This window comes from Hydractinia symbiolongicarpus, chromosome 14 (assembly GCF_029227915.1).
Source record: "Hydractinia symbiolongicarpus strain clone_291-10 chromosome 14, HSymV2.1, whole genome shotgun sequence".
NCBI classification, from domain to species: Eukaryota; Metazoa; Cnidaria; class Hydrozoa; order Anthoathecata; family Hydractiniidae; genus Hydractinia; species Hydractinia symbiolongicarpus.
In genome coordinates, this window is record NC_079888.1 from 14031335 (window position 1) to 14103242 (window position 71908).

General features: G+C 33.4%; 6 protein-coding genes across 7 annotated transcripts; 2 read left to right on the forward strand and 4 right to left on the reverse strand.

The window, feature by feature from the left end:
- Positions 1 to 3055: 3055 nt before the first annotated feature.
- Positions 3056 to 5859, reverse strand: LOC130625197 (contactin-associated protein-like 2). The gene is made up of 6 exons (XM_057440260.1): positions 5763 to 5859; positions 5334 to 5451; positions 4648 to 4661; positions 4203 to 4424; positions 3962 to 4062; positions 3056 to 3217 (listed from the first exon to the last, which is right to left on the reverse strand). Exons 1-6 carry the CDS (start codon positions 5857 to 5859, stop codon positions 3056 to 3058), a joined length of 714 nt encoding a protein of 237 aa, XP_057296243.1.
- Positions 5860 to 9514: 3655 nt separating this feature from the next.
- On the reverse strand, positions 9515 to 16041 carry LOC130626055 (uncharacterized). Its single transcript, XM_057441163.1, has 6 exons — positions 15744 to 16041; positions 12766 to 12992; positions 11936 to 12071; positions 11307 to 11742; positions 11062 to 11092; positions 9515 to 10266 (listed from the first exon to the last, which is right to left on the reverse strand). Exons 1-6 carry the CDS (start codon positions 15922 to 15924, stop codon positions 10069 to 10071), a joined length of 1209 nt encoding a protein of 402 aa, XP_057297146.1. The 5' UTR covers positions 15925 to 16041; the 3' UTR covers positions 9515 to 10068.
- A 3921-nt stretch (positions 16042 to 19962) lies between these two features.
- Positions 19963 to 24451, reverse strand: LOC130626000 (uncharacterized). Of its 2 annotated transcripts, XM_057441120.1 has the most exons (8): positions 24236 to 24449; positions 23740 to 23780; positions 23409 to 23598; positions 22945 to 23204; positions 22556 to 22694; positions 21833 to 22217; positions 21297 to 21324; positions 19964 to 20878 (listed from the first exon to the last, which is right to left on the reverse strand). In XM_057441120.1, exons 3-8 carry the CDS (start codon positions 23593 to 23595, stop codon positions 20531 to 20533), a joined length of 1347 nt encoding a protein of 448 aa, XP_057297103.1. In that variant the 5' UTR covers positions 23596 to 23598; positions 23740 to 23780; positions 24236 to 24449; the 3' UTR covers positions 19964 to 20530. The 2 variants fall into 2 exon arrangements, with proteins under 2 accessions (XP_057297104.1, XP_057297103.1); XM_057441121.1 differs by lacking the exon at positions 23740 to 23780 and having other exon boundaries at positions 19963 to 20878; positions 24236 to 24451.
- Positions 24452 to 26923: 2472 nt separating this feature from the next.
- On the reverse strand, positions 26924 to 36045 carry LOC130625853 (uncharacterized). The gene is made up of 6 exons (XM_057440967.1): positions 35855 to 36045; positions 32434 to 32690; positions 32104 to 32242; positions 28684 to 28957; positions 28044 to 28071; positions 26924 to 27904 (listed from the first exon to the last, which is right to left on the reverse strand). The coding sequence occupies exons 1-6, from the start codon at positions 36042 to 36044 to the stop codon at positions 27317 to 27319; spliced, it is 1476 nt and encodes a 491-aa protein (XP_057296950.1). The 5' UTR covers position 36045; the 3' UTR covers positions 26924 to 27316.
- Positions 36046 to 52860: 16815 nt separating this feature from the next.
- Positions 52861 to 55239, forward strand: LOC130625198 (discoidin, CUB and LCCL domain-containing protein 1-like). The gene is made up of 4 exons (XM_057440261.1): positions 52861 to 52954; positions 53947 to 54168; positions 54308 to 54408; positions 55078 to 55239. Exons 1-4 carry the CDS (start codon positions 52861 to 52863, stop codon positions 55237 to 55239), a joined length of 579 nt encoding a protein of 192 aa, XP_057296244.1.
- A 9967-nt stretch (positions 55240 to 65206) lies between these two features.
- Positions 65207 to 67020, forward strand: LOC130625199 (piggyBac transposable element-derived protein 3-like). The gene is made up of 4 exons (XM_057440262.1): positions 65207 to 66413; positions 66617 to 66658; positions 66798 to 66802; positions 66901 to 67020. The coding sequence occupies exons 1-4, from the start codon at positions 65207 to 65209 to the stop codon at positions 67018 to 67020; spliced, it is 1374 nt and encodes a 457-aa protein (XP_057296245.1).
- The last annotated feature ends 4888 nt before the right edge of the window (positions 67021 to 71908 follow it).

Here is a 71908-nt window from a genome sequence, read left to right on the forward strand (position 1 = left end):
GGAAGAAGTTGGTGAAATTTAGGCATACATTTTTGATCGAAATTGGGAAAATGAAAGTTATATTAAATCATTTTAAATTTGTGGGCAGTGTGAAGTTATGCAGCTAGTGCGGCATACCTTTTTAGAAAGCTAAAAGAACAATCTAACAGGTAAAGAAAAGATTAAGTTTGTATCAGTATTTCTAAAAAATTAATGTTTCGACAAACTTTTAGTAAAAAATGTGCTTAAAGTGTAAAAAATTTCTTTCTTTTTTGGCATGTAACTTAATTCCTAATTTATTAGTATTGTTATTTACTGGTAGAGTCAAGTATGCTGGGTATTTAAACCTAAAGGCACAATAATGATATAACTTTACTTTTAATGTAAAAAATTGCTCGGTTTTAGCCTAAATTTTTCTGCAAGATATTTGTTTGTAACACTGTACGCAATGCCTTTTTTAGATAATCATGTGTGTAGCTGCTGGGCTGAATGGGTAATAGATACAAGAGGGCAAAAATGGACAAACATGGATGGAATAGATAGCTATATCCCTTAATATATACGTAGTAAGTAGGACAACCTGTTGCTTCAACATTCACAAGCTTGGTAGTATTCATACGTAGATTTCAAACAACTCTTTTTGTGATTTTGTTCAAACCTTGCTAGCTCAACATAGCTTGATATAGCTAGATGCTGCAAGTAAGACCACCATGTCTGGCTAAAGAAAGTTCCTAGACTAACTTTTATATGTTGTATAACTAGATGTAAAAGTTAAGGAGTTTGCTTGTGATATTCTTTTGAGAAATAATATATATAATATGTATAATATATATATGCTTTTCAGTTGCCATAAATGCAATAATAAAGAGTCCCCTAGTATTGTATTTGTAGAATTTTGATAGTATATATACGTGTGTTTGCAAAGTGGATTAAGAAAATGTTTTATTTATTGATTTAAAATTTTAGTGCCCACAAAAATTATGTGTAAGGTGATCTGACACAGCTGCAAAAAAGCAGCCATTTTAGTAAAAAATGCAATAAATGCCTTCCATAAGTTTGATTTTATAGCAATATATGTTGCAGACAAAAATGATTGCTGCAACATAAATTTCTGTGAATAAAAAGATGCTTTTGAGACATTGCAAATTAAGACTTAACAACATGGTTTGCCACACATATTCCAGTTCAAGACTATTATGTTATGTGTATTATTTGGTATTTTGATTGCTCTCGGATTGTCACAGACTTAAGCTTTTAGAGATTCTTATTCCCCAAATGTCTTAAAAAATATTCTGAAATATTCTACAAAATTCCGCTAAGACAATATTTCAACAACATGCAGGTTTTTCTATGTGAAAAGGTAACTTAAGTTTACGGGTCATTTGAGTTTCTTGACAATTGTTAAAAAATATAACGTACTATAAAATTCTCTAATAAATGCGTGGGGTGTTTATTTTCAGAATTTCTAGGCAGCGTTTACTGGAGACAGGCGTTACATTAATACAGCTACTCCTCTTTAACACAAACCTATATTTTTATCAAAAATACACAAAATAAATTTAAATGCACGTTCTTGAATAAATAAATAGTCTGTTTATCAGAGCCTCAACGGCGGGGGAGTAAGTGTTTGTTGAAGACAGGCACAAATATAGATTGGTTTTTTAATTAGGCATTTATCGTTCTATATCTTTTCAAAGTCATAAGTTGGTGCCCGAAAGTTTTTTTTTATTTTTTTATTTGCAACAGTTTATGCCTCACTATGCGTTCTTTTCTTTAGCAAAAGAAAACCACAAAACTTCGTCCTTTTTGGTTCCCTGAAAGTTTGCTTTAATAGTAATAAAATGTCCCCTTAAATAAAACGTCAAAACCTGCCCATTTTACTAAAGCACTGTGAGCACAGAATCCTGTTGATTCTGTACTCACAGTGCTTTATTTCCTGTATACTAGCCTGAAATAAAGGGAATAAAATTTGTCATTACAATAGGATTAAAATGTCTAAAAACTGCCCATTTTACTAAAGCACTGTGAGTACAGAATCAACAGGATTCTGTACTCACAGTGCTTTATTTCCTGTATACTAGCCTGAAATAAAGGGAATAAGATTTTTCTTGGTTTGCTGGATGTTAAAACATATGTTTACTTCGGCTGATCATTCTTTATAAAAAGTTAATTTCAAATCGACATTACTCTGCTAGCGACAAAATCACTTAACTGTCGTCATTTGGTCTAAAAACCTTCCTTGCACACAAGAGGTACATATCAGTAGCTAAAAACCCGGTTTGTGTCGGGTATTGTGAAGGTCGGTCGACATACTAAAAACAGGTATCTAAGATATAGCTAAGTGCAGAAAAAAAATTTGTTTCCCAACATTTTTTATTCAAAAAAACTATTTTTCTGAAGTTCTTTGAACATGTAAAACGTTTTTGCTATCAAGGCTAAGTAGTATTTGTATTGTGTAAAATGACTGGCATTGACACTTTATTGCGCATTTTGCAGATATAGACCTGCAATTTGTATTTATTTAGATGTACTACATCCAATTGGAGAAAAATTTAAATAATTTTTGGTATTCATTCATTTCAGATTCATTGGTTTTCCCACTATGCTTCAAATTTTTAGGGCTCCCAGTTTACTCAAAGCCTGAGACACCTATAGCTTTTGCCACCAATTCGATATACAAGTAACCTTTTGTTGTTTCTTTATTTGTGTGATGTAGAAACAACAAAGTTTGACATAAATAAATCATTGTACATATCATTAAATGAATAGACACTACCCGGAGTGCCACAGCCTTTTGAAAGAAATTGGAAGAAAATCGATAGCATATTTCAAATTTAAATGTATTCTAAAATTTTCAAAATTATACTGAAAATATATAACCTGTTAAAAACGGCTTCTATCATTACGATATAATTGATCCTTTTTTGAAACCAAGGCTCGTGGGAGAAGTTAGAAGTTAAGAAACACTTGAACGTGACAATGCAGGAGCTAAATAGGACTTTCTGAAGCTGAATTTTAGCTTACAATTTGCAGCATGTTAATTTAACTTTAATAAATCCGAAGAGTGCAAAAAAAATTATTGTTTATTTTTGCCATTAAAGTCGCATCCATAAAGTTCAATTCGCATGCACGTTTCGAATTTAGAGGTTTTGGGAATAATCTGCACTTTTCTTGCATATATTCCTGACTCCAGCTTGTTGATCACTAATGAGTCAGTGTCCGTGTTCCCTGGAAACTCCTAAAATGCAATAAAAAATATTATAAAAGATATTATTTCGTTGTAATGTATACACCTAAGGAACAGTAGGTGTTGACATTTACTTGGAGCTTGTTTTTATTCCGGTATGAGAAAGTAAGCGGTAAAACCAGAGCATATATGAAAAGCTGATTGAATTATTTTTTACTTCTATATGACTTAATCATTTATGCTAGGTCTTTTTCTCTTTTTTACTCAACGGTGTGTCTAGTGGAAATATATTTGCTATCAGTGTAGTAACTATGACTGTACGAATTAGCGGATACCAATTGCCCATTTTTAATTTTTCTCTGTTCAGCTTTTTATTAGATTTAAATTAATGAATTTAAAAACGTTGGTAAAATTGTTGAAATTCTGCATAGTAAAATTGGAATATCCTGTCTGTGTTAAAAAATAATATGTTTTCGTGCGCTTTATATATGGTTCTTATTTTGTACATGTTACGCGTCACGAGTGGTGTTGTTGTGTTGGTAGTTTCGTATACAGTAGCAAGACATTTTATTTCATAAAAAAGTTCGTGTTTTTAAGTTTTTGTTGTAATAAAATAACCATGATGAAACAGATTTTTACACAACAATGTTGTTTTCCAAAATCAACAAAGAAATCCAGCAATAGACTTCTTATGTACTGCTTATGTTATTTTGTAGAGATTGATGTAATCAAAACTTTGACTAAGATTATAGATTATTATCAAATTTTTATCAAGTGAAAGGGAAAATAAAACACCTTTGTATGAGTTTGATCTAAACTTAAATAACTTTTCCATTCTCCACCATTACTGTACTTCAACTCATACGATTTTACCCACGTGTTACCTCCATTGAGACCTAAAAATACAACGCAACTGTAAACCTGATTTGAGCCACGAACGAACAAAAAGCGTTATTTGCATACATATCTCAATGCTACTAAAGGACGCAATTATACATTGCTAAATAAACTTCATATTTTTTGTTTTTGTACTTACCTTTGGTTCCAATTTTTTCGATGAGATACATTCTCCCAAGATCAATCTCAATCCAATCAGTATGAGGGTTCCTAGGGCTTCCACACCAGCCGCCGCCACTATTTTGACTTTTTCTCGTAGACAAGCGGGCATTATTTGGCGTGTAGTATCCATATTTGAGACCTCTCCTAGTTGAACTTGAACTAAATTGACTATCCTTGAAGCGGTTTTTGTCGCTGAGACCTAAAAACAAAGTTGTGAAGGGTTACGTTTACTCTTAAAGTTAATCGTTATGTTGCGAAGTGATACTGCAAAAGCTTCTAAGCATGGTGTTAATCTTGCAGGTCAGGATTTTCTAGTGCCTAGTTGTGAGCTTAATATGCGCATGTGGCGCAAGTTAGCCGCCCATTACGTGCCAGTTAAATGTTTGTTAGACGGTTGACATGTTTTTAAATTTTTTTCATACTTCTACATTGCGTCCTGTACAATGTAAGAACAAAATAAATAAGTTTAGACGGCAGAGTGCTTCTAGTGTAAACGTGAACTGATAATTTATAGATCAGCGTCGAAAGGTGAATAAATAATGTCAATTAAGGTAGATTTCCACTCAAAAACAAAACAGATCGAAACAAAAAAAAGAAAAATACTTAAAAGTGATTGCCTATTTGCAAATTATTTTTTTCCCCTGTTCTAGTGAAATGATTCGCCATTAAGTTTGGATCAGGACGGAAGATTTTATCAACCAATCAGATTCCAGAAATCACAATTATCCGTTCCGATTAGTTACAATTCGTTTTTCATTGGAAATCCATGGGCATAAAGTGGCTGCGCTAAATTTTACTTTTATTATCTTCTTAATTCCCTCCTCAATTGTTAAAAACTTTCTGACTATTTTTATGAGTGGTATCTTCTCTAAGATGTTCGCCCTTGATGATGTCACAGGTTATTAGACATTGACCAAAACCACCATAGTAAAACGAAAAATGCTTCAAAGACTAATCTAATGACCATAGGAGCATAAAAATAAACAAAAAAACAAACAAACTAAAATTCGATCTGTGAAAATATATCGAATTATCTTAGGATTTTTCCAAGAAACATCTGCGTTATTTTGCCAAGTCCGGAAGATATGTTTTGTGCCCTTTATACTACTGGCAGAAAATCAAATAGAATGACAAAATATTGACCAGAACGTTTTCAAACACGATTTTTATAGGTAATTGCATTTTCTCGATTTTAAAATTGATAAAGACGTCATACAAAAATGCTTCTGTTGACAAGTAAATACTATTAATTAACTACTACTAATTTTCAAGTTTTATGTCATTTCAACAACTCTGTCAGAAGAGGGAACTTTATGACCCCCATACTTAGGAGGAAATGGGAGCATAAACGCCATACCAAATGGGGTTAAGTCAGGGGAAATGCGTGTAAACATGTTTTTAGTTTGCAGTGTTTGCACTGCGTAATTCTTGAATTATAGTTAAAATCGCGTCCCTGTTTTTGTCTTTTTTTTCGTGTTTTAATTTGGCTTAATACTTCATCTTCCTCATCTTAATCCACCAATTTTAAAGAAATTACTGCAGCAGTCATTTATCGGTCTGCCATTTTGTTCTTTTTGTTTTAATCGAAGTTGTTGTAACATTGTGAACGGAATGTTGGAGGAGTCGTAAAACATCCTGAATGACTTGTTTGAACATTTTGTTATAGAATAATTACTATTTGCAACAATTCAATTTACTATTGTAAAAAAATGCCAACAGTTCCAGAATGATATTTTCTTCGAATATTAAATTGCAGTGAAACGGAAACAAGCCTTAAGGCTTGAAATGACTTGAGCACAAGCAACATTAAAGAATTAAGTACTAAGCACACAAGAGAAGGAGTAAAGAGTAAACGAAAAGGGAAATGAAACATACAAATAAAAACAGAAACATTTATATATGTTAACAGTTAATATTCGAGAAGATTCTCACCAATTGCGTCATAACATCGCATCTTTTTGAATATACATCCTTCCTCATCTGTTCCATCGGTGCAATCTTTCTCCTGATCACATCGCCAGTTAGATGGAATGCATTCCTTGTTTTTGCAAAGATGGATTGCGCTACAATACTCCAAAGCTAGGACCTCCTCCACCAAGTATAAATTAACAATAAGTATCAATGATTTGGTGAATTTTCCCATCGTTGTTGTCCTTTACTATTGTTTTAAACTATTTTGACTATATGACTACTTAAATTTTGATCTGTGAACCTATATTATTAACATGTTCAGTGATCAGGCAATGTTGGTTATTCATGCGTGTTCGTGAGATTTTTTTTAAAAGAAAAGGTCAACTTCCGGTTTTGACGAAAACAAGTATTCCGTTAGATATTTGCTTGAGCTTATTTACTTCGAAGATATCGGATCCTATTCTTGATCCCGAAGTGGTGAAAAATTAAGAGATTGCATAGAAGCAAGGTTAGTTTAAAACAAGTTGTTTACTTGCTGTTCTGACAGCAAATGATATTGGTTTCGTAGTTTATAACAAAATAGAGGATATTAACTAGCACTGGTAGTGTGACAAAAATTATAAGTATAGAATTAGTGATATTAACTGTGTATTTATGGCAACTTTAATGTTGGATAGCTAGTTTCTTACTCCTTCATTTTTTACTGTAAGATATAATATGTTTACCTAGTTCACTGAAACTTAATATAACTTAGGTTACTCAGCTTTTCATCCTAGCCAGATATTCTAGCATATATTATTATGCTAGAGCTAGCTATGCACACAGAGTTTGTGTGCTTCCCAGCTATGTATCGTTATTCTTGTTACACTACCTATATCATCCGTCCGTCCGTCCGTTCAGCTTAGCTGCGCACGTAGTGAGACGAACGCAATGCGGTATAAAAAGGGCGGGCGAACCCGTGGATTTTTCCACGGGCTAACGACTAGCTACAAATTGTTTATTGGTATCGGTTCTGGCATAAACCAAGTTTTATTAGAAGATAAAGACACCACTAAACATGCTGCTGTTCTTACGAAAATCCAAATCAAACTATATAATAATTGTAGTGTAGCTCTCTTCTCTATATTTGAAATTCTTAAAATTGTTCATATTATATTTAGAATTCAATCAACAGAGCAAGATTAAGCCTCTGTCACTTATTGTGATAGTGACAGTATGGTAAACTTTTGGGGTTATGTTGTTTGGCTGATTCTCAAAAAATAAAACAAGGTCATTTATTAGTTGTATGGTCATCTATAAATTTCAATTTGGACAGCCATGGGGGGGGGGCGGGGACCAAAGATTATCAATAGACGAACATTTCAACCACTGAAAGTTACACTTAAGATGTTCAAAAATGTTATTGCGCCCATACGGATGTTAGCGCTTAGCCTGTTGTCAAAATTAATTTTTAACTTTCACAGGAAATTATTTCGGAAAATAAGAAAATGCTGGCCGACTTTTTTTGCTATGACAGGGCACAACAAGTTTTATGTAACCTGCGTTCAACGATCAATTTTGTGGCTTAACCAGGCGTTTTTTTAGGTCGAGTTTCCCAGCGTTCCCTTACATGTGAAAAAAGGAAAAGTTTTTTTTACGAAGAAGGTTTGTGAAACTAAGGTTTACTTCAAACAAAGTGAATATCCCGGAGAAAACCCGTAACGAAGGAGTGTATCAATTATATCCCGAAACCTTTTTTAATGATTATACCGTACCATATTTCAAGTTCGCTTGTCATCAACTTAGATCAAACACCCTTTCCTATCATCCCACGGAGATGACAAACAATAGCACGCAAAGAGAGTTCAACTGTCACCACTACCCGATCCGGTTAAGGAAACATAATAGCAACATTTGGCATAACCGTCGCGGGAGAGTTTTTTCCAATGTAGGTAATTTAAGAAGGGAAGATTAACCAGAGTGTTCGTAGATTCAAATTCCAGTATTATTTCTCTCTTAGTGTGAATGAAAAGAGCTACTCAAATATTGGAAATGGCTGAAACGTTTAAATGAAATCATTGCATTAAGTCAGTGAGATCGGCATTCGGAATTCCTTCAGGTTAGTATGCATTAGTGGTAAAGGATGTCTTTACAAGCGACGTACTGAATCCCCTATGACACAAACAAATTTTCTTCACAAACGTGTCGCTGAGCATGCCAAAATACCCTCAACCGTTAGACTTATGTCAAAAAATTCATGGCTCGAAAGTTCAATGATTGGTTTACAGAACAAATGGATGATTAACTACAAAAGGGTGTTCCTATCGATGAAATAGATAATAAACTGCATTTATCATTGTTGAAACTGTTACATGCAACCTGGATGGTCGAACTATACGACCACATGCTGTAAGGAGTATGATCGATAAGGATCATCAGGAATCAAGAAGGCTATTCTTTTCAGTTTAAGCGTGTTATCTTCAACTGGCCCGTTCAATGATATTGCACCACTGACAGGATAGTCAGTCGAAAGTCCTGTCCTTCACAACGTTTCAACAACGCGTTTTTTATCATTTTAAGACGGTTCTCAAGAGGTTTGGATCCACCTCTAAATTTCTCGAACAAAATAAATCAAGAAAGATTAATCAGAATAAGAGAATCTTCCCTTGGGGACCTATATTTCTTTTAAACAAAAACAACAACAATATATTAATTCAGGCAAGATCTAACAACTAGTTTATGTATTGCTCTTTCTCAGCCTCCGCGATATACATCGTGAAGAAGCATTCTCTTGTTGTAACAATAACAGCGTTAAATTAAGTTGCCGAAGAACAGACTAAATCTGCAAGCAATATTTGAAAGTTCTTTTTTAGGATGCCTCGAAGTAAAATAACACTATATTTTTAGCGAAAGATTTTAGCGATATCTTGCTCTTCTTTGTACGGTAATGTTACCTATTAATTTTACCTTGCAGTTTTCTTGGTTAATTAATGAAAAAGATAATTTTTTAATTTTTTCTGATCGTAAGCCTTAGAACACTTAGCAAAAGCACACTACTTTGACTTTATGAGTTGCCTTGTTGTTGAAAATTTGTAGCTTGCGGGAAGAGGTCTGGATATATCGCTTGTTACATACTCCTGCCAGAATTTGCGGATTTAGTTATTATAATACTTAAGTTATTCTGTTTTGTTTCAATTTTTAGTTTAATTTGAATCAATCATTCGCAAATATATCCATAAATAGGTATTCAATAAAAACATTGACTTCCGTGAGCAACAAAACTTGTCTGGCTAACCTTTTTCTTTCATTTCATTGTTACTATTACCAGCAGCCATTTCCAGAGCCAAAAGAAGTGGAAAACATAAAATATAACTTTCATAAAATCATTTAAAGCTAGAACAATACCAAGTTTGCTAAACAACACCGTAGGTACAAGTCTTGATAATAACCCAAAACAAACAAGTTAACAAATCGTTAAAACTACATTAATAAGGGGAATTTAAACAAAATTATCTAAATTCCCGTCTGACAACAAATAGTCCGAACTAAACAGCTAAAGGAATATGAAGTCAATATTATTACAGAAAATTCATTAAACGAACCATTGTGTACTGAACTTAAATTATACTATAGGGTAATACCCATAATTCCAGCTACAATTCTGCACAAGATTGTTGATAAAAATCTTCAAATTTAACATAAAATTCTAAAATAAACTGAACAAATTCACCCCTTCCCCCCTATATCAATGTTGAAGAAGACTCTTAAAGCGTTTACTTTCCACACTGATTCAACATTAAACAGAGTAAATTTTTGCTTAAAACCATTCCACATAGCTAGTTATGTTACTATTTGTAGTGGTGTTACAAGGAACAGCGTCTCAAAACTGCTGGATAAGGGATTTTTTTAAACACAATTTCGTCAAAGATTGTAGCTTGCCGAAGAGATATATTTTACGCAGATCCTCTTTGTTTATTTACAGTCGCGTAAATTGCTTCGTTGCTTTCTTTTTTAAACACTTCGTCGTCTCCAGGAGATACAAGGTCGAGGGGATGTAATTGATCGTACAATGAGTTAAAAGCCTCTTGAAATGGTTTTGGCTTTGATAATTTTCTTTTAGCAAAAGCAGTCTTTTCTGGTATTAATCGTCCCTGTAAGAAAAACAAGGATGATACTTATCTCTTTGGCATTTTGGAGATATACACAGTGTATAGTCTGAATGCTGCTTTTTGTGATTTATTTATTTTTTATTTTTCTGCGGAGTGTATTTTAGTGCATTTAAAACTCCTATTTGTGCTGCAAGGGTCTGCAAACACATCACCAACTCCACTAGACAACCGTCTAAGAGACTAAACCTGTTATCCTGCTACGCTAAAGGTTGATGGAGTTTTAGACATCACGCCGGCGGAGATTGAATTGCGAGCTTCTGCACTGGAAGCGAAAGCTTTAACACAAGGCAGCCAGTATATATAAGTATGCAGTATATTTAAGAATGCAGTTTTCAAACATTTTTTAACTAGCCGCAAATAAAGGTGCATGTTATATCTAGATAAGGTGATATGAACTCATGATATATTTTTTAATAAACAGCGATATAATTTTAGCTGATTCGACTTATATTAACCCTTATAATCATCAAATAACTGTGGATCGGCCTGTGTGACAGCAGCGCAAGTTAGAATAATGCTGTAAATATCTTAACGATTTGTTTTATGCAGGTATTCATATTTCTGTACATCCTGTGAAACATATTCGAGATAAAACAAATAAATAAATAAAACCAAACATATTTGGATTGGGATTGTATCAAAATTACAGTTGTATGTACAGTTGGAAATAAGACAATAGAAGCAATTTTGGTTAACTAAATTAAACGACCTGTTACGTTCATCTTTTGATATTCTACAAACACATGCAAATAAGCAAGAAGTATAATCGAATGTTACCTTTTCTTGTGACGCATCCTTCAGAGATTTTCTGAAGAGACAAGATGAGATTAAAATAAAAATGTATTCTACATGGTTTAATCTTTAATTTGATACAAAAATTATGTCAAAACATCAAAAATCTAACATTATTGTAGAATTTTAAACAAAGAAAAATAAAAAAACAAAAAAGAAATAGAAACCATTAAAAACAATTGCGTTTCCTAATGTAATCAACATAGACATATGATCAAATTTAATATTACCTTTTCCAACATATTGTAAGAACAAGAAAAATCAGGGTAATCAAGGCAAGAATACATCCAATGACGAAACCAATAAACCATTTTACTCTCTTATGTTTATCATGTTCAGAAGAGTTGTTTCTAGCGGACGTTGTATTGTTTGCCCTCACTTTTGCTGTCGAATTATTGGTAGATCTGAATCTTTCTGATTTTCCGATAAGAGAAACACCACTGTTGTTATTTATGGTTTCATTGGATCCTGTTTTCAAAGTTGTTCCAATTTCTGGCGATGTCATGGAAGCTTGTAATGTCTTTGTCTCTGTTGAAGTAGTTAGTGTCTTCCATGTGGTTTTGGTGAATGGTGTTGTTTTTATAGCTGCAGCTGTTGAAGCTACTTTACTTGTGGTTTCAGCTGTTGTTCTTGCTAGAGTTCGAAAGTATTGTGAAGTAACAGGATCTAATAGAAGTTGTAGATAATGTTTTAGTAATGTGAATAACTAGTGCTATGTCACGCCATGAAGGACATCAATAAAACGCTATTTGACTGGGTAAATTTTGAATTGTAATTTATTTACGTATATTGCAACTAACTGAAAATCTTTTCAATGATATCAAACTATTGAAAGCGATAGCACAAAGGCAAAACTCACATTCAACTTCCCCATCGAATTTAATCAATATGCAATCTCCTTTGTAGAAATGCGCACTCTTTGTGAAGTCATCGCCATATCCAATTTTTATTTTTAACAGCATACCACTGAAATGCTTCTTGAAACTTAAGATAATCTAGTGTTAAAATTACAGCTCGTCCATATTTTTGATAATCATGGCATCATTTTTTATTTTTATTATCCGCGAATTATGTCCAACCCCTATGATTTATACATCAAAAATAAACCTTCGATGAGCTATTAAAAAGTTATTTTTAAATTTAAAAATAATTTAAAAAAAACAATCCACCTTTCCCGAATTTCATAAATTATAATAACTATGACGTAATCCAAAATTTTTTAATGATTCTATGCTGTTTAAATAAGGATATTCAGATAGAACAATATAAAATTATCATGATAAAACTGAAGTTTTTAGGGCAATGTAAAATTCTGGTTGGATTCTATTTTAATTTGAAAAAAATAATTATTTTGAAAACGAGACTATTCTTAGAAAGCTCGTCTATATGGTAAATTTGAGTTGAGAGGCAATTAAGGAACATAAATAATTACGAAATTGGTAATTTGTTCTACCTTTTGATAAGGAACTTAGTGACTAGAATCACTTTTAGCATCGACCTCTTTAATTAAGTTTGGCATAATTAGGAAATTCGAAAAAGGTCTATTAATGAAATATACTTTCCAATAACTGCGGTACCAAAAAAATTATTTTTAAATCTTGATTAACACCATATGGCTTCACGTCAAATAAGAGGTTGAAACAGATAAATATTAGAATCTTAAATAAATAGAAAAAAATTTACAATTACCTTATCATGAAATGGTCCTGATCTCGCTATCATTTGATTCAAAATTTTTGTGGACATTTCATGCGACCATACAGCTTGCCCCCGTCTCACATTCCAATACACTACACGCAAGACTGGAGTACCATACCAACAGCTGTGCGCAGGAAGTGAAAAGGATGGAAAGGAGTGGTTTTGCTGTTGAATAGTTGGGATATAACCAGTACTTTTTATTGTGTCTAGGTAACAGCCTAAGATTAGGAATTCTTACTCTTAGTCACACTCTGGCAGATTCCAACTTTATTTTGTATATGTTACTAATTTTTTCTCAATTCTAATTAAATTGGGGATATAAGCGATTGGCAGTTGACAATTGTGCATAATTTTGGGACTGTTCATTATACTTCAATAAGTCAATCTCTAAAGCATCTTAAGAGTTAAGTTTACAACTGCTCTTTATCATGGACATACTCGTTTGAAATTTAAGTCCGTTTAACCGATCTATACCACGTGACAAGAGCATTCATTCAGTGCAGTCCAATTTCAAAAACGATTTTTAATAAATAAAAACAGTTAATAGTATTTCGGGACAACGTAAAGATGGGTAGTGGTGTTTAGGTTCGACATAAAAATTTAATCACGGGCACACCCAAATGTATACCATGGCATTTAAACATAATTGAGATACAAATATATCAAATATAAAAAATTACTTTACTGCGTCTAAATAATAATTTTGCCAGCTTGAGCAGAATAAGAACTAAGTAGATTCTTTCGCGCGATAACAACTAGATTATAACATTATTTCAGTTGTAAGCAGGAATACAGGCTTTGAACCGACCTTGTGTCACTGATACCTTGCGGTATGACCAGATTGTGTTTGTATAATTTAAGCAACAGTGTTTTAAGATATTTATAAATCGTTAGTAAATCGGTTTTATGGTATGTTTATATTTTGAAAACCAGATTGTTGTTTGACGACAACAATATAGCATCTTCATGACGAATGCCCGCGGGAGTCAAACAATTTAACTTTTTAAACTAAACAAACATCTTCTAAAAGTTCTGAACTTAAGGTACTAAGTGTTTCCCATGTTAGCACGCCCCAATTCCCAGATTTTTTGTCACTTTCCAGACCGCGGAGCGTATTGTTCTACAATGCTTATATTGTGGAAAGTACAGCTGGCGCATTTTCTACTTGGTTTATTTGGTTTACATCCCTGTCAATGTAAAACTTTTGCAACCCACTGGCTGCAGAGAACTGGCCAAGCGATGTTGTCTGGTAATGTTGAGAAATAGCCAAAAAACAGCCACTTCCACAAATATTATATCATTTGTTGTTATATATCCATTCATTCACCGCTCTGTTCTTACTCATGCCCTCCTGTTGAATAACCCTATTCATAACGAAAGGAAGGGGGAAGGAGGTGCTTCTATGTCAGGGATATTTTCGTCAATAACGTTAGTACAAACCAGGTAGTTTGTCACGACTATTCTAAAAGCTCATTCATATTTTTTTCCAATTAATTGGTATATTAGCGATTTTCTTCATTAAAACTTTTTATTTAAAATTGTACGTTATAAATAATTTAAACAATTCACGACTTTAGCTGCAAACATTATTTACGCCCCAGGACGTAAGTGTTTTCCTGAAGTTACGCTTATTCACGCCCTTTTTCGTTTTTTTCGGTATTAACAAGTGGGTTAAAAAGTATCTTTCCATGTGAAATATAAACGGTAAATCTTACTAAAAGGGCGTATCAAGATTTTTCGACTTTTTGTTCAAATGATACCGCAATTAGTTAATGGATTATGGTTATAAAGTAAAAAAGCACTCAATGTGTTAACATTATTTTTAACGCATATCGCGGAACATATATGCCAAACAATACCCCTTTAAAAACTTTACTTTTAACATGTAGCAGACAACATTCGTACCAAAATTTATGAATTAAAACTCAACAAAACAGAAGGAGAGATTTGGAGGTAGGGTATTATTGTACTTCCTTCCTCCTCCTTCCGCACCACAATTGTTCTCTTCACCCAGGCAAATAAGTGAGTTATAATTGAGTTAAAATTTGTCGTCTACCGCTTCGTTTCTTTGTTTTTCAGCCGTAGGGTACAGCCGTAGTGCGCAAACTACTTTCCTATACTTTAGACTAATCATTGATGTTCTAGTAAAATTTTGTAGTAGTGTTGAAAGAAAATATCTTTTATATTATTTTTTTTATTGTTGTGGTAAAATAGTGAAATCCAATTTTTTCTTCAAAACCATCCACAATATATGATGAGACAAGGCGAAAAAATTTGAAGATTGTCCCCACAAAATCATTTAGGCACTTTCTATGCTAGATACATGCAAATTCAACTTGTAATTATTTACAACGGAATTAGATAAATTTCCTAATTATTGCTGACGACAGCGTGGTCACTATTCTTTTATTCGACGTCCTTGTGAACCTGGATGTGGAGTGTTCCGTAAACGCTTGTTATCTTTTACGTATATGTAAAAGCAGCTTTTTCGGACAGGCTGCGGAGAATTCGAGAGTTGATGCTTTTTGCCCACTTGGTAAAATGGACAAAAGGTTCCATTGCCTCATTATTATTGTGAAGAGTTTTAGATAGAAAACGAATCAAATATTATAACTAGAGTCAGATTCATCTAATAATTACACGTAGTTGTTGGTCTGTGGAAAATCTATTAAATAATTTTTGCATCCAGACAAAACACGTCTTATATTATAAAGGTTGTATTGCATAGCTAGACTGCTATTTGGACTGCCGCAGTTATTTGTTTAAGTTTAGGGTAAAGTGGAGTACGGTCAATAAAAAAAACAGAATAGTTATAATTTCTGCATTTTACCCAGGTTCGCCTTTCAGCATAAAGTAAGGAATTACTCTTCGTGTACATATTTTAAACGCACAAAACACGGCGTACAAATCTATGAAAGATTGTCTAACAGTGGATAATCTTTTATAAACAGCGTAAAAAAGCGACTTACCAACTTGACTTGATTGCGTGATGCAAGTTGTTCCATGTGTTTTAAAAAACGTTTGATGACTGGTACAGTTTTGAACGCCACCAAGCACTTCGTCACCAGTCTTTTTCCGAATCACAACAAGTTGGCATTGTATAAATGTTAGTGCATAGACGAGCAGTAGTAATGATCTTGTCAGATTCATTACGTACTCTTCATTATTAACTTAATTAATCTAAGTGTTAAAAAATCAATCTAGCTTGACAAATTTCGATATAACAATTAACAAATTAATGATGTCAAGTCAAAAATTGACTTTAAGTTACAATATCATTTTGTTAATCAATTCAATGACCCTTTTAACATTTTGCCTACAAAAGTCAGTAGGAAACACGCATTTGATAATAAAAACTTTATAGTCCTTCATTTTTTGCGAACACTTATTTCCCTGGAAGACTTATCTGTAAGCAGAAACGTTGCTTAGGCTGCTGAAATGTTTTCTTTATCTTAACTAGAACACCTTCGAAAACTGTGTTTGTATTTATCGAAGATGAAGGATTAGTAGCATCTTTCAGCACTACTTTCGTGAGTATACAACCTAAACACTTTCAGTTCCTAAAATATATCAATCTGAGCTTGAGAGACGACAGCGGTATTAATTTGGGGACAAACTGTTGCTATTCTCTTGTGAACGACTTACAGTGTACATTTCACAATTTTCTCTATGTTAATGGACGACTTGCGATTAGCAATAACAATAACACTCAACAATTTTAACAAACAAACAAACGTAGATATATACTGACTTTTTCCTTCGTTAGAATTTTCTTTTATGATTTTCCATACCGTTAAAAAATTTAATCACAAAAACAGGTCGGAAAAGCTACTAGATCTCATTGGCTTCACCGTGCGTCAAATTTAGAAACAAAAACTGCTTTGAAGTCATAAACCATGACCGAATTTTTTCTTACTTCTACAGCTATGAGCTTTATTTTAAAGAATAGCAATTTTAAATTTCCTATAGAATCAAATTTTTTCTTCAATTCATCTTATAAAAACATGTAGATGACGTTCTTATAACACAAATCACGCATACAATAACAACATATGTAACCACTCCAATTATATTACAATAATGACAAACTAACTTTTGGCAATATATTCTTTCCACCAATAAAAAAACAGTGAGATATCCAGTTAAACTTAATTCCGTCGTGCAACATGCAGATTTGTTGTTTGCAATAAAAGATTTGAGTTTCGTAACTCATTTAGAGAGTAGTTTACAATCAGTGATTAAGACTTCCGCGTGCCGTAATTACAATCAAGCACGCTTGTTTTCTATTAAGCTGATTTTGTTTCCATGGAAAAATAATAACTGATTTCTATTAGCTAGCCAAAAAAAGACGTTTTGCTTTTGTTACAAACCACAATTTCTGGTGTTAAGAATTTTCCATTTCTTTGCAACAGAAGTCAATATTACAGCACATAATGCAACTTAGGGGGCCATTAGAAAGCCCACGCAGCATCGGAACGATTTCAATACTGCTAATCCCCCCCCCCTTTTAATTAGGAAACTTTAGACCGTTTAATATTAATGACTGGAACTAAATTTTCAGGTTTAGGCCTTCGTGTAACGCTTTCTCATCAATGTGAACGTATCTGTTACAAATTCTCTAAGTGTTGGCAAGCCATATATACTTTTTGTAGATAATACAACAAAGCAAATCAGTACAATCAGAAGTAAGCATTCTAATGTTACTCCGCACATAAATTTCCTATTCACAGCATTTTATAAGCAAACCAGTTGCTAAGGATTTAGGTTTTAAATTTGGTCAAAATTTAAGCAACTTACTTAGCAATCCGTGTGGCCATACTTTTCTTCCCTAAATACATTACCCTCATTTACCAAGTGTTATTTTATGCGTATGTAAAGCGACACATATGTTCAAGGTAGGATTCACAATGCCGGTGCCGTGTGAATTAGTTAAGTTTCTTAACGGCTTGGTATTAGTTAAGAAACTTCAGGAACCTATTTCCTTATTCTGAAAATTTGATTTTAAATTTGTTCTACAAAGAAAGTTGCTCAAACAAAAAGATTTACTTAATCATAAATTTTGTGATAGGTAAGTTATAAAACGACAGCGAGCTACATGAAAGTCACATACAAGCTAACTACCAGCCACATGCGAGCCATATATGAACCAAACGCGAGTCACATACCAGTCACATGCCAGCCACATACGATCAATTTACGACAAGTCACTAACCACATATACTAACCACATCTCAGTTACATATTAGCTACGTACGAGCCATTTACAAACGGCATACGAGCTACATATTAGTCACTACTATGAGTCACAATAAGCACATATAAGGAGCACGAGCTACCAAATGTCACAAAAGCACATACGAGTTTACAAGAGCGGATTGATCTAATTGTGTAAAACCAATATTTTTCAAAAAGCGGAGAGAAAAGTTAAAACACCCAAAAGCTGCTCACTTATTAGAGATACATAATTATTGCATACATAATTAAGCAAAAGAAGGTGATAACGATAAAAAGTCAGGTTTTTAATGCTTTATTTTTTTATTGTTACTGAGTTTACGTTAACGAAACATATCAATGTTGTGTGATTTCGATTCTTTATCAAATCGTTCACACAGGTCGCGACGTTCTCGAAAGTTGTAGAAGAGTGGGAAATGTTGTTCCTTTTTGGATTCTGCACTGCAACACAATCCAGTTATCAAACAGAAGCATGCGAAATATACATTTAGTATAAACATTCCGTGCGGTGTCACATAAGCTTTATATTTTTGATCACTTCTTTAACACAGCCAGCAAGCATCAGGAGCAAACTTCCGTAGAATTCGATGCACATTTCGGCAAATAACCAATTTTACCAACAAGTGTATTCTTTTTTGACTCATATTGAAGGAAGATATGGAAAGAATGTTTGAAGGTACATAAGAATGTATTGACGAGTAACGACACCTTACAGATGAAACAGACTCATGTACAGACGTTAGTTACAGATGTTAAAGAAGAGTAAAGAATAGACACCTACAAAAGTTACGTGGTGGCTCGTGGTGGCTTGTGAAATGTCAGTTAACATCGCAAGTACGTCTGTAAAAGTTCAGTAGACTTCGACATGACGTTTTGCTTTGACGTCGTACTCTCTTCTGACGTTAAGCGAAAGTTGCACCAATGTTAAACCCGATGTTGCGATACCTCGCGACGTTAGTGTTCCGTCTGGGTTTTCTGCATAAGCAATGTTAAGATTGCCCAAAAAGATTTTGAATCTTTTAAGCATTTCTTTTCATGGAAACACAACACATGGTTTTTTAAACTACAATTAAATTTCAATAATTTGAACGTGTGACAAGGCAAACACTTCGATGATTCAGACAAATTATTTTATTCCAGGCTAAATTTTTCATTAATTCAAACACAAATGGATGAATTAAAAATAAATAAATAAAAAATACTTAATCAAGTCATATTTTAGTTGCATTGCACATTCTCGCAAAATCGTTAAATTATTTTTTAATCTATTAATATTAATTTTTATTTTCATAAAGTGCATGCTGCACGAGATTTGTGTTCAATTTAAAAATTACTTTCAATTTTGAAAGTTAGTTAGGTAACAAAAAGGAATATAAGAAACTTTAAAAAACCAACAACACTTGAATGCTGTGAAATTTTTAACCATTTTAATGTTTACATTTGTCACGATAAGAAGCACTGCTGTGTTTCAAGTGAATCTTCGATAATTTGAACAATTCTTTGTTGGGTGTTGTCGCAGTTAAAACTTTTAGCCCTATTAACACCGGACTTTTTTGGTATAGCGTGACACCGGATGGACGGGGCATAAAGTACCTCCGGGCTATAGATCTTTAACTACTAATACAGAGGTGATAAACTTGTGGAAAGTGTAAATACAAACAAATTCTAGCTAAAAATAATAATTTGATGATGTCATTGGGATGAAAAATGATGTCCTGCATACCTGAAATGGTCATTTTCCCAATTCTGGAATAAATTTGTCAAGTATTACTTACGATACGGCCTTAATTCGTAGGCTTATCCACTGGATAAGCCTACGGTAAAACAGTATTTCCTTCAAATCTGGTCTGTACTTTGACGCCATATCTCCTTAGCAATACTTTAGTACCCGAATAGAAACGGACATGCATGGAATAAGTAAAAATTCCCCCCTGTGCTAATAGGGTTAAAATTCACGGTAGTCTTCAGTCGATGGAAAGATCCGCGAGTTTGCCTGCCTTTCCTATTCCGGTCTTCCAAATTTAGCGCATTAGTAGTTCGTGCCTTTTGGTCTGCATTTTAGCACGGAGTAATGAAATTGCTATGTGAGAGGTGAAATAAATCTTCGGCGCAACATTATTCGTTATTAAGTAATATAAGATCTATTCTAAAATCTATGAGTGTATTCATATGAAAATGACAGTCTAAGATGTGGTAGACAGTTTTTTTTGCAAAACAAAAACAAAGATAAAATTACATGCTTTGCAATAGACACAAAAGAAATAATAATAAAAAAAAAGTTTTTCCTAACCGAAATAAGAATTTTTCTTACGCGCAATCAAAAACGTGAAAAAATTAAAAAAAATGTCATTCTGTAATGTGGTTTGAATTAGTATACCAAATTTTGATAAACTAAGGTGTTCTATAAATACAAAATATAAATTGTGATAAAAATCATGCTGGCAAATAAAATAAAATAATAAATACATTTTCAGATGTTCACCACGAGATCATCTTAACAACAAAACATTCTCAAATTTTAATTTTATATCAAATTATACTCATTGTTAATAGCTTCAGCTGGTATGACCAATTCTACAGGTGCAAATCCATTTGATAATGGTTCGTCTTGATGTATGTCATCACTGAGAGCGCTTTCGTTTTCATTTTGTTTCTCCGGATGATCAGAAGTTGGCCCCATGTATATAAAGGCTGAAGAACATACGGTATCTTCTTCTTTATCTGGTTGACCATCAGGTAGTTCATCCAATTTGTAAAACTCGTTTTCTGTATTGACGTCCATGTTGAATAGCGTATTGATGTGTTCGTCATCTGTCTGATATGTCTTGTTTGTGACACCATTGTGATAATAATGATGCTCGGTCACTGTTTTCTGCAAGCAAAAAACTATTAGTGTTAGTAGGAAATCTAACAGAAGTTTAAATAAACACTTCTGGTAGCACATATTCAAGTCTCAATCTTTCAACGTCGAACTAAAAATAATATGCGGCGGCGATTGGCTTGTGTTTTAAGCCATAAGTTAAGAGATTTTGACTGTGACAATAGCACCAAAAAATAATAATTCATAAAATTGAAGATTTACATCCATTTTAGTTTAACATTTATCGGTAAATCATTGAAATGGTTCCTGTGCGAAGTTATGCACACAAAAGAGCACACCTAATAAATAGGCCGTTATTTTGCCATAAAATGTTAAAAAAGGTTGTGTTTCGACATGTTCCAATTTTTTTTTCTAAAGGCCGGAAAAGTGGCAATGTGGAATATAAATTTTATTTATTGTCCTAACTTACCTCTTTAGTAAAACTTGATTTCTCATCCCTAAAAAACAATGGTTCAAATTATTAATTCTTTTACAACTTACTGCACACGCCAACTCTAAACTATGCGCTAAATTCTAAAGTTTGTTATGCAGAATTTGTTAGACAGCATAGCATCAATCTTACTGGATTTCAATTTCAAATTGATATTGCAAATTTCATAAAACAAACCGAGCGCTTCAAACAACGCCCACATTTATTCAAAATTGAAATAAGAAGAAGAAACAACAAGAATAAGAAAAAAATAACAACAACTTAAGCAAAGATGGTGTCGTGGTAACGCATTTGACTTGCAATTATAACGTTTTAGGTTCGAGTCCCACTTCAGCGCAATTAAAATTTAATGTTGTCAGCCAATTTAGTGCCATCTACTGACTAATCAATCGCTAATCAGCTTGTGTGGCAGGCAAGCAAGTTAGAGAAATGTTATAGGTATCTCTAGCAGTAATTTAACATAGTTACAGCTTTACTTACTAAGAGCAATAAACAAAAGCTCGAATAATATTTACCTATTCCTTTTCGTTTTGCATAAGCACAATACAATAATAAGAACTATGATTATCAGTAGAATGATAATTGCTGCAACTATGCTAAAGATCATCACTAAGTCGTTTCCCCCACCGCCCATCAATGGCGCCGATGCTGCAGTATTGTTTTGTTTAGGTGTTGCTGCTGTAGTTGTTTTGGGTTGTACTGAAGAAGGTTGTGCTTTTGATGTTTGTGGAGTAGTTTCTTTTGTTAAAGTTTTATTTGTTGATGTCGTTTTTTTTTGACTCACGGATGACCCTGCTGTTGTTGTTATTAAAGTGTCTCTCGTTGTTGCCATTTTTGTTACTGTTGATGTTGTTGTTGTTGATGGGACGTAAGGAAAGTATTTGTCCCCAGAAAGCGGATCTATAAAAAATGTTGTGTATATGCAGTAATAACTCCGTCACAAAAAATTTCTGGTTTCACTAAAAATTCTTTTCATTCATCCCCTTACAAGTCTTCACATATATCGCTATTAAATTTTTGTTGCCGTTAAAATATTTTTGAGAGAAGAATCGCCGCTAACGAGATTTAAGTTGTAAGAAAAACAATACTTTGTAATTTACGTTTCTACTGTGGCCTTGTAATGAAGAGTTATATCTGAAAGAGCTACTTTTAAATAGTTACTGTCGGATAAATCGAATTTAATCTTAAGAATCATTAACTGCAATAAAAAAAACGAAGACGAAAGAAAATACACTCACAAGTTAGTTTACCACCAAATTTGATAAAGACACATCTTTTGTCCGCACCATCCTTCATATTAGTATCATTTTTATCCAGACAAGTCAAAAAGAGTTTGATCAATAAACCACCCCAATGCTCCTTAAAGCCAATGTACGCCTGAAATTTATTTTGTGGAAAATATATTCGATTTTCTTTATTTTTTCATAAGAACAATGTGAAAATCGATTACTGATAGATAATGACAAAATTTCAAAATTTCAATCAAGAATTACACAAAAAATTTTAAAAATTACAAAAAAATATTGTTTCACTTTATTGCAAACGCACAACAGCTCTGCTTATTTTTAAGTATTAATCAACAAGGATACATCATAACTGCACCTCTTTATTATACTAGACAACTTACATGCAGCTGTGGTTGTAAACCAAGTAAACGAAAGGTTGTGGTGTTCTTTACTGCATATTCACCTATGTTGGCATCCCACACAGACTGATTAGTGTTATGCGTATCCACCAGAACTTCAATCCTACCAAGTGAATGATTTTTACATTCTTCTGTCGCTTCCTGGTGAGGATTTGCTGGGACGTTTATCTCAAGTTCTTTGGTGTCGTTAACTTCAACAAATCCTACACTGTCCGGATCATTAACAAACTGCAGATTGCAACCTTAAAAATGATTTTGGTGCTAAAGTATGCTCAATTGTGTTTGCATTTTTTTTCAGAAAAGAGGTGAAATTATGTTTATTCAGGTCTTTTCTATCTAGTCAAGTTGCTTTCTTAAAAAAAATTTGTTCACACAGAGAGGCCTCAATATGCAAAGACAACCTGAAACCATTTTAATAGTATTACCAAAAAATATAAAAGCTTTACCTTCTGCTTTCATACTGGTGAAACAGTCAAATGACTGTGTGTTATCTGATCTGATTATAGCAGTTGCACCAGGGCATGGTGTTGCACCCATTATATCCCCAGTGGACGCCCTGCTAACATCCGTTTGTTGAGAGATGAAAACACATTGAAGTAGTAAAAGGGCTATTAAAAAAGTTGCATTGTCCATAACCTAAACAGAGTTTGTAAAGATTAATAAGCTGGATGCAAAATCATCTTGATATATAAGCTTTACAAAACAATATATGCAATCTTGCTGCATTTACATTTTTGCATATTTCGTAAGTGGTTCTCACAATAAAAACACTGTTACCTGGGATTGCTTATGAAGAAAATCAGAAATAAGAACAATAACTAAAAAAACAAAAGAAGAAATAAAAGAGGACAGAAAATGGAACAGATGACGATCACATGACTTCATTACATGAAATATTTAATAGTTTAGTAACATCTATAAATTGTATGAATGTGTTCCACTTTTAATTAAAGCTAACAAAGATTTAATTAAAAGTTTTTTTTAAGTTTTAAAATTTGTAATGTTTTTCTATATCTTCTGAGATCTCTTCCATGGAATATTTTCTTCTGAAATGGAAGTCGACTTCCAGCGTTCTAGTGTACGTATAAAGAAAACTGATGAAATTCTGTAATACATAATATTGTTATATTTTTATTCATTCGCACTTGTAGATAATGTTTTCGAAGAAATAAACTGAACAAATTTTAATAAAAGTAAGCATGTGAAACGTAAAAACTAAACACTCTAAAATTGATAAACAAGATCAATTTTTTCTGCGAAGAAAAAAACTTACCTTTATTTTCTCAGATGTTCAAAAATACGCTCAAACAAAATCACAGCCAAACGATATGACTAACAAGCTTATCACATTTCTTTGCAAGACACATCGTGATTACGAATCATGAATACAAATTTGATTGCTTTATGAAGTATTCAAATTAAACAACTGGGAGCAGGATATTTTATTTAATTTCTTTTGATAAAAACATAATGAGATGTTTTTATTCCTTGGAGGACAGTTCAATTCAGCATAGTTCCTTCTATAGGAATATTTCTCTGTTTTAGTCACGTGACATGTGTTCTCCTAAGGCTTACACGTAGTATATAAAAAGTTGACATGGTCTGACGTAAGCAACGAATTGTTTTGCAAAAAAATTTGATATTTGCCAAATTTTCTGTTTAGTTGTATTGCAACTTTGGTGGAACTGACTGTCATTCTGGTTTTTTTGTTAAAGACAGTTTAAAATATTGGTAGCAAAAACTGCAAATGTTGAAATACCCAAAAAGTTGATCTGCTTTTTAAATAGGCGAGTTCCAAATGTTTTTCTAAAATTACCTAAACATCGGTTTTTAAAATAGATATTTTTTGTGTAATATGAAATCTATTAATATAACATAAAATTTTATGCACTTCAACTTTCCAAAATTAACGATTAGTCGTCCGCTTTTTAGTATAGGCCACCCTACAATTCGATTGTAGGGTGGCCTATACTAAGGCCACCCTTAGTATAGGGTGGCCTTAGTGAAGAAATTCTCTCTTTTTGCTTAACTGGAGACTGATGAACACCATTTATTTTACTCTATAGTATTGGTGAAAAAAAATGTACGTGCACCCTTTATGCGAAGGCGGTCCAGACAACCTACAGCACATGGTACGGAGAGAGAGACTGGATGAGTTTAATACAACATTACATATGACTGAGAGAAATAACGAGGTATTTTGTTTTATATGACGTAATTGTTCTTAAAATACATTTCGCAGCAACTTCGTTTTCAGTCCCATTTTTACTTTTTGATCTATAACTTACATTTCTATTTTCCCATCGCTTTAATTTATAACCGATTGAAATTAATAGAAACCTTTTGTAGTTGCAATTAGGACCAATTAGCATTCCATTGCTTGATAAGCTTATAACGTACTGCGCATTGTTTAACGAATAAGACACAGCAGTTACATGGTTACATAGAGGAAAAAGAAGTAATTAATTAATCACGATTCAACGTTTAGCAATTTGGTTTTCAGGTGTACATCGGTTAAGAAAATTAGCGTGTAAAAAAATCGGTTAAATAATTGACTAGAAAAATATTAGCTATAATAGTGCTAATGTCGACATCAGTTAGCTTCTCAGTTTTTCAAGACTTTCGAACCGAGAAAAATGTCTCAAGGGTCAGTCGGGGTCAGAATAGATGCAAGTTGCATTGTAAAGACATATTTGTAAGACATGTCGGGTAAATCTGTTGTTCAGTGTACAGTTTTGCGTTGCATTGTGTAAATTTTTAAACACATGATTAATCCGATTTACGGACTTTTTAGGATTTTCGGACAATTTTTTATTTTTTCATGCAAATACATGAAAATATGTTAAATAACTTTTATTTAGCTGTTATAAAATTTACACAAAATGTGAAAATTCGTTTGAGAACTAAAGTAATTAAACTTTAAGCAGATAGTGGTATTTTAGACAAATTTTAGGTTTCTGACGGGTTTACAGAGAAAGTGCTGACACAAGCTTAATTTTTTTGCCGCTAATTTGTTGCTTTCATGACATACTATAAGGGTGCCAAGTTTGATTCAATTTGGATAGGTCCTATCATCTTCTAGCCATAAAATATTTATAAAACCCGGACAGAATAGGATTAAGACTTATTTATTCTTAATGTTACTATTCATCCTTCTAAAATAACTTATCTACGTTTAGGAAATGAATTTTTGCGAAAATTGTGTCAATTTTAACTAAAATAACTTTTTTTTTATTATGGCATTATATAAAAATGGACTGGTGACAGTAGCGGATTTGCAACAGAAAGTGGCGGGTTTGTTACATATGGTGGCGGTTTGGAGATATAGTGTCAGTACATTATAAACAAAATGCAGATCTAATTTTTAAAGTCGAAATGGATTTTTACAAAGTGAAAATTGCATTATGAATATTTTTTATAATAAAAATGATGAAAAAAAGTTTTGCCACTGAAGAGACAAACACAGCAATGGGTCAAAACTTCTTTAAATATTTTACGGTATATGTTTTTCGACTGATTAACTTTTGCCTACTTTTGCTCCAAAAAGTGCATTTTTGCGGTCCCTCAATTTGCCAATAAGGTCCAAAATTGTAAAATTTAGTTCCGCAAATATTTATTAACTTAAGATATATTAACGTCACATTTACAGTAACACAATTAAAACGAGAGGCGTTGGTAGTTTAGATGTTACTTCTCCTCAACATTTGAAGAAAATTATAATACAGACAACTCGTTTTCTTGCCTACCCTTACCCATCCAATTAATATTCTAAAGTGAAAGTTTACTTTGCTTACTTTCATCGGGGTGTAATTGTTTTCAAAATGTCGTAATAAGAAGGATAGCTACCAACAGTACATATTTTTTTAATTTCTATGGTTGGGAAAAAAAAGGGATTAATCAGCAAAATCCGGGAAAACATTTGGCGAATTCTAGTAATAAAAAGAGACACTAAAGCAAAATATTGGCCATATTATTATAATTTTCAAAAAGGTTTGAAAAAACAAATTTTTTTTCAAAAATGTGTTTTCCTTCTTCCAGAATTATAACGGAAAACATTTTGGTTAGATAATAATTATTTTAACAAAACTAGGCTAATGTGCAAAATGTAAAAAGATACAATGCAATATTAAACGTGAAATACTGCAAATGTGTCACCTATTTTACTTTTAAAGAAATGCTAAAAACTATTTTAACTATATAATATGTCTTTAATGTTTCATTAAGAAAACATTCGTTCAAATTTAGAATCTTTAACTGAATTTCCTTTTAATGTAATTTATATCTAAGCCCCATTCCTGACCATTTTTCCAACGTTCATTCATTGGTGACAGGAACATACTTGAGTACCAGAATTTTACATAATTTTTGATTTATTTACAACTGCATATTCATCCAATACTATCCGTTCAGGTTGTGATTCTGCTTCTTGGTACTCATTCATATCGTATTGTTGAAAATAACTAGGTTCCATGGAAAGAGGTTCGGAGTATATGTCTTCATTATTAGATTGTGCGATTAGCTGTTTTAACGGTGGTACAGCATAATGATTGACTGAAGAAGATTTTGGTGCGGAACGATTATTTTTATTAACAACCGTGTAATCATCCAATATTACGCGTGGTGGTTGCGTTTCCATTTGCTGATACTCATCAAGTTTATTTTGATGAAAATCGTTAGGACCTTTTGAAATAGTTGCCACTTGATTAACGTAAGGGTTGACTGAGACATGTTCAGCTGTGGCATTATTAGTTTTATTCAGATCAGCATATTCTGGGATTTCTTCTTCTAAACCTCGTTTTGAAATTTCTAGTGTAGCATAGTCATAAATTGACTGTTTTTGAGAAACATTACTTGTTGTGTTTTTATTCGTAGTCTCTGATGTCGGAGAGTTAAGATCAACACTTGGATCATAAGTTTTATTGCTGATGGAATTATTTAATTTCTAAAAAAGCAATGGGAATTAAAATTAATTACCAACACTTTTTTTGCGCGGTAAGTATTTATAATAGAAAGAATTATGGATAGTTTTAAAGTTCATTGAAAATTTATTAAAAAAAATCATATTAGTTATTATATCCTACCTGATTATCACAAGCTGCAGTTGAATTTCTAAAAATAATTGTATCGATGTTATTATTTAAAACAGGTATATGAAAGGTTTAACACTGGTATATATATCAAAAGCGAAAAGCGAGTTGGCATACAATTATAATCTTCGACAAAATTGTTGACACAGCGCAAGTCGGCTAAAAAGCGTCAAAGGTCAATACTCCGCCACCAGCAGGCTGCAAAACCTTTGCGGATGTGTAAGCTAGGTAGGTAAAGTGTAAAAGCTGCAGGTTGTCCTCAACATTTTAGACTTGCGAACAAATTTATATACATCAGAGCAGTTATGGGACAGGAAGTTTGAAAATAGTTATGCTGACATTAGCAACAATTAGCAGATTTTGGGAAGTTCAATTCAATAACAAACTTTTATAAAAGTTTGTTATTGAATTGCTAGGACGAACTTCGACATTTGCATTCTTTTGTTATACCTACTACCTAAGTAATTATATAATTATGCAAATAGTAAAGTCCACTAAAAACATTTATTTGAAATCATTTCCAAATAAAAATTAATAACAGCTGCGCAAGCATGTCAAAATTTTCAGGTTTTGGACCAGGAATAGTGTAACTGTAAAATCGCACGTGTTCATAATTGAAGCGTGTTTTATTCACCTAGCATGCTTCTTTTTTCTTTTTATGAGAATAATCAACAAAATAATAGCAACCAGGACAATTACAGCACCACCACCAATTCCTCCAACCAAGATTGTTAGGTCATCATTTTTACCATCAATTTTTATAAATACTGAAGAAGAGTTCTTTGTAGATGATCTGGAGGTAGTTCTTGTTGTGGCTGTAGGTGATGTATAATCTATCGCTGAAGTAGTTTGCATAGTGGTGGTTGTGGTGGTTGATGAAGGAAAATATTCGTCACCTGTTAAAGGATCTATAAAAGAATAAAAAGTATGATTCATTGTATCGTTTATCGCCTGCCGACTTTGCATATATTTTTAACGAATTTTTAATTAAGATATCAGCATCATACTGATGTCACCAAAGGGGTGAAAAGCATGACAAGATGTTGGTTGCTGAATTCTTTCTTTCCTAGACAACTTTTTGAGAAAGCTTGAAGGAACCAAGTGTCAAATTGCGTCTAAAGTTAATATATAGTCAGTTTTTGAATTTTTTCACTTTCTTTAAAAGCTTTCTGTAGCAGTAGTAAGACGCAAATTTTTTTTTAACAAATCCACAGATTAGGCGGGAATCCTAGAATGTATCAGCATATTATACCTTTACATGGCTTATAATTGCGTGGTTGTGTGTAAGGCTTAACCCTATTCGGTCCGGGGGGGGTGAGGGTGGATTCCGCCCCCCTCTGATGTTTTATTTTAATAACTCTTTATTGATATGTTATATGGCTATGAAACTTACTGAGTTTCAATATTTATCTATGAGACGCCTGCATGCCAAATGTTTAGGTCCCATGCCTTTCAGAAGCTTTGATATTGGCCACTACTCAAAACTACCCCTAAAAATTACTATGAAATCCTTAAAATGGGGAAAATTTAATAACTGCTGTTACGATTATCCTTAGAAATTGAAACTTGCAACATAACTTTGTTTTATTAAGAAGAATCATTTTGACACGTGATTAAACCGATTTCCCGATTTTATCGGATTTAACCCGAAAATCGGAAAAAACGGATTCTCGTGCATTTTTTGGCAATTAATTATACGATTTTTGTAAAAACCGGAAAACATGTTAGATAACTTATATTTAGCTTTCAGAAAGTTCAAACAGAATGCAAAAATTCGTTCTGGAACAAAGGTAATTAAATTTTAAGCAGATAGTGGCATTTTTAAAAAAATTCAAGCTACTGATGACGTCAGAGAAAATGTGCTGACGCAAGCAATAATTTATTGCTGCCATTTTGTTCCTTTTATGACGTACTATACGTATGCCAAGTTTGATTCAATTTGACCGGGGGCGGATTCCGCCCCGCCCCCTGGTCGTATGTTCGAAAAACCCCTGACCGAATAGGGTTAAGAAGCCGCTAATTAGATTGAATGAAAATTCGTTTTGTGCCAGAAATACGGGTCAACGTAAAACTAAGTTAACTTTTGTGTTGAAAATTTAAAGTATTATTTGTTTACTGAGAGAAAAATATGTAGCAAAATATAAATGAAATAATGAAAAAATTGTTGTACTTAATAGAAGCATTGCATTGATTGCCATATGTAAAAATAAGAGAGCTGTTTACCGTGGCAAAATTGAATTATAGAACAACGAAATTTATACATAGTAAATAGATACTAAATATTGAATCAAAAGATTCTCACAAAGCTTTCATTCAATTAGTATGCAATTTTGTCATAAGGGGTTCAAACAAAAAATGTGCCAAACAGCATTTGTCTAGCATACATTTTCGGCAAGCGTCAAAGTGAAAAATCCCAGTAAAGCCGAGACGAGATATTTCCACAACGTCTCCTGCCTTCCAGAAACACGATGCCTAAGGACGTCTTCAAAAGAGGGGGACAAAAGAAGAATTTTAAAGACCTTAAGTTGATTAATTTACGAGACTTTTCAATAATTCACGAAATAAGTTTCAGTAAAGATTATTTCAGTTAATTGAATTAATCTAACAGAATAATTTTAAGTAGATCTAGTCTCAGTGGCCAAAGTCCAGGGACATGCTTCCGCTATAAAGGATTTAGTTTGAGCTCCATTTTAAATTGACGGTGCACTAGCTGATTTTTGCAAAAAAAGCACTAGAGTGTAGCTAGCTTGATTGAAATCTGATTCATATATTTTTTATTTATCCGAAGCGATGTCTTTGTGTGGTAAAAAGGTTTTTACGAAATACTCGACCTTACATCTTTTTTCCTGCCACACAAATGTTAGAGACTTTCACAACTAACTCTATGAAATGCATCTATAATATTACTATAAGCATGTCTACAGGTATTAACTTTGCACATTACATATTATTTACCTTATTATTGCAATACCTAAATGTCAAATAGGTTTTGCAAGCTTAAGTTTTGTATACAAAGCCGTCCTACTATTAGCACCAGTTCTGGTATGCGTAGAGCATAAATCACACACCAAGTGTTTTAGGCGTGCTTTCAGGTATGCACAATTGGTCGGCCTCATATAAAATTTGCAAAGGGAAGAAACTTTGGCACTAAGAAATTTTGGGGGATTTAAAGCTTATGACAAAAAAAATTACATTTTTACTAATTAATCCGTTACCAATAAATTAAGGTTCTCACTGACTGTCAGAGTGAACTGGTAACTAACCTGTACCTTATTTTTTGCTGGATTTGGTTTATGAATCCAATATCAAACTCGTATTTTGCAATTGCTTGTTTTTGCACATTAGCGGTTTGCAGGAGAAACCACCGTCAACACTTTTGCAAATATTGGTCAAAGTCTCTTAAAGAAAAACTTAATCCAGCATTAATTAATCCTCGTCTACATAAAAGGATACAACAACCAGCATGCATTCCGTCCACACTCCTTGCTGCTGTTTATAATTCTCAGTATATTTTTAGACTTAATAATTTTTTTTAATGCTTTTATTCCAGCTGTGTATAAAAAGCTTTAAAAGTGATTTTCGTTTGTTGAAAATTGAAGGAAAGAGATCTCTTTACAAATACCAAATAATATTAGATTTTTCCACCAATTTGGAAGACCATCTTACTCTGCAATGAAGAAAAGATATATAATTAGGGCTAAAGCTTTTTAGTAAAATTTTCTTCCCACGGCAGTTTTTTCACAACGTAACATGGGGCTCAAATCCTTTAAAATTCGATTCAATTACCCGGACTAAAGTAGATAATTAAGGAAAATGAAATGGGAAAAAAAATAATTTATAACAATAGGAATAGCTTTTCCAGATTATCCTTGTTTTAAAAAATATGCAAATTTCATACGACAGGAGGTGTGAGGAGGTAGGCTGCTGCAGTGTACTAGGAATCCAGAGAAGATTTGATCCGCAAGAAATTTAAGTTAAGTTAAATAAATATCAGTGTCGGATAATTACATAAATCTCATAAAAATATTTAGTTTCAGCAACAAGAAGTACTTACATGTTGCAGTTCCTTCATATTTAATCATCACACATCTTTCTTCAGCAGCCTCTGATATGTTATTTCCATTTTCATCCAAACAATTTATAAATATTTTGATTAACATTCCATCCCAGTGTTTCGTGAAACCTACTGTCACCTGAAGACAGAAATAGCGACAAAAGTAAGGCGGGAATTCTCTGTTTGATGCGAATATTGTTTTATTTTTAAACAATAACACAAGACTTGTCAATAACAGAAAATGTTTACAGATATGTTTTCGCATTTGAGAGAAATTTTTTTTACGGCTTTTCTACTTCAGTAACTGACAATCTCCTAAAAATAACTTACAAATTTGTTCCCAAAATCAAATTGATACGTCAAATTGCGTTTGATTTGTTCGCCAATATTCGAATCCCAATCTGATGTGTTTAAATGTGCGTTTGTATTTTGAACTTCTATTTTTCCATCTGAATGATTTCTACATAATTTTTGGCCAGGAAATTTTACCTTCTCCAATAATCTGATATCAAAGGTTGTAGTTTTAATTGTTTTTTCCGCAACAAATCCAAAATATATTGATCCACTCTTAAACTCCCAGTTACATCCTAATATTAATGCAAAAAATCATTGATTGCAAGTCTAAAAGAAAGTACACTTGTTTATTCCGAACAGTGATACTCTGATAGTAGGAAACACAACACTAATTTAGAATTTTCCCTGAATTAAAATCATCTCAAAATGGCTAAGTCGGCCACAAAATTAATGCTAGATAATTAGCGGTTTATGGTTACATAGCGTATTTTATTACCCAAGTAATAAATACTTTGCATAGCTGTTGCTGAAAAAAGTTGACTTGTGAGTTTCAAGTTCTAAGAATACTCTTAACAAAAGTTATCATATTTTTATGTAAGGGTTTCATAGAAATTTAAAGGTTATTTTTGAGTAATAGTCAATATTTAAGGCTTTGAGAGGTGTGGGGCCTAAAAATTGAACCATGCATCTTAGCAAAAAAAAAAAAAAAAACAGCATGCCCGGGGGAGAATAGCCCACCCCCTACTCTCCGGACCGAATAATCTCCAGTATATTCCTCGTATATGTTCTCGGGATTACGGTTGTTCTCTTCCTCTCTATCCCGTCATGTAGCGTCGTACCGAATTTAATTCTTTACTCTATCGTAATAAACAATAAACTGTATCTTGCACACTCTGCAAGATACAGTTCAGTGTTCGCGGTAGTCGTACTGGTTTACAGGTTCGACAAACCTTTGCCAGCTCTTAACCTAGACTTCATTTCTGTTTTTTATTTCGATTCAACATATTCCAGAAAGGAGCTTAGGAATCGTTCTGTACTGACTTGCAGTAAAAAGCAATGGTGTTTGCAAAGTTTACTCTTTATTGAGTATGTAAAGGCAAGTTCCTGAGTTTGGAATATACAATTACGAAATAAAGATGAATATTTATCCCCTTTGAGTGTCAGAAGAATAGCAGTCATAGCTTTGACCATGGAGGTAGAAATACTACCTTCATGCTTTGACTCTACGAAAATCAAAGCAGTAATTCAATAACTACGCTTTGAAAAATAGCTGTTTGTTTTTAATTACATTGATCTTAGAGTAAGAAACAAATTTTGTTTTAAATTGCTGTGCTGGAAAGTATCAATATAAAGATATTTAATTTAACTTTCAACAAATCCAAAAGAGCTTTGTGTTGCCTGCAATTTTTTTATTTTAGTAAACAAAACATTTTGTAAAAAGACAAAATAAGTGAAATAGCAAGCCAGCTGGTTACTTTTTGTAGCTGGCTGATGTGTAATGTATAACAATTTCTTGACGTTTATCACAACATTGTACGTTTACTTTTTAGACTCAAAGTTCAGAAAATAGACACACAGGTGAAGATGAATAAACATTTTGAAAGTTTGAGCTAGAGATTATTTCTTAACAAGTTACGAAATGTATATTATAATACCCGTATGCGTCTGTCTGTCTGTCACGCAAAATGGTAGCTTACCTGCGCAAGTAGCGAGACGCACGCAATGCGTTATAAAAAGGACGAGCAAACCCGTGGATTTTTCCACGGGCTAACGACTAGTATTTTATTAAAAACAGTATTTTGCTAAATATATTTTGACAGATTGGTCAGTTGTGTTTTGAGTTTGATTTAAATAGGCATTGCTTAAAAATTTAAATTAATGAAAAAAATATAAATAAACCAAGAAATAAACAAAAAATTACAAAGTGGGGCAGCTTTAAAAATCACAGGTGCAAAAGTTATTACAAAGTGGGACAGATATTACAAAGTAGGGCAATTATTACAAAGTGGGACATGACAAGCCTTTCTGCATATAAATTTTTGCGTTGTTTTTCCAGCTCATGATGAACCCAATGTTTTTTCATCTGATAAAACCTTTACTTTTTTTGTTTTTAAAGTGCTTCACTTACCGGCCTCTTTTACGCTTTTTCCATTTCGCATAATTCGAATTTTGAAAGCGTCTATCATTATACAGTTTTGCATCAATGAGCATAAGAAAGTTGTATGCTTTTTAATTAATTCAGTTTATAAGAACATTTAAGCTCAGAATGACGTAGAAGTGTAATCGTTTAGTCGAGAAATAAAAAAAGCAATTTTTGTCTATAGGTGGCATCCATGATGTAAAATTGAGACAAAAATCTTCTTTAATAACATTCTTGGTATCATTCAAGTCTTTACTTTGCTACAAATGTTTTTCTTTTGCAAAAAAAAGAGATTGAAAAGTTGATTTAATATTTTAAACACATTTTCAACCCTATTCGGCCTGGGGGACTTTCTTAGCCCTTCAACTTTTTTTGTAATAAAAGTATATACTGTCTTAAGATTGAAATTTGGCAATTTGAAATTTCTTAGTTACTTCTGCACGGCAAACTTTTTTGATTTTATTTCACGCCTATTTTCATGGAGACCCTGGGTTAATAGGTGGTGAAAAAGAAAATCAGACACATTTTTTTTAAAATACCATTATTCACAATTCTAAAGTGATATTTTGGCCTTCTCTTGTGTTACTAACAATTCTAGGCATTTAGACCATTTAGGAACTTGTTTCATCGTTTTAACCTTTCTTCGGGATCAGAAATATATGGTGATTTTGTCATCTTCATTGGTGATGGTGTCATCTTCATTGGAAGATGACACCATTCCTAGTTGTCTTGGGATTTTTAACTGGCCTTTCAGAGTCTCTCCAAAAGCACGACCTGATGGTTTACCGTGGTCCTCTTATTTCCTAATCTGTGTCATTAATATGCAATTTAATCAACGCACTCGATTGCTGTTCCTCACAGTTTTTTGTTTTTTAACGTAGAAATGCTTTATCTTCTACTTTCTCATTAAAAACCCCGTTTTTATTAGTTTGTTTTCACTTAAAGTAACTATTGGTCGAAGATTTTAGTGTAGTTATTATTTTATGTTTAACCCCCCTTTCTTGTTTGTTACGAGTTCTTTTGACAATAGAAGTTCTGTTTTAATTCACTAACCTTAACAAATGCGTATCATACGGTATAATTTTTTATTTTGTCATTTTAGTTGTTGACTGATTTCAAGAAAAGCTAACGAACATTGGCTTGTAAAAACTACAAGGGTATTCTGATGATAGTTAAAATTGCATCTACAACCCAGGAGTTAGATTGTTTGCTCGACAAATTATAATTAAAAAAATGTGAGTTTTATATTTTTCTCATTGTGTATAGTTAATGGTTAAGACCTTTTTAAACAATACTGAAGAAAAAGTATTTACCTACCGGCTTCTTTCATGTTTCTATCACAACGTCCAGGTTTGTTTTCTTTACCTCCTCCGAAAACATATGTACGCCCTGTAGAGCATTTTTCACCATTTACTATTTCATCTCCACGTTCTTTTCTTTTAATTTGTAGAGAAAGGACAGTCAAAATATGAAGTACCAGTACTGTGCATATCGTTGCATCTACCATTTTCTTATTCACAAATCTGAAATAATCAGTATGTTAATATATGACTTTGGTGCATATTGACAAGTTCAAGTACTACAGTGAAATCTTTTTGTCATGTTGAAGTAAAATACAAAATGAGACGTCCATATGCAGATCGGACTTGCAACTACATTATATCATTATACAACATACTTTTTTCTTTTGATAAGCCAGCTAATAGAATATAAACAGTAAATTCTGTAATGCCTGAATCAAAGGTGTGACCTATTAATTCCAAAAAACCAATATCTGTTTTCGGTGAAAAAAGTTGGTAGCAGCAACCTTCAGGAAGTGTAACGTTATAGCGTCCCTATCTTAGATTTTTAAATGGTTACTTTCAATAATTAGACACGAATGGTGTGCGCTTGGAAGAGTTTTTACTCTACTCTAAATATATCGCAACAAAATGAAACGAAACCAACCGATTATAATAATTTAAGTTAACTCCTTGCTTAGTCAAACACAATTACTTCCAATATCCATTTTACCTAATTAATAAATTCTATATCTACAAGATTTTTGATAATGTTTTCACTACAAAAAAAATACATGAAAATTTAACAATCACAATCCAACTCTATACGTTCTCATCACTACTAGAATATCCAATTGCTAATCCGAAACAACATAGTGCTTTTAGATTACGTAGTCTTATAGAAACAAGTTTAATTCTCAATTAACTTCTTTCTTGTAAGGAAAACGATTAAAATAGGTTAACAAAATAGCAATCAATGCTGAATGTTATCTCAACTTCGTTTGGAAAGACACTACAAGTTGTTATGACGAGTTACTAATAGTTACTTTCAATGACAACAACAGAAATTTAAATGTGCCATGTTTTTTGAAACAATCGTCAAATCCTAACCACTGCAAGAGTGTAGCATACCACGTGGATACTACGTTGAGTCTTCGTTGAACAAAGATTGAAAGCATTAACATAAAAATAATGACATATTTAATAAACTAAAGTGATCCTATGATTGGTTAAATAATTATTTGTTGCCTGAATTATTACGATCGTATTTGTTTATAACGAAAGTAGGAAATGTTAAATGATAATAATAATAACTATGCTAATTAAAAATATTGTTGGAATATTGTAATATTACTACAATTATTGAAAAGAAACAAATTTCGTTTTAATTGAAATTTTTATACGAGATTGCTAAAATGGCATAGTTCGGCCAAGACGATTTTTTTTGTCAATTATCCACCACCATAGACGATATACAATATACAGAAATAACTGATTTTATTTGACTTACAATTTATGTGTTGGAAATTGCGAGATTTAAAATTTGTGGATAAAAGGTAGAAATTATTGAAGTTTGTAATTTTACATATTGTGATCAACTTTTGTTAGGAAGAACAATATATGTTATTAACTAGTGGATAAATCCACCGGTTCGCCCGTCCTTTATTAGCCACAAGTTGTGTGTCTCGGTACTGCAGTTACCATTTTGCGTGACAGACAGACGCATACGAGTATTATGATATAGACTAGTCGCTAGCCCGTGGATACACTTGTTGTTTATTTACCGCATTGTGTGTTTCTCACTACTTGCGGTACCATTATAATATAGATTACTAAAGTGTGTGTCAATATATCAAAAATATTTCTTCTTGCACATATTCTAAAAATATCTCAAAAGTATCATATATCGTACGAGGCCCAAGAACAGCAAGGTGGATACCAAAACAACCCGTTTTCAGAAAATCATAGTTACTCAAAAATTAGGGCACGCTTTAACTTAAACCAACCCCTTTTTATTTAGGATTTTCTTCATTAACAAGACGAACTATGACTGAAAGACTTAAATTTGACGATAAACAACGGAGTAGGAAACAAACGCCATTTGATACAAAACACTCTTTACGCTCTGGTAATTTCAATTATTTTATCATATGTAGACCACCCTACCTATATGCTCGATACGTTTCTGCGTTTGGCCTCGGTCTAAGTTATTTTCTGTGTTTTCTTGTACTGAGTTTTGGAGATGTTCATTCTCCTTAAGATGCGCATTTTTATTTTGTGAAGACGGTAAGGTTTAGGCCATTGCTTATGCTTTTGTATTTGATAAAAAAACTTAGTAGTGTGAAATGTAAAAAAGTAAGAGTTTAATTAGTCAGATGATGACACGGATCCTTATTCGTGTCATTATCTGAGTCTTATTCACTTAAATCATTTTTTGGAAGAACGCAAGAAGACAAATATTGTATTTTAATTTTAAAACATGGTCTAACTGGCGTTAATTTAATTTGGGGAGTGGTATATGAAAGATATATTTACACATAAATTAGCTATGTTATTGAGCAACTGCGCATGATTTGTCCAATTCACAGAAACGGATAAGTTTTAGAAAAACTTATATTTTTGTATTGGTTCTGAGTTTGTAACCACATAATAGCGTCAATTCGTAGCACTTTATTACATGTATGTTTTCTGGTAATAGTATTTCACGAAATAGTATTTAGTGTTTTAACGAAATGATTTTTCTTCATTTGAACAAAATCATTAATATCCTTACTTCTTTCTTAAGCTAGTATAACTCGGCTACAACCGTCTATCTGTGAATGGGATAATGTTTATCGCCTACATAGATAGTGGTTTGCAGTCGAATGAGCGTTCGCCAAGAATAAAAGTAGTTTTCTTCAGTTCTTCAGTTAAGTAAAAATAAAACGATACCGTGGAAGGTGCCCATATAAAAAATCTGATATAAGCACTTCCAAATCTAATCTGTTTCCCTTTAGAAATGCTGCTTAATAGTCACGGTGAAGCCATTTATCAGTTAAAAATGAAAATGATCACTATTTTGACTGAACATACATAATATAAAATACTGTTAGAAAAGAAAGGAATGAGTAGAAAGAAGTCCGCTAATGTAAGCTTTGTGGAGCCGGAATTTTCATGCGGGATCTGAAAAATGTCTATTTTTTGGAGGCGTCCGCTGTACAGAGTTTCTTTAAGAAATCGTGTCGAAGATGAAAACTGTCTGTCTTATTGATATGTTCGCTATAGAGGATGTCAGCTTTATACCCATTTCACTGTTAAGTGTTTACTTATTAATACACTATATGGAAACCATATTTATACAGTCATAACCTTCATGCCGGTGTGGGCAAAAGTTTTGTGGGAAACAATGGCCCCATCTGACATACTTTTGCTAATAAATTTTTTAAAATGAAACAAGACAAAACATGATTTAGGAAAAATTTGATCTCCTTGCTACAAACACCTAATTTCTAAAGATTTTTGAAAATTTGGTGACCTGTGAAATTATAGACTTAGTTCTAGAACAATATAAAAATTAAACAAAGAACGCACAAAATAAAGGCTACATTTAATAATGCGTATTAAAGGCCGGTTTCCATACAGCTGTAGTTTGCGGCCAGTCGTAAAATGCGCCGCGACTTTTATCGCATATACCGAACCATTTCCATTTAGCAATTTTTGCTCGCTTGTTTTTTGCAAAACATGGCGGCTGTAAATTGACGATATTTATTGCTGCAAAATCTGAGATTAGTCTTAGCATTATTTTTATGGCGTAGAAATAAACAACATCGTAAAAAATACGTAAGAAAAACATGTGGATGAGACGACATTTCATAGAAAGAAGAACCAAAGGCCTATACAACGTTTTGGTTAAGGATTTAATGTTGTAAGATCAGAAGTACTTTTTAAAGTGCCTCCACAGATTCATTGATGTTATTTTGTTCTTCATCTTCTTCACTTGATTAATGTATATTCTGAGATCTTTACGTTGTTGCTAGGCATCGTTAAATGATCTAATTAAAAATTATTTCGTAATTTATGTAGATTTCTACGTTTTTATTTGCTGTAAGTTAAAGCGCAAAATGTAGCTCGGAAAAAGTAGAGTCTGTTCACCTTTTTTTAATCGCCCCAGCGCATTCAAAAGCGCGAGGTCAGCGGCATTATTCTGATAATGCACATGCGTAGATTAAAAGTCACGGCGCTTTTTACGACTGGGCGCAAAATGCAGTTGTATGGACACCGGTCTTAATTGTTTTAAAGCTTTTCTCCATTTAGTGCTTCAATAATTTAATGGATCATGGTTTGAAAAATTAAAATGTTATTTTAAAATAACAAATTCATAATGTAAAGTTTTCTAAGCAAATATTGGCAAAACTATAGATCTTAGAAAACTGGAATTTTAACGAAAATGCTGAAGCCAGCAGATTATTCCTGACAGTCCCTTTTCAAAGCATGATTTCTCATACTATGTCACAGACATTATTTCTAACAAGTTTTCCAGGCGAATATAATCTAACTTGAGCCTGGATTTGCCAACGATTTTTTGCAAGAAACAAGAAATATTTTCTTACGAAACATTAAAAACAAAAATTTACCGAATTTTAAAATACGGTAAGCGATATCTATCTTGAAAATCAATGCAAAAAGGATGAAAACACGTTGTTTTTGTCAAAGAACGCCATATTCTTCGTATGTGGAAAAACATTATAGATTTACAAACCCTCTTATTTTCATCTTATTTTTACAAATATATCATTTGGATTTTGATGACGTAGACAATTTTTTTTATGATTTTTGTTTAACCTGTATTGTGTAGAAGATAAAAGCTGATCAAAATTATTTATAGGATCGCCAGGAGTTGTTCAGCCGTTAATTGGATAAAAGGTTAAAAATTTTGCTGACGTCAGCAATGTCCTACTATTGTACAAAGAGGTTGATAGGGTATAGGACGTTGTGTTTTTGAGGAATAGTTGAAGAGATATGGGTATATAAAGGTTTTTTGATGACGTCATTTACCCGTCTTTCCTAAGCGGGTCAGTTGACACAGCATTACAAAATTGTTTCTATTTTTGTCGATGACGCCAGTTATTTCCACCCGTTTCCAAGTTATTTAACCTTTAAATTAAAAGTACAATGCGATGGCTTTGCTAATTTTAATATTTCCCTTTACCGCTAATATTGTTTTAACGTTAAAGTCTGGTGAATTACAGAACAATTCAGTAGGTGAAGAAAATCTGAAAAATATAATACACTTTAAAAAGTCACAGAAAGACAAACGGAAGCTTAGTACCACGGTTAACTCCCGTTAACTCGAACGTCCAAGGGACTGGGAAAATTAGTTCGACTTAACGAACGTTCGACTTACGCGAAGCTCCCGTTAATTTGAAGTTAGACAAAAATAAGATTTTAGTTCGAGTTAAGGGCACTTTTGTTACGTGCAACAATGTATTTATTTTTTAATCTTTTTTTTCTACTTCTCCAGCGATCCATCTGACGCTTCAAAATTTGTAGGATCAAAACTTTCAGCAAATTAAAGAGCCTTTTCTTTTATCATATTACCATCAAAAGGGACATTTTGGCTCCTTTGTAAAGACAACCATTTAAGAACAGCTTTTTCGAAATTTCTGGCTACAATCGAACATGTAAATCATCAAATCATCATGTATTTGGTTCCATTATTTACAAATGGTTCTTCTCCATAAAAAAAAAAAAAAAAGAGAAAAGGTTAAAAGTTATTTGCAAATAAGTTATGATAAATTTATACATATAATACAATTAATAAAATACTATAAAATCCTACACTTAAGATAAGTCAAGACACATGGTAATTGGAACAGAACGCTGAGAAAAGGCTGAAAACAGGGATTCAAAAGAAAATTGGAACGTGGAAAAAGTAGAAGACAAAAGTGCATAAGTTCGCCAATTAAATTGTAGCTTAAATAAATTGAATAAAATAGACATAAGTAGGCACATGTTGCAAGTAAATTGGGGTAGTAGACACCAGGACGCTAAACCACAAAAGATATATGTAAAATATGATGAAAATTATTCACTTGCTAAAAGTTAATTTGTTGAAATCGATTGAAGAGTTGAAGTACCATTCAACTGATCTCAGCAAGTCGTTAAAGATGAAAATAAAATAGTTATACGTAAGAAAAAGTATCACAATGACAGAAGCCTCGCTAGACCTTCGTCTTTGAAATACTCTTTCGCATCTGTTTTAAACCTGTAAAAATTTTCACAAACTCTTATTTTACGTGGTAGGTCATTATATATGTTAGCTTGTTCAGAAAACGTTTTTGCTTCACCATGTTGTAATGTCATTTCATTACCCAAACGTGGATTAAATGTGTTCATATGTAATGGAAGATAGTCTGGCCATGTATCAGTGTGTAAAGCTTTATGTACCAGTTTAACAGTCGCGAAATCAATGTTTTCTCTAACTGGCAACCACCCAAGATCGATAACGTCTGTTGTTTTCACATATCTTCCAAGAACATAAGATGCTGCTGTGTTCTGCACTCTCTGAAGTCTATTTAATAGGTACTTTGGTAATTGGCTAAATACTACATTACTATAATTAAGTTTGGATAGAATGAGTGTTTCAGCGAGGTTCTTTCTCACATGATACGGGGTAAATCGTTTCCATTGTTTAAGTGCTCGAATTACTGCATAGGAAGATTGTGTAACTTTGGTAATATGATTTTTCCAATTCAGATTTTCGTCAAAATGTATTCCCAGTATTTTTGAGATTGAGTTACGTTCGATTGAGCAACCATTGTGAATAATGTTACAGTCGTTGGTTGTTTCAAGATGATGATAGGAACTCATTTTGTTTGTTGAGAATAACATTTGTTTCGTTTTGCCATCATTAAATAGAAGGTTCTGATTGGTTGACCAACCAGATAAACTATTCAGATCGTCCTCAAGTGTTTTTGCACATGTTTTCAAATTTTTCATTTTGCAGTGTCGGTATAATACAGTGTCATCAGCATACTGTGTTGTGTTAGATGACACATTCTGAGACAGATCCATGACATACAAGTTAAATAATACTGGGCCCAGAATGCTTCCTTGAGGTACCCCAAAATGGATAGGTTGCGTGTTTGATGTTTTATCATCCACTTGAACAAACTGCTTTCGTTCGGAAAGATAGTCATGGATTATCAATAAGCTTTCTTTTGTGAAATTCATTTGGTGTAATTTGAGAAGTAAAGTTTCATAATGTACAGTGTCAAATGCTTTCGAGTAGTCAATTAAAACAGCCATGTATTTTTTACACTAAAAAGTTCGAGTTATCCGAAGAAATTAACTTAACAGGGGCTAAAAATGGTTCGAGAAAATGAATGTTCGAGTTATTTGGGGTTCGAATTAACGAGTACCTTTTAAAAAAAATTATTGAAAAATGTCCAAGGGGTTGTAGAAAACAGTTAGAGCTAATAAGAGTTCGAATTAACCGGTGTTCGAGTTACTGGGAGTCTACTGTATCATATAGACTAGGTGATAGAGCCCGTACAAAAACCCACTTACGCAGTAGACTAATGGAAAAACAGGAAGTTTTAGGTATTTTGATAACGTCAGCAGCACATATGCAAAATATGTTTTTAGAAATTTGTTAACCTGATTCAACTGTTGTGAAGAGGATAGATCAAAGTACTGTATAGGATTATATGAGTTTGAAGATTTTCCCGACAAAGTGCCAAAAATTGTCGACAGTTTTATTTAAGGAAAATAGATGTTTGTCAGGAATTTTTATACGTTTTCTTTTGTTGCAGCTGCTGTCGTCTTCTTTGTTGCTATGGCTGATGTTGTTGGTGCTTTCATTGTTTTCGTTTCAGTCATTGTTGTTATAACTGTCGATAGAACATAACATACCTGTCTCCTGGATTTAAATGTCGAAATAATCTATGTTGCTGTACCACTTTCTCTTAAAGTGAAAATAGTTTTTAATATACCGGTTCGTAATGAATTTTAAAAGGCACAAGATGTAAGGAACATCTTGAAATTACACTCACAAGATTTGATAAATAGACATCTTTTGTCTTCACCATCCTTCATATCAGTAACATTTTTATCCAGACAAGTCAAAAAGAGTTTGATCAATAATCCATCCCAATGCACCTTGAAGTCTATCAACGCCTTAAAGTAAAAAATAAAAAAATTATCACACTCTTTGTCTTTTTTGTCTATCTCATGCAATTAACGAGTTTTTTAAAAATCATAACTAATAGCTAAATCATAGAGTATCATTGCCTGGAAGTTGTTTGATTGTGGGTTACGTGGAAATGCTTCCGATTGTGCGAAAATGTTCTGTTAAATGCTCGCGATACACAACTGTAAATCTATTAAAATTAATTTTAAAATTTAAATTTAAATCGAAGATTCTGCACGACAATCAGATTTAATCCGGATTTCAGCTAACGGAAAATAACAATACCAAAACAGTAGTCATTTTTCAATGAACCAATAACCAGATTTCTTTCTAAGTTTCTATCGTCACTGAGTAAAAAGAGTATGCCCTGAATCATAACTAACTCCAGTAAATGACTAAATAATTGATCACGTCCCAATAAACTTTAACTATACGACTGATTTTTAGCAAATTCATTGTTAGCAGCCTGCTCTAATGTGTAAAATGCCTTAATTATACCCAACTTTACTATTTTTAAGTTTCATAGTAACCTCTTCGTAAAATAAAAAAGATGGGTAGCTGTTTTTCAGTATGGCTGGTAATGACAGGTTGTAACAGATGACAGGAGTAATGTTTTGAAAAAGGACCTAAAAAGCCCTTTAGACAGATTTGCAACATGTCTTATCTGTAAAACGCTCAACCTGGTGTACAGGGGCGGATCTTGGATTTTTTTCTCGTTATGCAAAATTTGATGGATTTTTTGGCGAATTAAGATGAAGGGTTGCGGTTTGTAAGCGGTACGATTTATTTTTTTGCTATACGAGGAGCTAAAATCTTCATAAAAGTAAGGTTTTCCTTCCTAGATTAGAAACCTAAGTTTCTTTCAATTGCAATAAATAAAAGTACTTCATAAGGAAAACATTAAAAGCGCCGTTTGTTTTAACACCATATCCTCGTTAGAACATGCGAATGAAAAATACGACCTTTAATAAATCAGATTAGCGTTGCCACATCATGGGCGATCACTTTTAAATGATACACAACACTGAATTTAAGTATCTCCTCCTAAGCACCTTTTTCACGTTTTACGAATTTATTACTAGTACAAGTAATTCATAAGTTGTAAATTCGGTAAGTTGGAGAGTTACTTTATTTCATAATATTCATAATATAAAATATAAATATAAATATTTCAAAAAACAAAGTCTATTAGCTAACAATACAACAAAAAATTAGTTACATTACAAGACAATTTTAGGAATAGATACAGCAATGTAGAAATTTTGTTTTGTAAAATTACAACCACTGTTAACAACCTAGAAATTTAAAAAAAAGCAACAGTATGAAGATTTTCCAGTCTTGGAGAACAGACAGTATTTCGGACTTGTTGTCGTTTACCTGCTTGGCATAAGCACATGTTTATGATTTCAGGGAGTGACCAGACAATATTACCTTTTTTTAATTTTAATGTTTATGGCAGGGAAAAGGGATATACACATCTATTCACATTTAGCATACATTTTTGCGTTTATGAAAGAGCTGTTCCTTAGTTATCTTATAAGAATTTTTCCCCTTCACACAAACACAAAGATACACAGTTGTATAAATAGCTACACAAAGCCTGTGATCTTAAGAGAATAAAAGAAAAATCGAACAAAATTCCAACTATTACACATGCTGCTAGCTATACTCTAACATACACATTAAAAAACCTTTTGACCGCCAAGACAGTATTTACATAAATTGCCTCAGTTATCTCTTTTATAATAGAATAGAAAAAGATTTTAATCACATGTTTTGTAAGAACATCTGGTAATTTACCACTTTTAAGAATAGTTCTTGACACAAAAGTGACTCAAATCCAGTAGCAGTAAAAACCAAAATATTTCAAGTATTACTTACTTTAAGGCAATGAATTTATTGTCTCTTTTAGACCCAGGATGAAAGTTTAGTTTCCGACAACGACATGGCACATGTAGCAAAAATACTTCCTTCCAGCATTTTCAATCCTTTCAATATAGCTGGGGACAGGCTTTTTTCCCCAATCAGAGATGTTACTGTTTGAACATCAAGACCAAAAATGTTAATGTGCTAAAATTGTTTTTTTCATCTTAAATCTAATATGTTTCTCCGCATTTTAAAAAAAAAGGTTTTTAAAAATTATTTCCAATAGAGGTCTGGGCCGTGTCGAACATGGGGGACACGAATGTCGCACTTTTTTTAAGAATGGCTTTTTAGGCGTTTTTTCTTCCGTTTACAGAATTTAATTGATTGGAACTTGGAAAACTGACTTTCTTTCTTCCATCCATTATTTTTATTCATTCGGAACTTAACCCACAGACGTTTTAGGCGATTTAACATTTTGCCTAAGATAGCCCTAGGTTCGCTTGCAATTTAAGAAATATCAAAGAAGAACTCGATAAAACGCCGCATCGTTACGAAGTTGAATGGTAAAACCAATTCATAAAAATATTACTGTTTTTATAGATTATGCTATGGCATATTTTATTTTCAAGGCCAAAAATAAGAGCCGGGAAAATTTGTTGACCTATTTTCCGATATTTCCTTTAATAATAATAATAATAATAATAATAATAATTATAATAATAATAATAATAATAACATTATTCTAAATAAAAAATATTAAATATAATTCTGATGTTTAGTAGTAAAAATAATAACTAACTAGTTGTTATCTGTAGCTATAGCTATATTTTTACACTTGTTGTTTTACGCTAGCTGACCAAGACATTGCTTGCAATGTCTTTGTCAGTTACTAATATTAATCCAAGCATAAGCAACATGTAGCTACCCACAAGTAAATCTGGGTTAAGAGTTAACTAGCTAGTTAAACCTAAAAAAAAGCCATAAAAATCTGCCAAAAAGTGTTCTCCAAATATTTTTCTTTTATGCACATGTATGCACAGCGTCGGCCATCTTTTTTATTTACAGCTAAGCGTAGATATTTCACGGACCGAGTGACGTATTATCTTACGCATAATTAGATGAAAAGTCTGGACCAATCACGGCACGGAATAAAATCAGCCTCCTCCAGGGCCTTCTTCGTCAGACTTGTCAATAAGCGCAGCGCCGATGAAAGACAAAAAGCCCTGGGAACGAGGTTGCCTCTATCTGCTTAAAGTTTAATTGTTTAAATTCTAGAGCGAATTTTTATATGTTTTTTTAAATTTTTTGACGGCTAAATAAAAGTTCAGGTCCTAAGGATAATCCTAACAAAAGTTAAAAAGTTTTTCCAATTATAAAATGTTCATAGAGATTTTGAGGGGTAGTTACGAGCCATAGCCAATATTTAAAGCTCTGATAGGTATGGGGTCTAAATATTTGGCAATATAAATGCCTAATAGATGAATTTCAAAACTCAGCGAGTATTTAGAAGCATGCTGCATAGCAAAAAAGAGTTATTAAAAAAACCAACAGACCGGACAGGGTTAATGATTTGGTCTTTCGTAAGAACAGCAGCATGTTTAGTGGTGTCTTCATCGTTCTGGCATAAAACTTGGTTTATGCCAGAACCGTATGCCAGAACCGATACCAAAAACAATTTGTAGCTACTAGTAGTTAGAGTCGCCCGTCCTTTTTATACCGCATTGCGTGCGTCTCGCTACCTGCGCAGCTACGCTACCATTTTGCGTGACAGACAGACGGACGGACGGACGTATACGGGTATTATAACATAGACTAGCCGGGAGACCCGGCGTCGAAACGCCGGGTTAAGCCACAAGTAACTGTTGTTGAACGCCTTGAGGGGCGCTTAATAAGAACCGCAAACTGTGCAACCCGGTGAGGTGGAGCGCTTTAGTACGGGTATGCAGTATGTCGTAAATCAAGTGGAGGGCACACACCATTGCAGTGTTGCGACTGTAAGATATTTAAAAAAAAATAATTTCCCGCAACAAAAGCTGAATTAAAACAGTTTACAAACCGTTGTTACTCCGCCATAGCAAAAACAATCGGGCAATATTATTTTATTTTGCGGAATAAGTCCGTAAAAGTTCAAAACTTAATCATGACAGTGGGCCGAGAACGCATAATACCCTTTTCATAAAAAACTTTACTGCAATTTCGGTTTAAAGTAAAACACAGGAAAAATCCAGTCGTTACCGCATAAAAAAACTAAAAAAACTCCATAATTAGAGTGCTCTAGTACAGGTATGCAGAATATGCCGTGAATTGAGTAAAGCTCACACAACATTATAGTGTTTCGGTTGTAATGTACTTTTTAAAATATATGTATATATATAACTTTACTGCAACTTTAACCGAAATAAAAACACAGTTTATAACCTGTTGTTACCCCGTCATAAGAAAAGAAAATAGTCAATATTATTTTATTTTGCGGAGTACGTTTCAGTAAACCTTAACAAATTAATAATGACACCGGACTGAGCACTTAGTACAGGTAAATGGTGTCACACATGCGTTATAGCCATAATAGCCTTTTCCCAATAAAACTTATCGCAACTTCAATTTAAATAAAAAACACACAAAACATCCTGTTGTTAACACCAGGTTGAATGTTTATTTCAGGTAAAAAAAACTTTATCACAACGGATTAAATAAAAACACGGAAAAAGCACGTCATTAACACCAGGCTGAGCACTTAACATGTAAATTGTGTCATACATGAGTAACAGGCGTAATAAAATTTTCCAAATAAAATTTATCACAACGGTTTAAATAAAAACACAGGAAACAGCCCGTCGTTAACACCAGGCTGAGCGCTTAACAGGTGAATCGTGTCATACATGAGCACAGGGGTAATACCATTTTCCAAAAATCCTTATCGCTTCGGTTTTAAAAGAAATCAGTGAACAGCCTGGCATTAACCCGGTTCAGTTTAAAAAATTACTCAGCAAATTTATTTTGCATAATAAATTTTTAAATCAGTAATAAAAGTGGCCGCTGCCAACTGCATTTAGCATAAGAATTGTTAAAAATTGTGTTGCAGCCAAACTGCACTTGGCTACTTTCACTTGCAGCCAAACTGCATTTGGCTACTTTCACTTTTTAGCAGGATGTAGCTAAAAGAGGAGCTAGGTAGGTAGACCCAACTTCAACATAAAAATAAATAATAATATACCAAACTGAATAAAAACTTTAAAAGTATAGGAATAAATAAAGCTAGCTATAGCTAGCTGCCTCAAAATGTACGTTTTGTAGCTAGCCGAAAACTTAAAATTGGTTTGTTTAAGATTTATACGTAGCTAGAAAACGTGATGAAATATTCACCTTAACATGTGAAAACAAACTAAATAATCCTATAGGATAAAAAGTACTCAGAAGAAATAAGAAGGATTGAAAGGAAACCTACAAACTTCACACCATCACTTCCAAACCAAAATGGCCTTCGTAGGGGTAGCATGTTTCCTCCCGTCGGCATGTTGAGGCCGCGAAGCACTTGGATTGGTCATTAGTGAAAATGGAGCCTCGTGATTGGTTTATTACAATGAGCGGCAAAGCAAGGCCGGTAAAAAAACGGGGTATGCCGGGGATTCGAAATAAAGCTGCAGGGCCGCGGGGATTTTCGGCGTGTCTCGCTACTTGCTCCGCCATGTTGCGCAGAGACAGACACACGACGGCTATTATTATAGAGACTAGTCGTTAGCCCGTGAAAAATTCACGGGTTCGCCCGTCCTTTTTATACCGCGTTACGTGCTTCCCGGTATTGCGAAGCCAAGCTACCATTTTGCGTGACAGACAGACATTCAGATGTATACGGGCATTATAATATAGTCGTTAACCCGTGGAAAAATCCACGGAGTCGCCCGTCGCGTTCACTCGTCCTTTAAATTTACCCGTCGCAACAAAGTGGATAAAAATATATCGCCTTTGATATTCGTGCGCATTTTAAAAATTTCGTGTTTCCGTTACGGGACGCCGCTTACGAGTATTATAATATAGACCAGTCGTTGCCCGTGGAAAAATTCACGGGTTCGCCCGTCCTTTATATTTACCCGTATTGCATTTGACATTCGTGTTTCCGTAACATCATTTTGTAACTCAGCGGGGGGTCCGCGCAGAGACAGACAGACGACGGGTATTTTTAAAGAGATTATTGAAAGTATATCTAATTTTAACATGTTCAAGAAATGATAAACCTACAGTATTAATATAAATCTGAACAGACAAACCAAAATAATAAACAATTTTGTATTAATAAGTACACTGGGTTAAGCCAAAATATGCTTATTATAAATGTGTACTAAATGGAAAAATAAAAGCTTATAATATAGGGAGTATAACAAGATTAACGATACATAGCTGGGAAGCACACAAATTCCTGTGTGCATAGCTAGCTCTAGCATACTACCTATAATATTTGGCTAGGATGAAAAGCTGGGTAACCTAAGTTATATTAAGTTTCAGTGAACTAGGTAAACATATTATATCTTACACTAAACAATGAAGGAGTAAGAAGCTGGCTAGCCAACATTAAAGTTGCCATAAATACACAGTTAATATCACTAATTATATACTTATAATTTTTGTCACACTACTAGTACTAGTTAATATCCTCTATTTTGTTATAAATTACAAGTCCAATATCATTTGCTGTCAGAACAGCAATTAAAAAACTTGCTTTAAATTAACCTTGCTTCTATGCAATCTCTTAATTTTTCACCACTACGGGATCAAGAATAGGATCCGATATCTTCGAAGTTATACGCTCAAGCGAATATCTAACAGAATACTTGTTTTCGTCAAAACCGGAAGTTGACCTTTTCTTTTAAAAAAAATCTCACGAACACGCATGAATAACTAACATTGCCTGATCACTGAACATGTTAATAATATAGGTTCACAGATCAAAATTTAAGTAGTCATGTAGTCAAAATAGTTTAAAACAATAGTAAAGGACAACAACGATGGGAAAATTGACCAAATCATTGATACTTATTGTTAATTTATACTTGGTGGAGGAGGTCCTGGCTTTGGAGTATTGTAGGGCAATCCATCTTTGCAAAAACAAGGAATGCATTCCATCTAACTGGCAATGTGATGATGAGAAGGATTGTACCGATGGAACAGATGAGGAAGGATGTTTATTCAAAAAGATGGGATGTTATGACGCAATTGGTGAGAATCTTCTCGAATATTAACTGTTAACATATATAAATGTTTCTGTTTTTATGTGTATGTTTCATTTCCCTTTTTGTTTACTCTTTACTCCTTCTCTTGTGTGCTTAGTACTTAATTCTTTAATGTTTCTTGTGCTCAAGTCATTTCAAGCCTTAACCCTATTCGGTCCGGGGGGGGGGGGGGCGGATTCCGCCCCACTGACGGTTTTTTTTTAATAACTCCTGATTGCTTTGTTATATGGCTATGATACTTACTGAGTTTCAACATTTATCTATTAGACACCTGCATGCTAATTTTTTAAGTCCCATACCTTTCAGAGGCTTTGATATTGGCCATTACTCGAAACTACCCCTAAAAATCTCTATGAAATCCTTATAATGGGAAAAATATAATAACTCCTGTTAGGATTATCCTTAGAACTTGAAAGTTGCAACAGAACTTTGTTTCATCAAGAAGAATCATTGTGAATAATTTGAACACGCGACTAATCCGATTTCCCGATTTTGTCGGATATTACCCGAAAATCGGAAAAAAACGGATTTTCGGGCAATTTTTGGCAATTTTTTATCTGATCCATGTAAAAACCAGAAGATATGTTAAATAACTTTTATTTAGCTTTCAGAAACTTCAAACAGTAATTATATTTTAAGCAGATAGTGGCATTTTTAACAATTTTCAAGCTTTTAATGACGTCACAGAAAATGTGCTGACGCAAGCAAATTTTTTTTGGCGCCATTTTGTTCCTTTTATGACGTACTATAAGTGTGCCAAGTTTGATTTAATTTGAACAACCCTATGAAAAGTTATAGAGGGGGGGGGCGGAATCCGCCCCCCCCCCCTCCCCGGTCATAGTATGTTCGAAAAACCCCGGACCGAATAGGGTTAAGGCTTGTTTCCGTTTCACTGCAATTTAATATTCGAAGAAAATATCATTCTGGAACTGTTGGCATTTTTTTACAATAGTAAATTGAATTGTTGCAAATAGTAATTATCGGACAGTTTTTTATATCTTTGTTGTCGACATATGCGAGTTTTTTTATATTGGAAAGCTTATAACTCATAGAATATTTATTATATTAATACATATTCCATAAGTATTAGACAACTTTTTTTTAAAAAAAAATATTTTTCTTAAAGGCTTTAGTATGCTGTAGTTTCTTCGACACAATATATGGATAAAACAAAATGTTCAAACAAGTCATTCAGGATGTTTTACGACTCCTCCAACATTCCGTTCACAATGATACAAACAACTTCGATTAAAACAAAAAGAACAAAATGGCAGACAGATAAATGACTGCTGCAGTAATTTCTTTAAAATTGGTGGATTGAGATGAGGAACATGAAGTTTTAAGCCAAATCAAAACACGAAAAAAAGACAAAAACAGGGACGCGATTTGAACTATAATTCAAGAATTACGCAGTGCTAACACTGCAAACTTTAAAAAGCCCCAGGCTATATTATTTAACTGATACTTGATCAAAACCCTTTTTTCAACATTACACAGAATGTTATATAGTTGATATAAACGCAGACATTGTAACATATGATGTTTTCAATTATTTAAAAAAAATTGAATAAATTTAAATAATTGGACATCAGAATTTTATATAACATTTAAATCGTTCAAATCTGTAAATTTTATTAAACTTGAAATTTCTATAATTTTGTAACGCGTTCTATGAAAATAATATACGACGAGAAAACCGTTCCAACATTTCACTTTTAAGATGTCGTATAACATGTCCATGATATGTTTACACGCATTTCCCCTGACTTAACCCCATTTGGTATGGCGTTTATGCTCCCATTCCCTCTTAAGTATGGGGGTCATAAAGTTCCCTCTTCTGACAGAGTTGTTGAAATGACAAAAAACTTGAAAATTAGTAGTAGTTAATTAATAGTATTTACTTGTCAACAGAAGCATTTTTGTATGACGTCTTTATCAATTTTAAAATCGAGAAAATGCAATTACCTTTAAAAATCGTGTTTGAAAACTTTCTGGTCAATATTTTATCATTCTATTTGATTTTCTGCCACTAGTATAAATGGTACAAAACATATCTTCCGGACTTTGCAAAATAACGCAGATATTTCTTGGAAAAATCCTAAGTTAATTCGATATATTTTCACAGATCGAATTTTAGTTTTTTTGTTTTTTTTGTTTATTTTTATGCTTCTATGGTCATTAGATTAGTCTTTGAAGCATTTTTCGTTTTACTATGGTGGTTTTGGTCAATGTCTAATAACCTGTGACATCATCAAGGGCGAACATCTTAGAAAAGATACCACTCATAAAAATAGTCAGAAAGTTTTATAACAATTGAGGAGGTAAATAAGAAGATAATAAAAGTAATATTTAGCGCAGCCACCTTATGCCCATGGATTTCCAATGAAAAACGAATTGTAACTGATCGGAACGAATAATTGTGATCTCTGGAAACTGATTGGTTGATAAAATCTTCCTTCCTGATCCAAACGTAATGTTGAAATCATTTCACTGGAACGGGGGAAAAAAGAATAGTTTGCAAATAGGCAATCACTTTTAAGTATTTTTCTTTTTTTGTTTCGATCTGTTTTGTTTTTGAGTGGAAATCTACCTTAATTGACATTATTTATTCACCTTTCGACGCTGATCTATAAATTATCAGTTCACGTTTACACTAGAAGCACTCTGCCGTCTAAACTTATTTATTTTGTTCTTACATTGTACAGAACACAATTTAAAAACATGTCAACCGTCTAATAAACAAAATAGGGCGTTTAAAAATCCTGACCTGCAAGATTAAAACCATGCTTAGAAGCTTTTGCAGTATCACTTCTCAACACTACGATTAACTTTAAGAGTAAACGTAACCCTTTACAACTTTGTTTTTAGGTCTCAGCGACAAAAACCGCTTCAAAGATAGTCAATTTAGTTCAAGTTCAACTAGGAGAGGTCCCAAGTATGGATACTACACGCCAAATAATGCCCGCTTGTCTACGAGAAAAAGTCAAAATAGTGGCGGCGGCTGGTGTGGAAGCCCTAGGAACCCTCATACTGATTGGATTGAGATTGATCTTGGTAGAATGCATCGCATCGACAAAATTGGAACCAAAGGTAAGTACAAAAACAAAAGAATTAAGTTTATTTAGCAATGTATAATTGCGCACTTTAGTAGCATTGAAATATGTATGCATATAACGCTTTTTGTTCGTTCGTGGCTCAAATCAGGTTTACAGTTGCGTTGTATTTTTAGGTCTCAATGGAGGTAACACGTGGGTAAAATCGTATGAGTTGAAGTACAGTAATGGCGGAGAATTGAAAAGTTATTTAAGTTTAGATCAAACTCATCCAAAGGTGTTTTATTTTCCCTTTCACTTGATAAAAATTTGATAATAATCTATAATCTTGGTCAAAATTCTGATTACATTAATCTCTACAAAATAAACTTAACATAAGCAGTACATAAGAAGTCTATTGCTGGATTTCTTTCTTGATTTTGGAAAACAACATTGTTGTGTAAAAATCTGTTTCATCTTGGTTATTTTATTACAACAAAAACTTAAAAACACGAACTTTTTTATGAAATAAAATGTCTTGCAACTGTATACGAAACTACCAACACAACAACACCACTCGTGACGCGTAACATGTACAAAGTAAGAACCCTATATAAAGCGCACGAAAACATATTATTCTTTAACACAGACAGGATATTCCAATTTTACTTTGCAGAATTTCAACAATTTTACCAAGATTTTTAAATTCATTAATTTAAATCTAATAAAAAGCTGAACAGAGAAAAATTAAATATGGGCAATTGGTATCCGCTAATTCTTCCAGTGATAATTACCACACTGATAGCAAGTATATTTCCACTAGACACACCGTTGAGTAAAAAAGAGAAAAAGACCTAGCTCCAAGTAAATGTTAACACCTCCTGTTCCTTAGGTGTATACATTACGACGAAATAATAGCTGTAAGTTTGACAATATATATATATATATATATTTTCCTGCATTTTAGGAGTTTCCAGGGAACACGGACACTGACTCATTAGTGATCAACAAGCTGGAGTCAGGAATATATGCAAGAAAAGTGCGGATTATTCCCAAAACCTCTAAATTCGAAACGTGCATGCGATTTGAACTTTATGGATGCGACTTTATTGGCAATAATAAACAATAATTTTTTTTGCACTCTTCGGATTTATTAAAGTTAAATTAACATGCTGCAAATTGTAAGCTAAAATTCAGCTTCATAAAGTCCTATTAAGCTCCTGCATTGTCACGTTCAAGTGTTTCTTAACTTCTGACTTCTCTCACGAGCTTTGGTTTCAAAAAAGGATCAAATATATGATAGAATGATGGAAGCCGTTTTTAACAGGTTATATATTTTCAGTATGATTTTGAAAATTTTAGGATACATTCAAATTTGAAATATACTATCGACTTTCTTCCAATTTCTTTCAAAAGGCTGTGTCACTCCGGGTAGTGTCTATTCATTTAATGATATATGCAATGATTTATTTATGTCAAACTTTGTTGTTTTAACATCACACAAATAAAGAAACAACAAAAGGTTACTTGTATATCAAATTAGTGGCAAAAGCTATAGGTATCTCAGGCTTTGAGTAAACTGGGAGTCCTAAAAATTTGAAGCATAGTGGGAAAACCAATAAATATGAAATGATTAAATACCAAAAATTATTTAAATTTCTCTCCAATTGGATGTAGTACATCTAAATAAATACAAATTGCAGGTCTATATCTGCAAAATGCGCAATAAACTGTCAATGCCAGTCATTTTACACAATACAAATACTACTTAGCCTTGATAGCAAAAACGTTTTACATGTTCAAAGAGCTTCAGAAAAATAGTTTTTTTTTTTTAATAAAAAAAGTTGGGGAACAAAGTTTTTTCCCGCACTTAGCTATATCTTGGATACCTGTTTTTAGTATGTCGACCGACCTTCACATTACCCGACACAAACCGGGTTTTTAGCTACTGATATGTACCTCTTGTGTGCAAGGAAGGTTTTTAGACCAAATGACGACAGTTAAGTGATTTTGTCGCTAGCAGGGTAATGTCGATTTGAAATTAACTTTTTAAAAAGAATACTCAGCCGAAGTAAACATATGTTTTAACATTCAACAGCAAACCAAGAAAAATTTTCAAATTATACTAAGCTTAGGCATTTTAATCCTATTGCAACGACAAATTTTATTCCCTTTATTTCAGGCAAGTACACAGGAAACAAAGCACTGTGAGTACAGAATCAACAGGATTCTGTACTCACAGTGCTTTAGTAAAACGGGCAGTTTTGACGTTTTATTTAAGGGGACATTTTTATTACTATTAAATCAAACTTTCAGGGAGCTAAAGAAAAGAACGCATAGTGAGGCATACTTGTTGCGAATAAGGAAATATAAAAAAACTTTCGGGCACCAACTTATGACCTTGAAAAGATATAGAACGGTAAATGCCTAATTAAACAACCAATCTATATTTATGCCTGTCTTCAACAAGCACGTATTCTCCCAACGTTGAAGCTCTAATTAACAGACTAGTTATTTATTCAAAAACGTGCATTTAAATTTATTTTGTGAATTTTTGATAAAAATATAGATTTGTGTTAAAGAGGAGTAGTTGTATTAATTTAACGCCTGTCTCCAGTAAACGCTGCCTAGAGATTCTGAAAATTGAATAAACGCCCCACGCATTTGTTAGAGAATTTTATAGTACGTTATATTTTTTAAACAATTGTCAAGAAACTCAAATAATCCGTAAACTTAAGTTACCTTTTTACATAGAAAAACCTGCATGTTGTTGAAATATTGTCTTAGCGGAATTTTGAATGTAAGTCTTAATTTGCAATGTCTCAAAAGCATCTTTTTTTTTCACAGAAATTTATGTTGCAGCAATAATTTTTGTCTGCAACATTTTATGGCTATAAAATCAAACTTATGGAAGGCATTTATTGCATTTTTTGCTAAAATGCCTGCTTTTTTGCAGCTGTGTCAGACCACCTTACACATAATTTTTTGGGGCACTAAAATTTAAAATAAATAAATAAAACATTTTCTTAATCCACTTTGCAAACACACGTATATATACTATCAAAGTACTACAAATACAATACTAGGGGACTCTTTATTATTGCATTTATGGCAACTGAAAAGCATATATATAATATACATATTATATATATTATTTCTCAAAAAAATATCACAAGCAAACTCCTAAACTTTTACATCTAGTTATACAACATATAAAAGTTAATCTAGGACTTTTCTTTAGCCAGACATGTTAGCCTTGCTTGCAGCATCTAGCTATATCAAGCTATGTTGAGCTAGCAAGGTTTGAACAAAATCACAAAAAGAGTTGTTTGAAATCTGCGTGTGAACACTACCAAGCTGGTGAATGTTGGAGCAATAATATTACTAGGTATATATTTAGTCATATGGCTATCTATTTCATCCATGTTTGTCGGTTTTTGCACTTTTGTATATATTACCCATTCAGCCCAGCAGCTACACACATGATTATCTAAAAAGCACAAATATTTTGCAGAAAAATTTAGGCTAAAAACGAGCAATTTTTACCATTAAAAATAAAGTTATATCATTATTGTGCCTTTAGGTTTAAATACCCAGCATATTTGACCCTACCAGTAAATAACAATACTAATAAATTAGGAATTAAGTCCATTACATGCCATATAAGAAAGAAATTTTTTACACTTTAAGCACATTTTTTACTAAAAGTTTGTCGAAACAGTAATTTTTCAGAAGTACTGATACAAACTTAATCTTTTCTTTACCTGTTAGATTGTTCTTTTAGCTTTCTAAAAAGGTATGCCGCACTAGCTACATAACTTCACACTGCCCACAAATTTAAAATGATTTAGTGCAACTTTCATTTGCTCAATTTCGATCAAAAATGTATACCTAAATTAGACCAAAATTTCACCAACTTCTTCCAGCTCGTCTATGTTGTAATGCACACCATTGCCCACCAACGGCTTCAATAATTTTGAAAAACTAAAGCAAATCCACTGAAATTGATTTGATGTGTGCAAAAACAATATGGAAGTTGTATCTACTTATTTATCAAAACTGGTTTTATTTTCAGCCGCCATTTTGCGCCAGCAACGTGCTCAAGGAACCAGCGCATGGGCAGTCTTACTCTCCGCGCTGAAACAGCCGTGTTCTTCGCCACTCATTTAAGAAATGGTAGACGTTTGCATTCTTGTGACTTTACCTAAAAATTTACTTGAATTATCATGGCAAAAACACTTTTCTGAAAATATCGTGTTTCTCTGTGGATAGCTATTTCGTTGGCAAGGGGGGGATATTATCTGAAAAGTAAACTGAGAGGGTTGCAAATTATAGCTTACAGACTGATTTATTTAAACTAATCAGTCACTCAGTCAGTCAAAAATCAAAAAGCTATGACCCGCAACCCTCCTTATCTTACATGCATGTGACGCCAAAATCGTGACGTAATTTTCCCACTCTATGCGTAGTCAATATGTGGCCTGTAGCCGACGTAGGGAATTCAGGTTCAGTACTGCGTGGTTCCTTATAACCTGTTAGGCTATAGTTTTTACTCCCATTCTTCAAGGTTAGTCAAAGACTCACGGCATTTGGCTTAAATTTTTTCCGTACTTTTATGGCTACTGCAGACAATTGGGTGCGGGTTCTTACTGATTCAAAGTGTATTAATGTTGAATTTTTTTGTCAAATGCAAAAAAAATCAGGTGCAGATATATACATTTCATCATTCCATATGAGGCGAGGTGTAAAGATAAAGGAATTATTGCTTTTTTGGCAGATAGACAAGATCATGAAAGAGCTAAAATCAGAGATTCAAGATAGAGAAAGACTGGAAGGTGATGGTTATTGAGAAAGGAGCAGTGCACCCCTTAAACAAAAAACAACTGAGCTCCTTCATACTGACAACCCAAGACAAGGCTGTTCATTTTGTAAGGGTGTTCATTTTCCAGATAAATGTAGAATGATAACAAATGTTGAAAGAAGAAAGGAGATATTGAAAAAAGATGAAAGATTCTTCTGCTGAGGTGTCTCTGAGGGCATCAAGATCATCAACAAATAGATGTAACGATGAAATTAAAGTAAAGATTATGTTAGACAGTGGTAGCCAGCGCAGTTACATTTTACGCAATATATCAAAACTTTTTGGACCATCAGTGCATCATCAAGAGGAGATGATAATATCTGGACTTGGTGGCACCACAATAAAAAGAAGAAATCATGATATTGTAGATTTTGTGCTGCTTAATGAAGATGGAGTGAAGGTGCCTGTTTCAGCTGTTGTAGTTGACAATATATGTGCACCTCTGCAAGGTCAAGCAAAGACTGATGTAAGATCGCACCTTCATCTGAAGAACTTAAAACTTGCTGATTGTGATGTGAGTGCATGCAATCAAGAAGTTCATATCCTAATAGGGAATGACCACTATAGGGATATCATGACAGGAAAAGTTGTTAAAGGTGAACATGGTCCTGTTGCTTTGGAAGAACTGAAGATAAAGGCGGCGATGAAGCTGAATCAAGAAGTACATTGGTTCCAACAGTTTGAGAGTAAGCACCATGTCAAGTGAAGACTTGGATCGCAGTGTTAGAAATTTTTGGGAGATGGAGTCTATTGGATTAAATTATGATAGATAACCTACTTGGTGACAACTTTCAACTAGCAAGGAAGAGACTGTTAGGAAATTTGCGAAGACTTAAAAGAGAGAGAGAGAGTTGCTAAAGACTTGGGATTATAAAAGCAGTTGACCCCAAAGATGAAACACCTGTTGGAAACACTTATTACATGCCATATTATGCTGTTATTAGGGAGACAAGGAAACTACGACAAGAATAGTTTATGAAGCATCATCGAAGTCACATGGTATTTCATTAAATGAATGTTTGCATCCTGGAAAGACTGCATTTGCAGATTTATTTGGCACGTTGCCAAGATTTAGATGTTATAGGATTGGCTTCATTGAACTAAAGACCAATCTCTGCTTTACCAACACTCTCGAAGATTCTGGAGAAGGCGGTACATACCCAACTAATAGATTACTTGGAAGAAAATGGCCTGTTAAACAACTGTCAGTTTGGATATAGAAAGAACCGTTCAACTAAGTCTGTAGCTACTATTCTCGTGGCCCATATCCGAAATGAAGTCGACGATAAAAAACTTGTCGGAGCAGTATTCGTGGATTTAAGTCGTGCCTTTGATACTGTTAGCCACAGCGTACTTATCGAGAAGCTTAAATTATATGGTCTTAATCGTGGAGTGGTAGCATGGTTTGGTGATTATCTTTTTTGTAAAACTCAGGTGGTTGAAGTAGACACTACACTCTCTACACCTTTCCAGCTAACGTCAGGAGTACCGCTAGGGTCCATGTTAGGCCCACTGCTGTTTTTAATTTACTTTAACGACCTGGCAGACCATCTTCATCATGCTCATATTCTAATGTATGCAGATGACACCGTAATCTGCTATTCCGGCAACGATATTTATGCTATTGAGAATGTGCTCAACTCCGGTTTGAAAGAGTTTTATGTTACATGAACGATTCTGATCTAATAATGAATTTGAAAATTGGAAAAACTGAATCAATGTTCTTTGGCACTTCAAAAAAGTTATCAAAAATGCCAAAAGAGTTTGAAGTAAAGGACAACAACGATACTATCAATGTTACCGACGAGTACAGCTATTTGCGCAACATCATTACTCCAACTTTAAACTTGGACATAAACTTTCAAGAGCGTTATAGAAAAATGTCCATCAGGATCAGATTGTTAACAAAAATTTGTGAATATCTAACACCTGAAGCTACATATAAGTATATGAACCACTGATGTTGTATTGTTGTTCATTAAACTTAGATCTTACTTCAACCCAGCAAAAGAAGCTTACAAGTATTGAAAACCAGGGATTAGCACTCATTCGTGAGAATGTAGCTTCAAATCACAATAAAATGAAAATCAAATGTTGTTTAACAGTAAGAAGATGTATGTTGAATGATGTTTGTACTCCTTTGAAAAGTTATTTTATGATTAATATGCACGGAATAAACACTCGAAATAAAGGGCTGTTATTGAAATTCCCTAGGGTTAGGTTGAAATTTAAAAGAAAGTCTTTCTTCTTTCTTGGGGCTAAACTTTACAATTCCATACCCAGGAATATTAGAGAAGTTGAAACTTTTAATTCTTTTAAAAACCATATCCAGATGCTAGAATTTTATTTTGTTTTTACTAATAATAAACTTTTGATTAGGAGTATGTGGAGTGTTTGGTATAGTCTGTACTTCAAGTGTTTCACGTCTTCAGCTTCTAGACACTCTGTATATTATCTTCTTTATTTATTTTTAACCTTTTAACCTTATAACATTTTATTGAAAATTTTAATACATTTATTGTAACTTTAATATATATATTTTTGGTCATACATTTATAGCAGAATATTATTTTCTGAAGTTTGTAACCAAGTAAAAAATTGAATAATAATAATATTTTTTTTTTTGCCGTTGAAGAATTTACAGCTTCCCGTAAGAATAAAATACAAATCTTAAGCTATTATATCGCATAATCTAAAGATAGGATTGCATATGCTAAAAATATTAGCTAAAGAGGTAAAAAATGGCAGGAGCGAAAAGAAAGCTATAATAGCCTTATCACCAAGCCCCCAACCTATATAAGAGGTTAGAATTGAAGATGGTGAGGAGTTGCGTTATATGTGTCGTACGTTGTAACTGTCGTGTGTTCTAAAATAAATACAGATTGTCAGTAGTCAATAGTTTATGTTTTAGTTTATGTTTGAATTCGTTAAGTGATGTAATAGTTTTCATGTCGTTATCAAGAAATGTATTCCACAATTTAGGTCCTCTGCTAGTTATAGAGAACTTTGTGATTGTATAATTGATCCTAGGTTGACAAAAAAAATATCAAGGTGTTGATTATGTGACATAAAGGACTTGCAATTGAGTCAACACAAATTTTTAGGTACTTGGATGGAATCTGATCTGGACCTGTAGAACAGTCGTTGTTTCCTCGTAAGTTACGCGTCGGGAGCAAAAGGCATCATCTGTGTCTGGAAGATTCTGAATTCTTTCTTTCAGTAGTTGTTCTAGTTTTTAGAACTGAATTAAGGAGACGTTCGGCGGTCTTGTTAAAGTGTGTATTTAATTTTTGTGGAGCATCAATACGTTTTGGATTTGGATTTAGAAAACGGTGAATGGTGTACCAAACCTCTTTGGGATGTTTTGACGATAACGCAGTACGGTAGAAGTTTTTCTTTGCAGTTTTAATCAGTATTTTTACTTTTTTTCTGATTTTTCTTAGCTGCACAAGGTCGGAAGGATCTCTAATGCGTTGTGCAATCTTACGAAGACGATCTTTTTCAGCTTTCTTTGCAGTAATTTCAGGGTCTTTCAACCATGGTGCTGGAGGACGAGTGGTCTTTTGTCTGACCAGTGGAGCGTGTTCGTTTAGACAGGATAGAAACCGTTTGTTAAAAGTGTCGACTTGGTCTTCTGGATCATTGAAGGCGTATACAAAGTTGAACGGAAGATTAGAAACATCCTCAACGAATTGGTTGATGTCTATGTGTTTTTCTGCACGCATTTACTTGTAGTGTGGCTTAAATTTTGGTTTTGTGATGTTGCATATTATATAAGGAGCATCATGGTCACTAATCTCGTCACATGGTAACACATCTTGTGTAAGTTCGTAATAATATGATCAATGACTCTGTTAATACGGGTTGGTTTTTCAACATGTTGTTTAAAACCCAGGCTATTGAGGATTTGTTGGTAATTTACGTATGCTTATTGTCTTTTTTGTTAAAGTCAATATTGAAAACTCCGGTGATGATAATCAGACCAGTCCTGGTAATTGATACGAGCGATACAATAGATTCAAATTTCTGCAGCCAGTCGATCTTTTCGCCATTGATGGAACTCGGCTGATAGAAAGCAGCTAAAATGTAAGAAGTGTTTTTCCCTTTCATTTCAATCCAGAGATGTTCAATAGTTTCGTCTTTCTTCATGATGTCTTTACGTACCTTGTATTTGAACTGGTCACTGATGTATAAACCGACACCACCACAACGCTTAACTGCTCTGTTATTGTATTCAAAGTTATACCCAGGTATGGTGACGTGTTTCAGCAAATGGGTGTTGTCTTTAGATGATATCAAACTGATATGTATGAAGCATTGTCTCCGAAAGATGAGATGATTGATTGGGTGTTCAGGTGACAAATGGTAGTTCTGTGTCTGTTATTGTTCAACAAAGCTAAATGTTGATCGAACGGTGCTTCTTCAAGAATAACTGGATCAATGATATCGTTGTCTAATAGTCTGGTGTTATAGAAAGGTAACTGAGAACAGAGACAACGGCAGCATGATCAATCAAAAGATTCTTGCGCATTGAGGTAATGGTTGTTTTTCTGCAAGCAGGACTGATGGACTGAGTCTTTGCACACTTTTACGAATGTTCTTGGTACATAAGTGACAATTTTCCGGTCCTGGGTTCGTTTCAATATCTCCCGGAAGTATAAGAGTGAAGGTTGCTACGTGGTTTTTGTAAAGAGGAACCGGTGATGATCTACGAACCTTGTCGGAGCGTTGATGATTGTTAGGTTTCACACAATTCTCAGCATTTTGAGTTGATAACCCACCAATCTCTGTGAGAAAAAGTACCACCATATCCCGTTTCGGTTCTAGACAGTTCCGGGACTTTTTACCGGATTTGTTCTTTTTTTCCGTAATCTTTGTTGGTAACTGCGTCCGTAAGGTCCGAAAATTTCAATTTTGAAAAATCAAAATAAAGATGGCGGATGTAGTAGTGAGACAGCCGGCAAGCCACGTTTTACCACTGGTTTTGTTTTTATTATATGGCAGGTGAAAAGGGGGTTTACCTATGCTTTTTTAATTGATTTACGTTCTTCTTAAGTTGATAGAACTGTTTTAAAAGTTTGAAGTTCAGAACGAAACATTTGAGTACTGTATGAATTTTCAAAACTATTTTTTGCCCTATGGCAACTTTGCCAAAATCAAGTCATAATTTTTGATATTTTTGATCAAATGAATTGTACTTTTGTATCTTGAATACTTGTTTACTGTAGAAAATACATCATTTTGATACTTTTGGCTTTAAATATGACATATAATGACAACTTTGAATCTGCTTGCCTACCCCTACTTTGGGCAAAATCACAGTTTTTCGAAAACGTCAATGTGCTTTTTTTTTCGTGGCCTTGCCTATCCTTTCCTTTTCAGGTTAGACGTTGGTATTTTATGTCAATTATACAATTCTTTTTTTTTAGCTAAATGAAAAATGAGTAAAAAATTTGAGAAGCAAGCCGTCAAGAATATTCGTTACAATACAGAGGAAGCAGTACAATTTATTCTTGCTCCTGGCTCTGATTCTGAGCTTTCAGAGCTTGAGGATGAAGATTACACTGAGACTGATGAAAACCTAGTCCTAACACCTAGAGTTCATGAATCAACTGACCTATCTGAAGACGAAGCAGAGTATCAAAGTGACCAATCGAAAGATTCAGTAGCACCCCAGAATACTCAAGAATCATCTCAATCTACATCTAGAAGATAGAAGAAGAAATTAAATTCCAAAGTATCAAAAACAGTTGAAGATATTCTTAGTGATGAGGAAAATGTTGGTGATCCACATCAATTACGTCGCAGTAAGCGCCAAAAAACAAACGTACAACCAAACTATATTGACACAGCAAGTATTTCATTCGATTCCAAAACAGCAGAAAATGAACCAGGATCAGTGTCATTACAAAGTGACTCGGATACTTCAGAATCAGAATTAAGCAATCCATCAACCAAAAAGACAAAATCAAATTCTAATAAAGAAAACCACACATGGCGATGGAGAGCCGGTGCACCACCCGAAATTGATACTACTTTCAAAGGTGACGCTTTCAGCAGACCACTTGAAAACTTTGACGAAATGAATCCAATAGACTTTTTCAGAATGTTTTGAACAGAAAACATAACAAATTTACTAGTAGAACAGACAAACCTCTACAGCGTGCAAAACCAAGGAAGTTCAATAAAAGCCACCCAGGAGGAGATTGAACGATTCTTAGGGATCCATATTTTGATGGGGATTGTCAAGCTTCCAACCTATCAAATATATTGGAAGACGGAGACCAGATATGAGAAAGTAGCAGATGTAATGTCGGCAAAACGTTACATTGATCTTCGCAGGTATTTACATGTTGTCGACAACACAACAAAAGAACAACCTGAAAATAAAAACGACAAACTTTTCAAAATCAGGCCAGTCCTTGAGGCCATTCAGGAAAATTGTTCCAAAATTGAACCAGAACCCGTGCAATCCATTGATGAGCAAATTATACCTGCTAAAACAAGACGAAGTGGGATACGGCAATATAATCTAAAAAACCCAAAAAAATGGGGTTTTAAAATGTTTGTTCGTGCAGGACAATCAGGGTTTATGTATAAATTCTTCCCTTATGCTGGAAAAAATGGAAAAGATGAAAATTCATCCTGTGAAAATGTTGTTCTGAGATTGATTGAAAATCTCCCACACCAGAAAGATTTCAAAATTTGTTTTGACAACTGGTTTTCAACATTGTCCTTACTCCTACAGTTGAAAGAGTATGGGATTTTGACCTGCGCAACGATGAGAGCAAATCGTTTAGCAAACTGTCCTCTTTCCTCAGAAAAGGAATTGCAAAAATCGGGGAGAGGAAGCAAATCTCACAAGGTTGACAAAAATTCAGGCATTATGCTAATGCGCTGGTTCGACAATAAAAGTGTCCAACTGGCGTCAACCTACTGCTTCTTTAAACAGAGCGGCACTTTGAGAAGATGGGATGCTAAATCAAAAAGTCATATCCAGGTCCCCTGTCCTGAAATTGTTAGGGAGTATAACTATGCAATGGGTGGGGTTGACTTGGCTGATATGTTGATTGCATTATATCGCTCTCCAATGAAAACAAAGAGATGGTACCTGAAAGTTATCATTCATGCTCTTGATATGTGCAAAGTCAATTCCTGGATTCTTTATCGCAGATATGCTGACCAACTTCGTATCCCAAAGAAAAATCAATACCCTCTTCTAGCTTTCTCGAGCAAAGTAGCTGCTGGCCTTACTGTTGCATCAAAACCTTTGGAGCGATCTGTTGGTCGACCCAGGAAGCATAAGTCTATAGAAGATGCTGTTGCAGGACCAGGACGACGTGTTTTGACACCAACACCAGTAAATTGTTTTAGAACTGATGCCACAGCGCACTGGCCATGTTATCGTGATACAAAGGGTCGATGTAGATTTTGCAAAAAGGGTATTATTTTAACTGCTTGCATGAAATGTGAAGTCCACCTTTGTTTCACATCCGAAAGAAATTGCTTCTATGACTTTTATCACCATTAGACATATGATTGAACACTTGAAATATGGACATCTTTCTTTTTCGTTTTTCAAATTAAAGAGTAAAATTTTGGTAATATATTTATCTTGTTTCACATAGCTATAGATATATTTTAGAGTTTTTGATTTCAACCAATGCCAACGAGAATTCTAAGTTAGGTATATAAATTGAATCAGCTAATGCAAAAATCCGTTTGTGATTGTTGTGTTTTGTTCTTTTTTTATTAGTTCAAAAAAACTAATATCTCATATATAACCTTTTCTAGTATTTTTGCCTTCTATATTATTTGTTCACTAGTATATGTACGTTACTTTTGTTCCATGTCTTTTCAATATTCACTATTTCATCTCAAAAATTGCTTGTTTAACTTTTTGTTACATGCCCTTATTTTCAAAAACAGGCTCACCATAATTTTCGTATGGAGAAAATGTTTCGAACATGTAACAAAAAGTTTTTTTTCTGCACAACTAAATTAACAAATTGGGGCAATGTTACCATCTGGCAACAAATAGTTCATTAAATTCCTATCGAAATCATTAGAATCACATCACACAAGGTCTAGTTTGTAAATTACACTTATTTCCAACATTTTTTCGAAATTTTTCCAATTTTTTTAATCAACAAAATTTCAACCCATTTTCGACAAAGTTGCCATATGGCAACAATTCATATCTCAAGTTGCTGGTCATTTTTCCGAAATTTTTTTTGCCAAAATCTTTATTTGGGGTCCTGGGATGAAAATATTAAAAAATAGGGATTTTTTGAAATCTAGAATCAAAAGGTCGATGTAAAGGGTTAACTTACATGCAGCTGTGGTTGTAAACCTAATAAACGAAAGGTTGTGGTGTTCTTCGCTGCAAAATTGCCATACCCTTCCGTTTTTTATTTCTGGCTTATGTTACTTAAAACTTTTAGTAGCTGATTTTCTATCTATAAGAAGTTGATTTAGCAAGAAAAAAAATTGAAATTCCGCCCTAAACAGGTGGCCATATTTCTAAAGTACCTTATGCAAAAATTAAACATAAAATATTTTTTGGAATATTAAGCGCATTTCACGATAACTGATGGATATATTATTTTCCGCCATGTGGGCGTAATTTACGCCCATATGTTGCTCTAAACCACTTTTTAACAGTTTAAGTATAAGAAAAGGCACCTTATTAAGAAGTGTTAGCCTAAAAAACACTGAAACACAAATGTGTTTGGTATTATATAGTAACAGAAATTTCCATAGTCATCATAAGATAATAAGAAAATATTAAATGTAGTCATTTTCGCGACTTAATAAAATAATAGGTGGACCTAATAAAAACGGAGTACTAACAACCAAATATTCTAGACTGAGTGGAAAAAAATGCAATTTGATCTTTTAGAGCATATTTGCATTTTTTATGTTCTAAAAATTAAAAACCAAGAATTCTTTTAAAATTTTGCTGACGTCAGCAATTTACCACGAAATGGAATGGAAGAAATGGAACTTGAGTACACAACCTCGTTACTATCTCGCTTTCGAGGATTGTATTGCTTTTCAACTCCTAACTATTTAACTATCTGACTAACTAACTACGTCCGAAATGGGTGATTTCTACGTCATCAACTAGATTTTTTACGCATTTTTTATTTTTTAACCCTATTCGGTCCGGGGGGGGGGCGGATTCCGCCCCCCCCTGACGGTTTTTTTTTAATAACTCCTGATTGCTTTGTTATATGGCTATGATACTTACTGAGTTTCAACATTTATCTATTAGACACCTGCATGCAAATTTTTTAGGTCCCATACCTTTCAGAGGCTTTGATATTGGCCATTACTCGAAACTACCCCTAAAAATCTCTATGAAATCCTTATAATGGAGAAAATATAATAACTCCTGTTAGGATTATCCTTAGAACTTGAAACTTGCAACACAACTTTGTTTCATTAAGAAGAATCATTTTGAATAATTTGAACACGTGACTAATCCGATTTCCCGATTTTGTCGGATTTTACCCGAAAATCGGAAAAAAAACGGATTTTCGGGCAATTTTTGGCAATTTTTAATCCGATCCATGTAAAAACCGGAAGATATGTTAAATAACTTTTATTTAGCTTTCAGAAACTTCAAACAGAATGTAAAAATTCGCTCTAGAACAAAAGTAATTATATTTTAAGCAGATAGTGGCATTTTTAACAATTTTTAAGCTTTTGATGACGTCACAGAAAATGTGCTGACGCAAGCAAATTTCTTTTGGTGCCATTTTGTTCCTTTTATGACGTACTATATGTGTGCCAAGTTTGATTCAATTTGAACAACCCTATGAAAAGTTATTGAGGGGGGGCGGAATCCCCCCCCCCCCCGGTCATAGTATGTTCGAAAAACCCCGGACCGAATAGGGTTAAGAAAAACTGTCTTTAGGCCGTGGGCCAAGAGACATAAACGTTTAGGTTCACACCCCAAATCTCGGGACAAAGGTATCTTGGTTGATTTTAATACTTTAAAGGATGCTGATCACGATTTTAAATGTTACAAAGGCCCAAAACCCGCAGTTTTCTTTAATTTTTACAATACGTGTTACTTTTTTACTGTTTTATCGTGCACTTCAAATGCCGTCCTTTTTAAAAATAACAAGAAGCCATGGGGGCTCTAAGAATTTCCGCTCGTTACCAAAATATTTGATGACGACCTGCTAATTTGTTGTGTTATCATGCCAAACATTCGAAGAGGTTTGGTGCATGAAGCTCTGAAGATAAAGCACACAAGTGACATTATAACTAACAAAAAACTCAAACAAAACGTGTCATAATAAACTTTAAAAGAAATTGTTAACAAAAAATGCAGCCTATCATTTATGGTTGAAAGTCTTACGATTGAAACGTTTATGGTCTTAAACGGCATTTAGTTGACAAAAAATCAAAATTTTGATGTGACCATCATTTTCAGCATACTTTTTTTATTATTAACTATGCGAATTTTTGTCGAAAATGAAGTGGTTTTAATTTTTGACCAATTTTGGCCTAAAATGACATTTAAGGTGGCAAAAAATCAAATTTTGATCTCACCACCATAATCAGCATACTTTTTTTGTTAACTGTGCCATATTTTGTCAAAAATAAAGTAGTTTTAATTTTTGGACCAATTTTGGCCTAAAATGATATTTAGGTGACAAAAATCAAAATCATGATGTCACCATTATGTTCAGCATACTTTTTTTGTTAACTGTGACAAATTTTGTCAAAGACAAATACCAACTTTGGACTGAAATGAGCTTGGGTACGAAGCTTAAATCTGTGACGTTGCAATTGACCATATGGGACAGGGTTAGTTAGTTAGTCAGTTATACCAATACTATCCTCATCTCAGAGGAAGTTAAAATCCCAGGGTCGATTTTTCTCAAAAAATGCTCCGAAAGAAAAAAAAACGACGGTTGTAAAGAATTTCCTACGTCTTCGAGCGCGGAAATTCAAAAATCATGCTACACCACTACAATAACTTTGCGGAACGTTGTCCTGGTACAAAAACGTGCTTGCAATAACATTCTGCGGAATACTGTGGCTTGTTCGGGAAATGCAAAATGGCGAAGATAGGGGATGACATTATGTAGCTAATTTGCTACTTATGGCCTGTAACACTAACTTTCATTGCTGTTTGGTTCATTTTGATAGTGTTCAATCATCTAACTTGATTAGATTTACAACAAAATCCCTAAAACGAGTTACTGAGTGCCGCAAAGAGTATCCACTCAGACTCAGAGCCTCTAAAAACATATGTATGAAGTCATAGAAGTAGGATCTGATCAGGTAAATACCTGCTTTAGAGGTCTAGATGGTTATACAATTTTTTTATAAGCCAGCCATGAAAGACTAAATATTTTTAAATTCTTTGATTTTCTGTGTGAATAATAAGTTAATGTTTGATGTTGAATTTGTTAAAATAAGCCTTAATGGCTTAGGTTTATACATTTTTATTTGACAAAAGTAGTTCCTTAAGTGTTTTACCTGCTGACCTAGAATAATGTTGTGTAAGTCAAACATCTACATTCATCAGTAAAGAAGCCTTCAACATGTAGTGTTGGTGCAATATATGGTCATGTTTTACCAGCAGTATGTATTATATGCAACAAGGAAACTATGTATAAAACTGTAAGTGCTTATATTGATTATTTTGTATATTAATTTTTATAATGATGGGAAAAAATTTTTAATAGCTCCATTTTGCATGAGGGTGCGGACTTGCCGAAAACTTTGCATGTATGAGGGCGAACTTGGGGGATTTTTCGGTTTTTTTTAAACAAAGTTTATCTATATTATATTTATGCATATGTTATTTTAGCAAAATAGCAAGAGAGTTAAAATTGGCTTGTCAAATGTAGAAACTCTAAATCAACAGACATTAAAAGATGCAGCAGAAAAACGTGGAGATAGGTATTTATTTTATATATATGTTGTAATTAAGTCATTTTACATATATGAATGTGATGTTTTGAATGACAAAAGTGGAATTGTTTTATGTGTATCAAAATAAAACCTGATATTATAATTCAATGCAACAATTTATTATAGTGGTATACTGTGAAAGCTGGGGAGTGGACATTGGAAGTAAGATATCATAGGCCATGTTACAACAGCTACACCAAAATGCTTTGGGCTGAAAAAAAGAGAAAACATTGATGTATGAAAAATCATTCATGAAGTTTTATGACAAGTATATCAACGAAAAGTTAGTTAATTAAGGAAAAGTATATTTTTTAAAACATATGCACAATAGATTTGTGAAAATTGTTCAGGCTGTGGAGCAATTAGATGCTTCCAACTACAAATAAGAGAGATTAAAGGCCCGTATACAACAGAGTTTTCCACATATTGTTTTTCATCGACCACGTGTAAGAAATAGTAGTGAGCTAGTATTTCATGAAGTTATAGTTGCTGGAGATTTGCTGCATAAACAAGAACTTATGGAAACAGATACTCAATCATCTAGTCAAGTTGAAGAAAGATGTAGTCAGTTAGAAGTAAATGAAAGTTTTGAAGGTAAGTTCTGCATGGTTTTAAGGTTTAATTCCTTCGCTCGGCTTCACGTAATATCTGGTAACAGTAATATGGGCATAATGCTGGGTGGCCCATTCCATGCAGAACAGCGCATATATATATGTAAATAGATGTAATATATACTTTGTTAAAGAAAGCAGTTTTTAAAAAATCCAGTAGAATTTAGTAACTTAGAATCTAAAAGAAATAGGTAATATTGTTTAGGGTTGCTTAAATGTGCCAAAAATGTGTGGAATTAGAATGAAGTCTTAAACAGTCTGTTATTAGAAAAGACATGTTCTATACATAAAATTAAGCTATGGTCAAAGAAAGAAAAAGAATATATGTTCATAATTAGAAACTGCTAATTTTTACCAGTATATTTGAGAATACAGTCGAAGTAGTT

Coding starts and splice junctions, on each gene's coding strand:
- LOC130625199 (XM_057440262.1), top strand. CDS start 65,207: ATGGGGATTGTCAAGCTTCCAACCTATCAAATATATTGGAAGACGGAG. Junction 66,414..66,616: donor ATGTAGATTTTGCAAAAAGG/GTATTATTTTAA, acceptor GATATATTTTAG/AGTTTTTGATTTCAACCAAT.
- LOC130626000 (XM_057441121.1), bottom strand. CDS start 23,595: ATGGACAATGCAACTTTTTTAATAGCCCTTTTACTACTTCAATGTGTT. Junction 22,218..22,555: donor ATTTGGTGGTAAACTAACTT/GTGAGTGTATTT, acceptor CATTTTTTATAG/ATCCGCTTTCTGGGGACAAA. Junction 20,879..21,296: donor AATCAAGTTTTACTAAAGAG/GTAAGTTAGGAC, acceptor TTTTGCTTGCAG/AAAACAGTGACCGAGCATCA.
- LOC130625197 (XM_057440260.1), bottom strand. CDS start 5,859: ATGTTTTACGACTCCTCCAACATTCCGTTCACAATGTTACAACAACTT. Junction 4,063..4,202: donor CGAAAAAATTGGAACCAAAG/GTAAGTACAAAA, acceptor TTGTATTTTTAG/GTCTCAATGGAGGTAACACG. Junction 3,218..3,961: donor TAGATCAAACTCATACAAAG/GTGTTTTATTTT, acceptor ATTGCATTTTAG/GAGTTTCCAGGGAACACGGA.
- LOC130626055 (XM_057441163.1), bottom strand. CDS start 15,924: ATGAATCTGACAAGATCATTACTACTGCTCGTCTATGCACTAACATTT. Junction 11,743..11,935: donor ATTCGATGGGGAAGTTGAAT/GTGAGTTTTGCC, acceptor AACTTCTATTAG/ATCCTGTTACTTCACAATAC. Junction 11,093..11,306: donor CTTACAATATGTTGGAAAAG/GTAATATTAAAT, acceptor TTGTCTCTTCAG/AAAATCTCTGAAGGATGCGT.
- LOC130625198 (XM_057440261.1), top strand. CDS start 52,861: ATGGCGTTTATGCTCCCATTCCCTCTTAAGTATGGGGGTCATAAAGTT. Junction 52,955..53,946: donor GACAAAAAACTTGAAAATTA/GTAGTAGTTAAT, acceptor CTTTGTTTTTAG/GTCTCAGCGACAAAAACCGC. Junction 54,169..54,307: donor CGACAAAATTGGAACCAAAG/GTAAGTACAAAA, acceptor TTGTATTTTTAG/GTCTCAATGGAGGTAACACG.
- LOC130625853 (XM_057440967.1), bottom strand. CDS start 36,044: ATGGTAGATGCAACGATATGCACAGTACTGGTACTTCATATTTTGACT. Junction 32,243..32,433: donor TTGATTTTGGGAACAAATTT/GTAAGTTATTTT, acceptor TTCTGTCTTCAG/GTGACAGTAGGTTTCACGAA. Junction 28,072..28,683: donor AGAAAAAAGAAGCATGCTAG/GTGAATAAAACA, acceptor AATTATTTTTAG/AAATTCAACTGCAGCTTGTG.